This window comes from Callithrix jacchus, chromosome 5, assembly GCF_049354715.1.
Source record: "Callithrix jacchus isolate 240 chromosome 5, calJac240_pri, whole genome shotgun sequence".
NCBI classification, from domain to species: domain Eukaryota; kingdom Metazoa; phylum Chordata; class Mammalia; order Primates; family Cebidae; genus Callithrix; species Callithrix jacchus.
Genome location: NC_133506.1, coordinates 66,967,843 through 67,039,931, shown reverse-complemented (window position 1 = coordinate 67,039,931; position 72,089 = coordinate 66,967,843). Strand labels below are relative to the sequence as shown.

Sequence of the window (72,089 nt, the reverse complement as noted above, 5' to 3'; positions counted from 1 at the left end):
AAATCCTGTCATATCTTCTTGCATCATTTTTTGTTTGTTGTGCTTAGGTTTCCTGCATAAATGTATGAACATATATTTAAGTATATGGTGTCATAAATGCATGTGTGCATAAATGACTTATGCAAATATGTGAACAAGTGTGTTTGTAGATATGTTTGTAGGAATACTACAGAATACGGTGTCGTTTGCCTATCCCAAATCAACTTCACCTTCCTCCTTTTTCTAATAGAATCCTGGTTATAGTTGGCTTCCAATCTTCAAGGTAGGTAAATTTTTCTCCAGTTGAAGAGTTAATGTTGAACAGTTTAAGTCAATCATAGTAATCCCCTAGTCAATGATTTAAGAATAAAGGAATCTTTATTATGCACAAAAGTATCAATACTTGAAGTAAGGAATTGGCGTAAGCTAAATATCCAAATAGAGGCAATTAGCTGAAACACACCAAAGGCTTAGCAATAAGAGATACAGATCCTGTTTCTCTGTGACACCAAAGAAAAGCACAAGCTTTCCAAACTTTCAAATATCAGTCTTGGTCTCTGATATTTGCAGGCAATGGTACTGTTAGCCAGAACAAACATCTGCTGATATGTTTGGCTCTTAGGAGTTGATCCAAATCTTTAAAATGTTTCAATCTGAGGGAATATTAAGCTCATTGTAAATGATTAGAAATGTTATATGTTCTCCTTTCAACTTTGCTGTTTTATTTGGATGATTTTTATCTCATGCACTCACTGGAAAATAAAGCATGTTTAACATCAGAGAGACAATCTTTCTGAGTCAACATTTTATAACACACTAAGAATATTACTGCATACAAATTTGCTTTAACTTCTAGTCGGCACTTACAAGGACCACCTTTGCATTCTGTTCCCAAGGCAGAAGAAATGTGACAGGATCATTCTAGGCAAACCTTATCCTGGAAAGAAGCAGTGTACTGCAGCCAGTCTTAGGATCATGCGCGCACACACACACACACACACACACACACACACACGGGAAAGCAACTGGACACAGCCTTCTCCTAACTTTCTCAAATCAACCATGGTCTCATTTGAGACTTAGAAAAGTTGTTTGTGTAACCATTATTCATCCAGCTCCGCCCCTGACTCTGCCATAGCCATGTCCTACAATCTAAATATTCTGCTCTGATATGAGATCTTGTAGCGAAAACTTAACTTTTGGTTTAGACAATATGGTCACCAAACATGGCCATATAAAGATCCCTTTATTATGCACAAAAGGATCAATATTTGAATATCAAGAATAATTTTAGATTTTTATTTATTTACAGGTTGTTTGCCAACCTGGTTTTAAATTAAATTACTCTAGCTAAGCCATCTGAGATTTAACAAAACTATTTTAAGTTGTAATTTTAATTGTAGTGTAGTCTGCAGATAACTAATTATGCTAATGGGGTGCTCAGGAAAGAGAATGGAATAGATAAGAAAGAGCATCTGTTTGAGAGGGTGCACCAGAGTGTGGGGCTGCACGTTGGAAGTACCAGAAGGTAAAGATGGACTCACAGCCTAGTAACTGGCAGGGTAAACAAGAGAACAGATGACAAACAGTTCATGAAACATCTATTGCAAGCAGGTGACAAGACGGATGTGGAGAGAGGATTCTTCATGGGTCTTTTGCATTTCTGCAAGTCTCGTGAGCAAGACATTAATTTTTTTTTTTTTTTTTTTTTTTTTGAAACGGAGTCATGTTCTGTCACCCAGGCTGGAGTGCAGTGGTGCGATCTCAGCTCACTGCAACCTCTGACTCCTAGGTTCAAGCAATTCTCCTGCCTCAGTCTCCTGAGTAGCTGGGATTATGGGCACCCACCACCACACCCAGCTAATTTTTGTATTTTTAGTAGAGATGGGGTTTCACCACGTCGGCCAAGATGGTCTTGATCTCCTGACCTTGTGATCCACCTACCTTGGCCTCCCAAAGTGCTGGGATTACAGGCGTGAGCCACCGAGCCCAGCCTGACACAGACTATTTTTGTTCCAGATTATATTTTCAAGGATGTCTGTACAGTGAACAGCCTTGGAAGTTAGGAATGGGGTTTTCCTTGGGGCAAAGGGTACTTGTGCTTACTGCCCATTATACAAAATTAAGATTCCTCTGCTGAGTGTTTCTCTCCTAGAATGCAGCCAGTGGCATGTAGAACTGCCTCTGACTCCTTTCATGTCACCCTGTGGGAACTGGAGCTTGGGGAGTGGTGCAAAAGTGCTGACACTCTGCTATTACTACTGTTAGTCACCTATTCTTGGTCTCTATTTTAGGAGTCTTGTGTCTTCTACTGGCATCCACTCAAAAGTGCCAAGCTCATCGTTAACATGTAAGTTGGGTAAAATTTTTCAGATCTTTTACAGGTCTTGATAAGGAGAGGCCAGAAAACAGCCTGGAGCTCGTCGCTGGCAGCACGAGCACTTCAGAGAAACAGACCCCTTGCCTTTCTGATCCAATCAAACCTGACCACTCTGGACAAGCTCATGAATGTATGTATTACCAAAGTTAGATGGCTAGTATTTTTCGGAGTGGCTCACACCTGTAATCCCAGGACTTTGGGAGGCCGAGGCAGGTGAATCACCTAAGGTCAGGAGTTCAAGACCAACCTGGCCAACATGGTGAAACCCCATCTCTACTAAAAATACAAAAATTAGCTGGGCGTGATGGCACATGCCTGTAATCCCAGCAACTAGGGAGCTTGAGGCAGGAGAATCTCTTGAACTGGGGAGGTGGAGGTTGTAGTGAGCCGAGAGCATACCACTGTACTCCAGCCTGGGTGACAGAGCAAGACTCTGTTTCAAAAAAAAAGAAAAATTTCTCTGAGTTTCAGCTAGGATGTATTTTATTGCATTATGTCAATGGGAACTACGACTTACCCACAGGATACTTGGCTATAGAACGAGTGGTTGCATATTTGAGGGAAGGATGCTCAATAAGATACACGTAGCAGGGCAGTGGAGCCAAGGAAGTCTGAAAAACATTTAAAACGTCTTTCATCATGTGAAAACCACGTGTTTTGGTCTCTTCACTTCAACAGAGTCAATAATACCTTCAGTACGTTTTACTTCATCAAGTAAGACTGGTAAGATAGCTTTATGAAACACTGTAAAACCCAGTGCTTACAGATTTGAAAATAAATAAATTATACAATATAAAATTCATATAAAATTGAATTATGCCATGTCTTTCCAGGTAAAATGTACATTAAATAGTTCTCCAGACCATGATCCAAAAACATGAATTCAACGGTCCTTCTTAATGGCTGCGGTTATTTTTATTTCATCACTGGTTGCACTAACTATTTAGCTTGGTATTGGTGTCTTAAACAATTCTGTTTCTATTCCTGTGGTCCAGCTCTCTACAGATGTTGGGTGGTTCCCCCTCCTCCTGCTTATCCACATGAGAATTTAAGACAGGCCTCTTGGTTCTTGTAACAAAGTGTCAGCAATGCTGCCTCCATGTCTGGCCACCAAAGCATTCAGCTCTCTCTTCAATAGACAACAAGGAATAGCTACATCGTTTCTCCTATGAGGACCACTGCCCAGTTATTATCCAAAGCTTAAAGGAAACAAAAATAACAGTTAATCTTTACTATAGGTTAGGTATTAGGTTAAATGCTTTAAATACTTTATGTCATTCAGTGCCATCATGGGTAAGTGTTGTTACAACCCCAATTTTATAAAATGAGGAAAGCTGCCAGGCGGGGTGGCTCACGCCTGTAATCCCAGTACTTTGGGAGTCCGGAGTGGGCGGATCACGAGGTCAAGAGATCAAGACCATCCTGACGAACATGGTGAAACCCCATCTCTACTAAAAATACAAAAATTAGCTGGGTATGGTGGTGCACGCCTGTAGTCCCAGCTACTCAGGAGGCTGAGGCAGGAAAATTGCTTGAACCTGGGAGGCAGAGGTTGCAGTGAGCCAAGGTCACGCCACTGCACTCCAGCCTGGCACCTGCCAATGGAGTGAGACTCTGTCACAAAAAAAAAAAAAAAAAGAGGGGAGCAAGGTTTTGGGAATGGTGTGTTCTGTCTAAGGTTACTGAAGGAGAAAGTGAGGATCTGAAAACAGGTTACACTCTTTCCTCCCAATCATACTAGCTCTCAGGAAGGAAGGCTATCTAGTGCACAGAAATAAACATATAATTCTTTATGTGTGTTTCTGGTTGGTTGCTATTTTCTAGCAAATTTTCTCTGAGATTTCTGAACCTTAAAATGATTAGCTATATGAAGCACTGAATGATTAGATGTGTTCTGGGGTATCTAGATCAAATGCAGACAAGGGCAGGACTAAAGGGAGGCAATCTTTTTATCATTGGGCTTTAGTCAACATTAAATGACTATTTCTGAAGTTTCCTAAAACCTTGTAATTGAGATACTTAACCACACCATTTAAAATTTTAATATTAATTTTACTTGGTTTTAACAAGTAGCCCACAATCTGGCGGCTGTCTAGATAAAATGTGTAATTTTATAGACACAAGAATCCACAAGTGTTTGATTATTTTATTAATTGTGTTTAGGATTTTACTTATTTCCTCTCTTTTTCTCCTTTCTTTCACCACTGCCTCTGTATTTTGGCAGCACCCTTTCCCGCCACCAAGCCTGGCTGTGGAATAAATTCCATTTGTCTCACACCTTCCCTTGTAACTGTTTTCTGATTGTCTCACCTCTATAATTGACTTAAAAGTACAAGTCCTTTGCTAATTTATAAATTAATAACATTAACATTACCTTAATATAATGAAACATCTGAATTAAAAAGTTATTCCTGGAATCCTCAAGAACAAGAGTGCACCCCATGTTAGAGGTAGTATTGTGAAGGTCAAAAATAATGTCATAGGAATCTTCACTATTTTTTGGACCAAATAAATGATTTATTTCTTGAGCTCTTCTTACTTCATATGGCAAATCTTCTGACATTTTTTTGCTGTAAAAAGCAGAAAGAAAAAGATTAACAACATCCATGCTGAGATAATATAAATAGAATAAGAACACAGTGTGAAAATGACCAGTTGCCAAATCTTTAATATGAAAAATCTGTATGGGAAGGAAAAACTTACCTGAAATGTTTATAAATGAAAATTACATACTTTGTCTTCATTTGATTCCATATAACTAATGTTGCATTGGCATGCTTGCAAACTAATAAGTTCATTTATGCCGCTGGTCATGAACAAGACAGACATATCAAGCAGAATTTATCATTTGATTTCAATCTTGAACAAAACATATCCATTAATTTAATGAACAGTTTCTTAGTAGTTATGGTACACTGGGTTATTTATTAGGGGACTAGACCATCAAATGCATTGTTTTCCCCCCACTTTAGCTAACTCTAGTACACAAATATATTCACTTAGGGGCTCACATAATCTAATTAGAGATCCTTTTAATTTTTTGAGACAGGGTCTTGCTCTGTTGCCCAGGCTGCAGTGCAGTGGCCCAATCATGGCTCACCGTACCCTCAAACTCCTGGACTCAAGCAGTCCTCCCATCTCAGCTTCCTGAGTAGTTGCAACTACAGGTGCATGCCACCATGCCCAGCTAATCTTCTTCTTCTTATCTTTTGTGGAAATGAAGTCTTGCTATGTTACCATGGGTGGTCTTGAAAATCACCTTTGCAAACATTGTAATTGAGAAAACTGTTTTATTTATTTATTTATTTATTTATTTTTGAGACACAGTCCCACTCTGTCACCCAGGCTGGAGTGCAGTGGTGCGATATTGGCTCACTGCAACCTCTGCCTCCAGGGTTCAAGCAATTTTCCTGCCTCAGCCTCCTGAGTAGCTGAGACTACAGGCACGTGCAACCAACCCCTGCTAATTTTTTGTATTTTTAGTAAAGACAGGGTTTCACTGTGTTAGCCAGGATGGTCTTGATCTCCTGACCTCGTGATCAGTCCGCCTCAGTCTCCCAAAGTTCTGGGATTACAGGCATGAGCCACCACGCCTGGCCAGCTGAGGCAATTGTTGCAATGTAAGAGATCTAACCTGACTTCATCTTGCTTCTAATATCCAAGCCATCCTCATTCATGCCTGGGTGTAAACTGAACCAACTTTGGGAGGAACTTAGTTTATAGTTAACTTTGAAACAAAGATAACAGCTCTTTCCCAAAACAAACCCCCTTCCTACCTGGAGACTAGACTGCCTTTGCAGGACTAATGAATTAGCCCCAAGATTAGAAATTATGGTTTAAAAGTTGTGCAGCTGGAGGCCGCAAGATTCTGAACCTCCTCAAATTGCTCCTGGGGATAACACCACTATTGTAAAACCTAAGATCAGTGCTTGAGGTATTTTGCAAACTCTGAACTTGATAGATCATCTGGCACCACCCAGATGGATAGACTGGCTCCTCTGGTCTTGTGGCCCCCACCCAGGAACTGATTCAGTGCAGGAAGACAGCTCCAGTTCTCTATGAGTTTACCTCAGATCTAATCCATCAGCACTCCTGACTCACTGGCGCCCTAACCACCAAACAATCCTGAAAAATTCTAATCTCTGAATTTTCAGAAAGACTGATTTGAGTAATAATAAAACTCTGGCCTTCTGTATAGCCAGCTCTTTGTGAATTAAACTCTTTATTGCAATTCCCTTGTCTTGATAAATCAGCTCTGTCTGGGCAGTGGAAAAGGAGAACTTGCTGCGTGGTTACAGAACTCTTGGCCTCAAGCAATCCTCCTGCCTTGGCCTCCCAAAGTGCTGGAATTATAAGCATGAGCAACTACACCTGGCCTAATTAGAGGTTCTTAATTGAGGTCCAGGAACCACCAGAGGTCCAGAGACAACGTTTCCAGAGTCTGTAACCTCTTCAAAAGTCCCAAAAGTTTGCTGGTACACATATGTGTATTTTTCTGGCACAAGGGCCAATAGTTTTTCTTCTCAAATAGCCCTCTGTCCTCTCCCCACTTCCTGAAATGGTTAGGGTACATTTTTCTCTATATATAATAGTGTTTTTAATTTACTTTTCCTCATTAAGCCATTCGAGCACATTTTCCTAAAATTCCATCTATTTGTTTTCCTTGGCTATTTTTGCTAGCATCTTCAAGGGACCTACTGTTTACAGCTGGGTAAATCCTGCCTGGAATGCAATCAGGAAGGTGGAGTTGTTATTTTGTGAATTAGAAGCAAAAACCATGGGGACAAAGCTGGCATGTTGAAAGAGTGCAGCGGGAAGATAGAAGGAACCTGTGACGTTGACGATATGGTGTGGCTGCTGCACGGGACCCGGACTGCTACCTCTGGACTTATTACTTGTGAACAAGAAACCTTATTTGTTTAAACCACTATTCTCAGGTTCCTATTATATGCAAACAAAACCTGATGGGTATTTATGCAGTTTAGAAATTAATTCATGAAATAACCCCCTGAGGTTGCCCTCAACAATTTTGGTTCTATATCATTCTTCTGCATTTGAGTAAATGGAGCTAATATCTACCTAGTTGCTCAGAGTCAAGTCTTGAAGTTTTGAAGTGATGGACACTTTGAGTTCTCCTGCCTGCAGTTCAGCTCCCATTGGAAGAGTCCCAAGGGATGAAGAATAGGGAAGAGTGAGATTCTGAAGGGCGTTAGCCATACTAAGTTGATTAAATCTACTCTGGACACATTTTTTAAAAATTGTCAGCAGGGGAGAGACATGATAAGATTTGCACAGTAGGATAATTCCTAGAGGTATCAGATGGAAAACAGATGGCAGGAAGGGTAAGAACACGTCTGGATGCAGAGAGATCTTTTAGGAGGCTATTCTAACTGTCCCGAGAAGAAATAAACTAAGGAAGTAGAAATGAAGAGAAAGGCTGGATTTGTAAAGAACTTGAAAGGAATAATTGGGAGGACTTAGCAACCCTCTAGACCGGGGGTACAGAGCCCTGGGAAGGTTCTAAGGTGATTTTCCTAGGGGACTTGGTAGGTAATGAAGCTACCACTGAGAGGAGGAATACAGGAAAATGAATAAATTTGGGAGAGGTAAGATGGGAGAAGTTAATTAGTTTATCTATTTTATAATTTTTTAACCACCCTGAGAACAGTGTAATCTCTGAATACTGTTAACATTAAGAAGCAGAAAGTGCATTTAACCGAAAAGACTGTGCATACAGTCTTTTCATACAGCTCATAAACTTGCCAGTCAATTTCAGACTTATTTGGGAACTTAACATGCTGACTAAAAGTTACTCTTCAATAAATTCTTACTTGTAATATTGGCCAGGTGTGGTGGCTCACGCCTGTAATGCGAGCATTTTGGGAGGCTGAGGCAGATGGACCACAAAGTCAGGAGGTCAAGGTCAGCCTGGCCAGTATGTTGAAATCTCGTCTCTACTAAAAATACAAAAATTAGCTGGGTGTGGTGGTGGGCACCTGTAGTTCCAGCTACTCAGGAGGCTGAGGCAGGAGAAGTGCTTGAACTCAGGAGGCAGAGGTTGCAGTGAGCTGACATTGTGCCACTGCCTGGTGACAGAGTGAGATTCTGAGATTCCATCTCCAAAAAAAAACAAAGTTAGTTAACAGCTATCTTAGGTAAATATAAGCATGAATTGTGTTGACTTACGCTAGTAAAAATATGACTTGATACAAACAGCATGACTACTGTGTAATTGCTCTAAATAACATCTGTTCCATAAAGCGGGGCATATTTCTATTAAGAATAGTGTCCATCTTTTGATCTGTGGTGAGACTAAACCTAAGGAATTGTCTAACTCAAATTAGAGTTGATCAGAAAACAAGCTCATTGAATGGTGCCCCGAGTTGTGCCTGTGCGTGTCTTCTATCTTCGCTAGTAGTCTACTGACTCCTTGAGGGGTAGAAACCATGTTGTATAGAGCTTTGTACTCCCTCAGTACCTGGCACAGTTTCCTGAGAAAAACAGATGTTTCACAATATTTTTTAGTCAAAGAAAGTGGCGGGGTGTGGTGGCTCATGCCTATAATCCTAACACTTTGGGAAGCTGAGTAGGGTGGATCACCTGAGGCCAGGAGTTCAAGACCAGCCTGGCCAACATGGCAAAACCCTGTCTCTAATAAAAAACATAAAAAATTACCCGGACATGGTGGCAGATGCCTGTAAATCCAGCTACTCGGGAGGTTGAGGCAGGAGAATTGCTTTAACCCAGGAGGCAGAGGCTGCAGTGAGATGAGATTGCACCATTGCACTCCAGCCTGGGCAACAAGAGCGAAATTCTGTCTCAAAAAAAAAAAAAGAAAGAAGTGGCGAAAAGCAAATTGTGGAGGCATATTATATCCACAGTGGTAGCTATTACGATGTAATCAAAGGCAAAAGTAATTAATAAGGACCTAACCATGACAGACATTGTATGCAATATATTGCATCCAGCAAAATTTGAACTCTGAAAATTCAGGTTCTCATCTCTGGCATCCCACCTAAGACAATCCACCACTGAGGTTAAGTACGTCTATTACTTCGGATCACAGGGTAGTCTGATATCTTTTGGCAAAAGGTATTTAATCACTCTTTCCTTCAACAAATATTACTTGAAGCATTACATTTTTCTGAACTAGAACTTTATGCATATTATAAGCATAGTTGCTTGAAAACATAGTAGTGAATTTCCTAAGAAGCTAACAATAATGTAGGCAAGTATAGCAGCCGAACACTAACTCAATGCAAAGGATTGTTAAATCTTTTTCTCTAAAGAGATGATTTAAAAACAAAACTCTTTTCTATTTATTGTTTCAGTCTGTATACATTTGAAAACTTAATCATTAATGCAGCGCTTAAGAACGTTTATAAAAGAGCAGTGAATGCTTAGTTTAGATAATTGTGTAATTCACAATGCAGTGTAATTAAAAGTGAAAGTGATCTTATTCAACATAGAGACTGCATGTACCGACATGAATTATATGCATATACATATATGTGTTCTCTTTCACATGCCTACCACTTTTCACACACAAATACATACATACATACACAATACAAAACATAGTCTTACCCAAGATTTTCAAGGTCAAAAATGCGATTCAGGTCACAGTCAATATATCTGGTACACTTCTTCACTGCTCTTGGGTTAGTAATAAATGGTTTTACCTCCAGCCCTGTTCTCTGAATTTCAACGCCATTCTTTAGCCAATGCTTAACCAGAAATACTCCAGTTAGCTCATTCCCATGGGTTCCTCCAAAGATAGCGACCTTTTTAATAGGTTCTTCAGCAATGTGACAAGAAGTCATTTCACCAAGTAGTTTTTTATCTGATTTCTGCAATTGAGAGGTGAGATCAAAAGTAATTCAATTTCTTAAGAAAGCTTTAGAAATTTAAATCTAAATGAGACTTTAACCAAAGGGCAAAGTACAGAGTTCCCTTGAGAGGAGTATATTTTAATTTTCTGCTACAAAATCTGAGCCCCGTTTATGGACACTCCCTTTTTTAGCCCTGCCCTTTTCCATATTTGGCTTAAAATATGCAAAGCTCAACTAGAGATACAGCTGTTTACTTTAACTTCTAACTCCCTCAGATGGCCAGTAGATCTAAATACAGTATGGGCCGGGCGCGGTGGCTCAAGCCTGTAATCCCAGCACTTTGGGAGGCCGAGGCCGGTGGATCACGAGGTCAAGAGATCGAGACCATATCCTGGTCAACATGGTGAAACCCCGTCTCTACTAAAAATACAAAAAAAAATTAGCTGGGCACGGTGGCACGTGCCTGTAATCCCAGCTACTCAGGAGGCTGAGGCAGGAGAATTGCCTGAACCCGGGAGGCAGAGGTTGTGGTGAGCCAAGATCACGCCATTGCACTCCAGCCTTGGTAACAAGAGAGAAACTCCGTCTCAAAAAATAAATAAATAAATAAATAAAATACAGTAATAAATTAGCATTTCATACTAATACAAAAATTCTGTTCTTTTCCTCAGCTAGAATGTCATCCAGTGAGGCTTTCACAATTACTTGTAATAATAAAACTTGTTTATACATTTCTAATCTCAAAAAAAGTGGCCCACTCAGTATTTCCATTGGCATTTAAAAACATTTCTACTCTGAAATGAGTTCAAGCACTTTTCATGATCTGAGGGCATCTGAATCTCACCTCTCTAAGCAGCCAAAGGCTGACCCTCAGAGACTTCTTCTTAAACTGACACCCATTCTTTCAGAATGCTTTTTCAGTCAGAAACAGATGGGCCAATTGAATGATCACTGGGACTTGAAAAGCTACTCTGAAACATCCCTTAATTTCTTTCTCATGAAGTTTTTGGTAATCCTCTGTTAACTTCCTTATGAATCTTCCTCATTTTTTTGCCTAAATACCAAAAGAAAGACAACTGTTAGTAATTTTCAAGTCTTTATGATGCCTGAAAATATCTTGGGACATACTCCATTACTAACCACATCGTGTGAACTTACACACACAGCCTAACTCACTGTCAGCAGGGACTCTCCACTGAACTGCGTTACTCAAAAGGGGATCTTATTAGGGAAAATTATCCAGAATACTAAGATGATTACATCCCTTTGGAGAAATGACTCTGAGCCAATCTGATTTGATTTCATGCTTAATCACCCAGAAAGACAAATATGTTCAAGTACTGGAAATACCACATACTAGTAATGCCAGGTTTGATAGAGGGTACAATAAGAGTAATTTATTACCATTGCACAGTATCTTAATTTATAATGTTCTTCCACTCAGTTTACTCATACATCAATTTTATAAGGTAGGGTGGGTTAGGTATTGAGATCCCCACTGCAGGGGTAAATGAAAGAGAGGTTAAGTAACCCAATTAAGGTTCTGCAGGGACATAGGAGAAACTAGGCCTGGGACCCGTGTTTCTCATTCCAAGTCTAGTGTTTTTCGCAGGACAATAGGGTGCCTCTCTGTTATTTTTGGTCTTCTCCATGGGTCAGTTTTAGTTTTACTGTTTCCCAATTCATATAAACAGCCATTACAGAGTGCTTGGGAAATGAACATGCATATAAAAAAATACATGGTGGAAAAATAAAATGTGAATGCTTTCTAATATTTAATAAACCAAATTGAGTGTTCTTCCTTTAAGAGCTTTAATGCAGAGATAGAGAAAGCAAAATCACCAAATCCAATCTACACATGAAAACTACCGTTCTAATATTTTTAAAAAGCTCCTGTAGCCTTTGACTGTCTATCGGCGTCCATGTACACTGAACACTTCATTCAGATGGTGTAGAGATGATGAAAACACACATAAACGGAAACAGATGACAGTTGTTTAGTTGCTCTGATTTTAAGAGCAGTAACTATGGTGAATTATTAACACTCTACTGTGCTTGGTTTCTTTTCTGCGGATTTGTAGTTTGTTCTGTCCTTTGCCCTAGTCTCTCTAGAAATGCTGCTTCAGTTATTTACTTGTATCTGGCACAAATGACTTGCATTCTGAAGCTTGTTTTATGGAATTTTAACAGATCAGCACTTTGAAGCACATTTCACATTCAAAAATAAAGTTTCTCTTACATGTCAGAATGAATAATTTTTTTGAGAGTTAGTGAATTGCAATAATTATTTCCCATACTTACCTTGTTGATTGTGCACAGAGTTTGTCTTCTGTGGGAAGCTTTATTAGGAAAAAGGAGAGCATTTCCTTAAACTAGAGCAACAGAGGCTTTTCATACTCTTATACCAAGTTAACTTCCGAAAGGTTTTTAACTCCCTGTTTCCCAAAGCATACTCGATTTTTGGGACCCACAAAAACCACACATTTTTATGAGTTCACTTCTTTTTTGAGAGTTCAGAGAACTGATAGTATACAAAGTGAAACCCTTTTCAGTTGTCACTATCTCATTAAGTTGAATCTACAATGTTCTGAAGTACTCAAAAGAGTAAGCATAACTTCCAGCATTACAAATGTTTTGTGGGATGGAGTTGTCTAATTTATTAGTAAAATAATGTAGTTTAAAACGAAAGAAGGCTGGACGTGGTGGCTCAGGTTTATAATCCCAGCATTTTGGGAGGCTAAGGTGGGGTGAACCTCTTGAGGTCAGGAGTTCAAGACAGCCTGGCCAACATGGTGAAACTCCATCTCCATTAAAAATACAAAATTAGCTGGGCATGGTGGCAGTGCCTGTAATCCCAGCTACTCAGGAGGCTGAGGCAGGAGCATCACTTGAACCTGGAGGTGGAGGTTGCAGTGAGCCGAGATTGCGCCATGCACTCCAATCTGGGCAACGAGAGCAAAACTCCGTCTCAAAAACAAACAAAAGGAGAGCAAAGTTTTACTTCACAGTTGTGGCTGTCCAGTAGAAGAGAATTATTTTTTTTCTTTTCAGACAGAGTTTCATTCTTGTTGCCCAGGCTGGAGTGCAATGGGGCGATCTCAGCTCACCACAACTTCCGCCTCCTGGGTTCAAGTGATTCTTCTGCCTCAACCTCCCAAGTAGCTGGGATTACAGGCATGTGGAACCACACCCAGCTAATTTTTTTGCATTTTTAGTAGAGATGAGGTTTCACCCTGTTGGTCAGGCTGCTTTCGAACTCCCAACCTCAGGTGATTCACCTGCCTTGGCCTCCCAAAGTGCTGGGATTACAGGTGGGAACCACCGTGCCTGGCCTTGTAAGAGACAAATTTAAGGTGGGTTGTTTCGTAAATAGTATGATTCGGGGGATAAGAAGGGTTTTTTTGTTAAAAATTATACATAAGGTGGCTCATATATAATGTGATGTTCAATAGTTATGTAATCAAAACTACTTTTACTACTTTAATTTTCTCCTTCCCTGTGGCCCATCCTGACCAACTTTCCAGGTGGAAAAAACAAGAACAAGACAAGGAAAAAATAGATTAAGTTTGTAAACTGTAAGCAAAGATTCTATATTGCTCATGTCTGCAGTCCTTACAGATGTAATTGGCTTCAGGTTTTTTGGGTTTTTTTTTATGAAAGATCTATTTTTGGAGTGCGTAGGTGCATGTTGTAAATGTATGTACGTAGACGTCAAGTCAAAATCTGCTTCCCTGAAGCTTCCATTCATGTTTTGGGTAACTCCTCTCTGGAACCATGATAAATAACAAGTTTTATTTTTATTGTTCCAAGTCTTCTTCTTCCCAAAATAAAAGATGACCCTATTTCTTGAAAGCTATTCCTTACTCTGGCATTCAAGGTCTGCTATTATCTGGTCTCAGACTACGTCTAATATTATTTCCTATTTCCTAATAAATTACCTCTTTTTGAGATAATTTTCAAAGAAACTACTAAAATGTCTACGTCTTCTAGTCCTACGGCTTTACTGACAATCTTCCTTTCATCTCTGAGCCCTTTCCACCGTCTTCAAATGGTTAGAAGATATGGTAACAAGAAAACATGGTCTTTGAACTCAGAGCTAGAATCCACTACCTGGCCCACAGTAAGATCAGAATAAATGGCAGCTACTGTTATTAATATTAATTAGGGGCTAACATTTACTGTGTGCCAGATTGTCTATTTCATCTTTCAATACTTCTTTTTAGGGGGATTGTTGTTATTGCTCTTTTACTGAGGAAGTAAATGTAGGTCTAGAAGGCGTTCAATAAACAACCAAGGTCACAGGGCCAGGATTCCAGTCTTCTTTGCCAGGAGGCCTGCAGGTCAACGCCCAGGGTCACACACCACGCGGCTTTCCCCGCAGACCGTCTCTGCCGCTCACGGATGCCTTCCGTCCGCAAGCTCCCGCAGCCCCGGGCCCTGCCTCGCTGACCGTTCTCCGCCTTCCATGGCTGCCACCCGAACCCGGGCTTCAGCTCTGTCCCCAGCCTCCTGGGGACTCAAGATTCCCTGACCCTGATCCGACCCAGAAATTCAGCCAGATACCTCGGGTAGCCTTCAAGGCACCCTCTGGGTGGCCACCAGCAGCTAACAAACGGGTGTCTGGGCCCTAAGACACGGCCAGGGGGTGCGGAGAAGCAGGGCACACTTTTTTGATAATGCTGGGGCTGAGGCCGGTTGGGCAGGAGATCTACCCCCGCCTCTCCAGTCACAGGACAGTCTCCTCTCCTCTCTGGGCAAAACTCGAAAGGGTTGGTGCCACCCTTGCACCAACAGCGTGAGAACTTCACAGTGTGAGATCGCCAAGGAGGCGCGTTAACGTTATCGCCCCCAGCCAAAGGAGGCCAGGCGGACCATGAAAACGCCATTGCTCCGAGGAGGCGGCCTCTGCGCATGCGCGGTCCACGGCGCCTACGCAGTGCACGGCGCTTACGCTCGGCGGATTCCCCCACTTTCTTCGCAGGCGGGAAGGGCGGCGGTTGCTGACCGAGCTGCCTGGACTACCGTTGTTTGAGGCGAGGGAAACTGGGGGCTGAAGTTGTGTGTCGGGTTGGCAGGAGGGTCTAGAAGGGAAAGACTAGGCATCGACCCCAGATACCAAACTGCCCCATCCGTGGGCGGGTCGGGAAAGGCCTTTGGAAGAGCGTCTCTACTCTGACTGGAGCCTCTACTCTCGCGCCCCTACCAGGAGCCAAAACGGGCCGCCGTTTGAGGCCGCGGCATTTCTGGGTGGCGTTTGTGGGTGGAGTGTGTGCGCGCTCGCATACTCAATCTGCAAACTTTTTGTCTTACTAAGGCCACTTAGGTCCATTCAGAAGCCAGGGTTGGGGGCTTCTGCCCTCAAGATGAGTGGCATCTTGGGGTCCCTGCCCTCGTGATCAGCGTCCCCTGTGGGGAGAATGTTACACTTGAAAACATTTTTGTTGGCCGGGCGCGGTGGCTCACACCTGTAATCGTAGCACTTTGGGAGGCCGAGATAGGCAGATCACGAGATCAGGAGTTCGAGACCAGCCTGGCCAACATGGTGAAACCCCATCTCTACTAAAATACAAAAATTAGCCGGGCCTGGTGACATGCACCTGTAATCCCAGCTACTCGGGAGGCTGAGGCAGGAGAATCGCTTGAACCTGGGAGGCAGAGGTTGCAGTGAGCCGACATCGCGCCATTGCACTCCAGCCTGGGTGACAGAGGGAGACTCCATCTCAAAAATAAAAAAGAAAATTTTTGCTGCTGTTATTGTTTGATTGATACTAAAAAAAAATCTTAGCCTTTGTAAGTCCCTGTAAATATAGGATGCGAGTTGAGCTGGTAGAGAAAGTGGCAGAATCTCTTTCCTGGCCCCTAGGATGGCACAAGAATATTTTTTAAAGGGTCTGTCTCGGCCCAGCTTCAAGCCCAACATGTTGGAACAAAGCAGAGGCAGCACCTGACCTCGTGTTTCCCAAGTTTTATTTTTACACACGATAGTTGAAAATGCATACCTCGGCCTGACTCGCATGTTGCTTAGCTGTGTATGTGTCTGTCTGTCTCATTGGGTCGTGAATTTGGAACAGAAGTTACCTGGTTTGGGTTTGTATCTTGCCTCTTCATGCGATGGGCAAGTGTTTGTTCAATTAAATTGGTGTTGAAATGTATTAGGGGCTAAACATGCAAAATTACAAGAGAACTTCTATTGTAAAAGAAGACTGGGCCGGGCGTGGTGGCTCACGCCTGTAATCCCAGCACTTTGGGAGGCTGAGGCGGGTGGATCACGAGGTCAAGAGATCGAGACCATCCTGGTCAATATGGTGAAACCCCGTCTCTACTGGAAATACAAAAAATTAGCTGGGCATGGTGGCACGTGCCTGTAATCCCAGCTACTCGGGAGGCTGAGGCAGGAGAATTGCCTGAACCCAGGAGGTGGAGGTTGCGGTGAGCCGAGATCGCGCCGTTGCACTCCAGCCTGGGTAACGAGCGAAACTCTGTCTCAAAAAAAAAAAAGACTAAGGAAAAACTTGTTTCACTTGTTGAAGTTGTGGAAATGGAGTGGTAACTTATCATTACAATTATTCTGGATATGAAGGGAGGAGTTGGTTTTTTTTTTTTTTTTTTTTTTTTTTGAGACGGAGTCTGGCTCTTACCGCCCAGGCGGGAGTGCAGTGGTGGGATCTCAGCCCACTGCAACCTCTGTCCGTCTCCCAGATTCAAGCAATTCTCCTGCCTCAGTCTCTGAATGGCTGGGACTACAGGTGCCCACCACCATGCCTGGCTAATTTTTGTATATATTTTTTAGTTTAAAAAAAATTTTTGTATTTTTAGTAGAGATGGAGTTTTACCATTTTGGTCAGGCTGGTCGTGAGCTCCTGACCTTAGATGATCTGCCTGCCTCGGCCTCCCAAAGTGCTGGGATTATAGGTGCCCACCACCTCACCTGGCTAATTTTGTGTTTTTAGTAGAGACGGGGTTTCACATGTTGGCCAGGCTGGTCTTGAAGTCCTGATCTCAGGAGGACTTAGTCTTTGGTATTATATAATCCAGGTAGTTTAAACTGATGCCAAGGCAGATAACCTGCAAAGTGTCTTAAAGTGGGGCATGGAGGATGTTCCCAGTGGCTAAATACTGTGTTTCCTTCCTGGTCTTGGAAGCATATATGTTTGCCAATGCTGTCATCCATTTTCCTCTTTGTAGTTCTGGTTCAGAATTCTCTTTGTGGGTGCTGTATTCTAAAATAAATTACATATACTGTGTGAAAAATTCTGTATATGTTTCAGAAGCAAGGTTACAGCTGCTCTAGTCATAACTTAATTTGAACAGGGTTGGAGAAGTGGATTATGTTGTAAACTTCTGGAAAGCAAGGGACTCCCTAAAGTATTTACATGATCAGGTTTGAAAGTGGTTTGAAACCATAATTTCAGTAATTACTGGGCTGAGGATTTGGTTTTGTGGTGAGACAATATGAGTTATAAATTTCTTTGCAGGTTTAGTGGGACAACATCATAAATTTGGAATGCTGAAGGGAAAATTATAAATTTTGATACTGAAGGAAATGAAGCGAAGTCTAAATGAAAATTCAGCTCGAAGTACAGCAGGTATTGAACAACTTTTATTTTACAATTTTCTGTATATCATACAAAGCTTGTATAGTTTATAGATGTAACGTTTTGGAAATAACTTTAAAATAGATTGAACAGTTAGTGTAGCCTCTACTTTTTAGGCCGAAGGAAGTAAAATAACTTACTCAAGACAAAACATTTAGTGGTAGATATGGGAGTAAGATCAAACTTCTTGGATTTATTTTGGTGTTTTTTCCTACAAATTCGACGCGCTTGAGTTATTCTATGCTTTTAAACTGGAAACAAAGAAATAGATCTGTTTTTGTTTGTATTTGTGACTGACTTGCTAAAAACGTTTTCAGAAGCACTTCTGTCTTTCTAATAGCTTCTCCTATCACTTTTGCTTTCCCAATTCATTAGTGTAAAGACAGAGGGCAAGGATGATGAGAACCAGGGGAATGATGATGCATAACTAAGATAATAGTAACTGTTATTTATGGTGGATTAACTGTATTCAAGACATTAATTATATATATTTATTTAATCCTTAACACCAGTCCTCTGAGATAGGTTATTATAATCATTTCTGTTCTTCAGATGAGAAAACCAAGGCTGAAAGAGGTTAAATAAGTAATCTATGATTAGCAGAATCAGCATTTGAACCTAGAAATCTGGCTCTTAGTCCATGCTGTCAATCATTATGCTGTCAGTATATGTCATATTGGCACAAAGAGTTTAGGGAAATTGCCCAAGGTCATACTCTGAAGTTGTAATTCAAACCTACTTTGAAGTTGTAATTTAGAACCAAGCAGTCTGATGCCAGAGCCCATAATTCTCCCAGCCTTCAATCAGAGAGTTTTCAGAGAGTCTGTATTTGCCTGTAATACAAATGATGATGACCAGTTAGAGAATGGTACAGTGGCAAGAGATCTGAACTGTTATTTAAGAATCTTGGGTCCTATCTAGATTCTTCTACTGACTTGATTTATAGCAATGCACAAGCATTTTGAACTTCTTTCCCCTTCGAGTTCCCTAAGTTTTAAAGTTTATATTTTGTGACTTTTAGCCTGACTTGAGATCCTAGATCTGCTATCTGGAGGAATTGGTAGTAGTATTTATTCTTATTTGAACCGAATATTATTACTCTCTAAGGTATTCTCAAAATGATCCACATAGAAATATAATTATAGGCACCTGGGGTACTTGTTAAAATTGCAGAGTTTTGAGTTCCAGGCTAACTCTATTGAAATAAAATCAGTGAGAGTGGAGTCTAGGAACCTGCATATTAAGCATTCCAGATGAATCTTAGTCCAATGAAGCTTTGAGAACCAAGGCCCAAAAGGATATGGCACTGTTGTTCAAAGCATGTTCAGAGCTTGGTTCTTCCTCACCTCCATTGTACTCCAAAGGTCCCCTGCAGTGAATATGGTAATAGGCAAGCACAGGACATGGATAAGGAAGACAAAAAGTGGATTTGGAAAGGTTGGGGGATGAGGGAGGAGATGGGAATTAATTCCATATGTGAGGAATTAAAACAGTGTTAGGGTAGAATAAGAAAAGGTTTTTGAAGAGACAAATGAGGCTATTCAGGATCTTAAAAAGAATAAAAATCCAAAGATATAGAAATGTCGAAGTATATTAGCATATAGAAGTAGACAAATTTAAAATGTATATTATATGCTAGTTATTTTATAACTAGATCTGCTTCTGTGTCTATTATGTACTAATTTATTGGTACATTCAATTTAGGCTGTTTGCCTGTTCCATTGTTCAATCAGAAAAAGAGGAACCGACAGCCATTAACTTCCAATCCACTTAAAGATGATCCAGGTATCAGTACTCCTTCTGACAATTTTGATTTTCCTCCTCTACCTGCAGGTAAGAAAATCAATAAGGTAAAAATTTTCACGAAATTCAAGCTAGGATTATAGAAAATTGTATTTTCTATTATAATGAAAACAGTTTATTTTTTCTTCTTTCCATTATCCACATAGAGAAATTACATGGCTCTTTCTGAACATTCCAGGTCAGGAATTTGAGTTTCCTTGTCTACAATGGTAGCTTAGCATTTAAATGGAGTATCTTAGATTTGGAACCTTTGTTCTAATAAAGTAGTAACATATATCGGAAAAAATATTTTTTCATTCTCAAAATACGTGCGGATAATATAGCTTATACATTTGGTGGTAAAGAATGGAAACACATGAACTGTCTCAAGAGTGGGGATAAGTGTGCATGGGAACACAGGAGAAATGGAAAAAAAAAAGATAGATTTTAGGAAATGCAAACGCCTGGAAATACCTGGTGCCTGGCGGTAGTCTTTCTCTCTTCTTAGGGCATTTTTGCCTCATTCATTTGTTGGCTGTTTACTCCGTGGTCTCAGTGTGTCCCCCCCCTCCCCAAATTCATACACTGAAACTTAACTGCTGGTGTGATAGTATTAAGATGTGGGGCCTTTAGGAGGTAATTAAGGCTCTGCCCTCTTGAATAAGATTAGTGACTTTATAAAAGGTGTGAGGGAGCTGTTTGATCCTTTTGTCATGTGAGGACACAGTACAAAGCCTTGACTTCCCAGCCTCCAAAACTGAGAAATAAATGTATCATATTTATAAATTACCCATTCTAAAGTATTTTCTGTTGTAGTAGTTCAAACGGACTAAGACACACCTTCGGCCAGTGGGCTTCTTTATAGTTTCAACTGGCACATGAACTAAGTTGCCCTTGCTGGGAGTTTACATAACCTTTGAGCTCTAGTTCTCAGAGGTCATTGGTAGGCTGTCCTCTGTATCTCATGATGTGTGTCCTCCTGAAGTATTTCAGGCTCTGACCAGGGTTACTATTTGTCAGAAATAGTAATTTTCCTGTGTTGGGCAAGAGAGAGGACTACATCAATGTTTTTGTTTTTTGTTTTTTTAAAAAAATTTTGTCTTGATCCATTAGTTGGGCTGGGATATAATTGATCTTTAAAAAGAAGAACTAGAAGAGAATAAAGTAGAGTAGAATAGATAATACAGCCATGCATTACATAACAATGTTTTGATCAGTGATGGACTACCTGTGTGATGGTGGTGCCGTTACAATTATAATGGAGCTGAAAAATTTCTATCTCCTAGTGACATAGTAGCTGTGATGATATCATAGCACACTTTATTATGTTTTTTATAAATTAGTATAGCCTAAATATATGGTGTGTTTAGTCTACAGTAGTGTATAGTAATGCCCTAAGCCTTCATATTCACTCACCACTTAATCACTAACTCACCCAGAGCAACTTTAAGTCCTGCAAGCTTCATTTATGGTAAGTGCCCTCTTGAGTGTATTGGTTTTTGTCTTTTGTATTACATTTTTACTGTATCTCTTCTATGTTTAGATATGTGCAGATACACAAATACTATTATATTACAGTTGCCTATGGTATTGAGTGGAGTAATATGTTGCACAAGTTTGCAGCCTAGGAGCAATAGGCTGTAACTACACCCTAGGTGTGTAGCAAGCTATACTCTCCAGGTTTTCGTAAGCACACTCTCTGATGTTTGCACAACAAAATCACCTAACAAGGCATTTCTTAGAATGTATCCCTGTCATTAAGTGACACATGACTGTGTCAGTGTATTACACATATTAAGGATAAGATTTGATGGTGAAGTTTTATATTCTTTTTCCTCCTCTCTCTCTCTCTGTCTCTGTCTCACACACACACCATGCGTATATATGCTCGAGTTATGATGTATTTCTTTCTGTTGGTGGGATTTAAAAAGTTCAAGAAACATTGGATTAAATGAAATTCATGTTACAAAGTTTGAGATACTATACTAGAACTGATTGTAGAAGAGATACAGATTAAATTATCTTTGCTTAAAATATAATGGATAAGAAAGACATCTATAAAAATTAATAAGGCAGGCTGTGACAAATTTTCCAACAAAGTATTGTTGAAGAAGTTTGTATATGCAAGTTTTCTTCTTCAAGTTTTTAAACCCCCCAAATTAAATAAGCATGAAGTTATTATTTTGAAAAATACTACCTATCTTACTTTTATCTATGTTACTTATATCTTTTGAGATTGGGCCTGGGAAGCTATGAATCCAGAGTTGGCTCCTGTAATAAAAACAATGGACACTGGGTATGTAGAAAAATATAAACCAATGGATGTGTGTCTGTTACTGACTGATGTTATTCTTTTATGTATATCTTAGTTTCTCAATTTGAAAGCAAACTATTAATATTTAACAAGACATATTTCCTTGAAAGGCAAATACCACATTCAGTTTCTCGTCCTCTGAGAAGTCAAGATTCTGTCTTTAACTCTGTTCAATCAAAATCTGAAAGAAGCCAGAGTGGTTGGAGGTGAGTCTACTTAAAATTTCTTTGTTCTTCTATTCTTTCTCATTTTCCTGTCTTTCTCTTCATCTTTCCCTCTTTCTTTTCTTCTTCATTTCTTAAATAGAATTACATTTAGAAAATTTCTATAAATAGTAGCTATAGCAGTATTAATCATGTTTTATAAAAGAACTTAACATGCATCAAAAATTTTAAAAATATGTAAATTTGACAGTGATTATGCTTCAAAAGATTCTTAATGTGATAATGAAATTTCTGGCAATATTTATTGCCATGAATTTATGATTTTGCTTATGGGTTGTTAATGATTTAATTGACAATAGATAGGAATCATATCTTAGTATTGGTTATATTTAGGAATTGAGAACCGGTTAGAGTGCTCATTCTTATCCTGTAAGACAGTCAGCTTCGAGGTAAACAGAATGGAAGAAGAAAGAAAAATGGAAGCTGAGATACATATGCATCTGCAACAATAGGGGCTCAAGGAGTGAATAAGATGGTCGAAAGATGGTGAGGGTTCTTGCCATAAGGACCAAAGTTTAATGTTTAAATAGCATGAAAAAATTGATAGAAAAAGAACATGGATTTTTTTGGTTGGACTTTAATAGCCTTGGATAAATGGCAATATTGAAGGAAATAACTTTGGAAACAAAGTGCTGGGAAAACACCACCAAATACATATGTCAGTCATTGTTAAGTGCTTTGATATATTATTTCAGTCCCTGCAACAACCATATGAAGTTAATACTATTCTTATTTTTATTAGATAAAGATACTGTATTTTTTTAAAGGGGGAACTTTTTATATAGTTGTTAATAAATACATTGAAATAATATCTTTATTTCATGCCTGTAATCCCAACACTTTGGGAGGCCGAGGTGGGTGGATTACAAGGTCAAGAGATCGAGACCATCCTAGCCAACATGGTGAAACCCTGTCTCTACTAAAAATACAAAAATTAGCTGGGCGTGGTGGCGCACACCTGTAGTCCTAACTACTTGGGAGGCTGAGGCAGGAGAATCACTTGAACAGGGAGGCGGAGGTTGCAGTGAGCCAAGATAGTGCCACCGCACTCCAGCCAGGTTGACAGAGTGAGACTCTGTCTCAAAAAAAAAAAAAATAGAAAAGAGTTTTGATTTTATTATTCATGCTAGTTTCCCCAGGACCAGTCCATTAGTTTCTTCACAACAAGGCCTTAAAACTGGGCCTGTTCAGTGGTTTGGGATGGTTCTTAGAGACATTGTTCCAACTTCAGGTGCTAGAAAAAAATCCATTTTCACAAGCTCTAGACAGAAAACTAGGTAAAAGATTTTAATCTGGACAGGTAGCCAGTATTGGATATTACAATTTGAATTAATACATGATCTGTCAGACTGTTGGAATACAACAGAAAATCCAGGAAGAGAGAACATTTAAAAATCGATACAGGCAGTTGGTAATCTATTGAAGATCTTTTGAACCATTTAAAGATTTAATCCTCAGGTTTAGAGACCAGGCTAGCGTCGCCAGATTTAGCAAATAAAAATAAAGGATTCCCAGTTAAATTTGAATTTCAGGTAATCAATAATTTTTTAGTATGTGTTACAGCCAATATTTGGGACATTCTTATATCAAAAATTTGTTGCTTATTTGAAATTCAAATTTAATTGGGCATCCTGTATATTTTCTGGCAGCCTAGTCTAGACTTCCTTGGGGCATGGAGTTTTCAAGAACAAAGTACACTCCAATGTTAGAGCCATTGTCAATATAGATTTCATTCACCAGAATTAGGATATGGGCAATTAGTAAGATTAGTAAAGATGGGCTTCTTTGCCAAAGCTCCTACAATTGGCTTTAGACTCTGAGGAGACATTGAGCTTGCACTTACTTAGTAGTTAAGAAATCTCAGTTGAGGAATTGAGGTGATATGAGGACTTTTAAATTTAAAATATTTTTAATCTTTTTTTTTCGAGACTGGATCTCGCCCTGTTGCCCAGGCTGCCATGCAGTGGCATGATGGCAACCTTGAACTCCTGGGCTTAAGCAATCCTCCCACCTCAGCCTCCTGAGTAGCTGGGACTGACTGTAGGTGTGCACCACCATGCCTGGCTAATTTTTAAATTTTTAGCAGACATGAGGTCTCATTATGTTCCCCAGGTTGGTCTTGGACTCCTGGGCTCAAGTGATTCCCTCACCTCAGCCTCCCAAAGTGCTGGCATTACAGGCATAAGCATTGTGCTCAGTGAGATGAAGGCTTTAGAAGCTGAGAACTGAACACAAACTGGCAAACAGGATCAGGTAAATGCATAAATTTTAAAGGAATATTGGGATATTGTTTTTTTCTAAAATAACTTATTATTCTCATTATAAAAATAATAGAATAATTCTAGAAAAAAGGTAAAAAATTATCATAGTTGCACTGATCCAGAGTTAACCATTTATTTATTTTTCAACAGAAAAAAGCCATTTCACCTTTTTTGAGTCTTACATCTTTATCCATGGGAAAAAAGTTGAACTAGATGATATCTAAGGTTACTTCAATGCTCAGTATATATTGTGGATAAAACATACAGTTTTGATGTATTTATGTAAGTTTGTGCTGTCTTGTCTATCACCACCAAGAAAACCATTGATTAAGGATTTTACAAATACACAAATATATTTAACATGTTTGTATGTGGTGGAATACTTAGAATGCCTATTGTGCTGATTCACCCAGTATTGTTTTCTTATCACACAGCATATATTTCAGCCATTCTTGTTACACAGATCTATTGTAAAAGTTTAATAATCTAAAATGGTATATAACTTGTCAGTAATTCATAAAAGGAAGTGGCAGACCCCCAATACCCATATAACTAAATTTTTAATCTTTTAAATCTTCAACTTGCTCAAGATGGCCAAAGATATGAGAAATATTTTTTGGGGGGGGTTCTTATTTGCCTCTGGAACACTCTCTTGACACTCTCATCCTTGTTATAGTTCTGACTGCAGTTGAATATTTATTGTACTTCTATTATGTTAAAAATTTTTAATTAGGCCCGAGTGCAGTGGCTCACACTTATAATCCCAGCACTTTGGGAGGCTGAGGTGGGCAGATGGCTTGAGGTTGAGAGTTTGAGACCAGCCTGGCCAACATGGTGAAACCCCGACTCTACCAAAAGATAGAAAAATTAGCCAGGCGTGGTGGCGAGTGCCTGTAATCCCAGCTACTCGGAAGGCTGAGGCAGGAGAATCACTGGAACCTGGGAGGTGGCATTTGCAGTGAGCTGAAATCCTGCCACTGCTCTCTAGCCTGGGAGACAGAGTGAGACCCTGTTTCAAAAAAAGCTGTTTTTTTTTTTTAATTAAAACTATATGTATTTAAGTTGTATAACCTGATATTTTAATATGCATATACATAGTTACCTGATTATTTCAGTCAAGCCAGTTAACATATCCATCTCTTCATATAATTACCATTTTTTTCTTGTAGTATGAACATTTACTATCTACTCTCTAAGAGAATTTCATCTGTATAGCACAGTATTATTAACTTTAGTCCTCATGCTATACGTTAGATCTCTAGATTTTATTCATCCTATATAACTTTGTACCCTTTGACTGACATCATCTTATTTCTCTCACCTCTTCACCGCTGGAAACCATTATTCTCCTGTCTACTTCTATGAGTCTGATTTGTAAAGATCTCACATATAAGTAAGCATATACAGTATTTTTATTAATATGTCTGACTTATTTCAATTAGCATACATCCTCTAGGTTCATCCACGTTGTCACAAATGGCAGGATTTTCTTCCTTTTAATGTCTAAATAGTATTCTGTTATTTCTTCATGACATATTTTTTAGTCCATTTATCTGTCACTTAGATTGTTTATATATCTTGGATTTTTTTTAATTTTTTTTTTTTTGAGGTGAAGTTTCGCTCTTGTTGCCCAGGCAATGGCGACAAGACAATATAAGTGCGATGGTGTGATCTCGGCTCACCTCAACCTCCGCCTCCCAGGTTCAAGTGATTCTCCTATCTCAGCCTCCTGAGTAGCTGTGATTATAGGCATGTACCACTATGCCCAACTAATTTTGTATTTTTAGTAGAGATAGGGTTTCACCATGTCGGCCAAGCTGGTCTCAAACTCCTCACCTTAGGTGATCCACCTGCCTTGGCCTCCCAGAGTGCTGGGACAACAGGCATAAGTCACTGTGTCTGGCCCTCTTGGCTATTGTGAATAATACTGCAATGAATCTGAAAATGCAGATATCTCTTTGAGATACTAATTTCATTTTCTTTGGATATATATCCAAAAGTGGGATTGTTAGATTATATAGTAGTTCTGTTTTTAATTTTTTTGAGGAAGTTCCATACTGTTTTTCATAATGGCTATACCAAGTTACATTCCCACCAAGAGTGTACAAGGATTGCCTTTCTCGACACCCTTGCTAACACTTGTTATCTTTTGAATTTTTGATGACAGCTATCCTGACAAGTGTGAATTGATCCTTAACTATTGTTGTAGTTCTGATTCACATTTTCCTGATTAGTGATGTTGAGCACCTTTTTATATACCTTTTGGCCATCTGTGTGTCTTCTTTAGAAAAATGTCTATTTAGGTTCTTTGCCCATTTTTAAATTGTGTTACTTGTTTTTGTTACTGAGTTCTGTGAATTCCTTAAATATTTTGGATATTAACTCCTTATCAGATATGTGGTTTGCCAAAATTTTCTCCCATGCTGTAGACTGTCTTTTCACTCTGTTGATTATTTCCTTTACTGTACAGAAGCTTTTTAGTTTGATGTAGGTCTCACATGTTGATTTTTGCTTTTGTTGTGTTTTTGGTGTCATATTTTAAAAAGTCATTTGCGAGATCGATCCAAGATGGCCGACCACTAACAGCTCGGGATTGTAGCTCCCAGTGAAAGCTCAGAGAACGAGACGACGCCACATCTTTAGATGAATTTTCGTCACTCACCAATCAGCCGATTCCCAGTGGAGGAGCCCCACGGGTCGCCAGCGTGACTCTTGTGGCCGCCGCAGCGGTTTTGCCGGCGTCTGGACGCAGCAGCTCTTCATGCAGAGCCAACTGGACTGCTTCCCCTACTGACCGGAGTTTGGAGCTCTGGGAAATCAGAGCCGCTTGTTGCGGACTCAAGAGGGAAGCCAGACCAGAGATTCCCGGGCAGAAGAGCACCATCAGTCTTATCGCTGCTATTTAGGCCGCCACAGTGGGTTGCTCGGATCCCAGCACTGGGAATCAATAACGTCGACTCAGAAACCTAATTAGAAAGGCGGTTCATCTACAATGAAGGGGAAAAAACAGCCTAAGAAGGCCGAGTATACTCAAATCAGAACCCATCAGAACAAGCCCTGATGGAAAAGGACTCATCAGCAACCGAACAAGCCCTGATGGAAAAGGACTCATCAGTAACGGAACAAGCCCTGATGGAAAAGGACTGTGTTCCATTATCTGAAGTTGGCTTTAAAAGGTGGATGATAAGAAACTTCTGGGAGTTAAAGGAACTTGTTCTAACCCAATGTAAAGAAACTAAGAACTTGGAAAAAAGGTTCGATGAAATGTTGAAAAGAATAGACAATATAGAGAGGAATACAAATGAACTTATGGAGTTGAAAAATACAACACGAGAACTTAGTGAAATATGTACAGGCTTAAACAGCCAAATGGATCAAGCAGAAGAAAGGATATCAGAGGTCGAAGACCAACTTAATGAAACAAAACGACAAGACAAGAATAGAGAAAAAAGGATAAAAAGGAATGAGCAAAGTCTCCAAGCAATATGGGACTGTGTGAAAAGACCTAATATACGCTTGATTGGTGTACCTGAATGTGACGGAGAGAATGAATTCAAGCTGGAAAATACTCTCCAGGACATTATCCAGGAAAATTTTCCTAATTTAGCAAAGCAGGACACTATTCAACCCCAGGCAATACAGAGAACACCACAAAGATATTCCTCAAGAAGACCAACCCCAAGACACATAATCGTTAGATTCACCAAGATCGAAACGAAGGAGAAAATAATAAGGGCAGCCAGAGAGAAAGATCAAGTTACCCATAAAGGTAAGCCTATTAGGCTTACAGCAGATCTCTCAACGGAAACCCTACAAGCTAGAAGAGAGTGGGGGCCAATATTCAATATACTTAAAGAACAGAACTTTCAGCCCAGAATTTCATATCCTGCCAATTTAAGCTTTGCATTTGAAGGAAAAATAAAATCTTTTAGGAACAAGCAAGTACTCAGAGATTTTATTACCACCAGGCCTGCTTTACAAGAACTTCTAAAAGAAGCATTATACACTGAAAGGAACAACCAGTATGACCCTTTCTAAAAATACACCAAAAAGTAAAGAGCATTAACATAAAGAAGAATTTTCATCAACAAAAGGACAAGATAGTCAGTTAATATCAAATGGCAGCAACCCTAAATTTAAATCGACCAAATCTCCCAATCAAAAGATACAGACAAAATCTAACGGTATATCCAAAGATATACATAGACTCAAAATAAAGGGTTGGGAAAAAAAACATACCGACCAAATGGAGAGCAAAAATAAATAAATAAAAAGCAGGAGTTGCAATTTTTATATTTGACAAAATAGATTTCAAAGCTACAAGGATACAAGGGTAAAAGGATTAATGTAATAATAAGAGATCTTAACACCCAGATACATAAGACCCATAATGAGATTTAGATTCAACGAGACAGAAAACTGATAACGATATCTGGGACTGGAACTAAGATCCAGAACAAATAAAATCAATAGAGCTCTCCATTTTAAACACACAAAATGTAAATTATCCACAAAATCTAACGATATATCTAAAGATATACAAAGACTCAAAACAAGGGGATGGAAAAAAACTCACCAACCAAATGGAGAGCAAAAATAAATAAATAAAAAGCAGGAGTTGCAATTCTCACACTTAATAAAATAGATTTCAAAGCTACAAGGATGCAAGGGTAAAAGGATTAATGTAACAATAAGAGATCTTAACACCCAGATACATAAGACACATAATGAGATTTAGATTCAACGAGACAACAAATTGATAACGATATCCAGGACTTGAACTCAGAGCCAGAACAAATAAACACAATAGGGGTCTCCATTTTAAACACATAAAATATGCATTAACCACTTTAAACACTCAAAATATTGATCGGCCATTATTGAAACCCATTTTAGGAATGAAGTAATATTCCTTTTTCCCTCTTTTTCTTTTCTTTTTTTTTCCCCCTTCTTTAAAAAAAAAAAAAGTAATTTGCAAGACCCATGTTAAGGAGTTTCTTCGCTGTTTTTTCCTAGGAGTTTTATGATTTCACTTCTTATTTAAGTCTTTAATCCATGTTGAGTTGACTTTTGTATATGGTATAAGATAAGGGTCCAAGTCCATTCTTCTGCTTGTAGATACCCAGTTTTTCCAACACCGTTTATGGCAGAGACTATCTTTTCCCCATTATGTGTTCTTCTCACTTTTGTTGAAAATCAATTACATCTAAATGTGTGGGTTTATTTCTGGGCTCTCTACTCTGTTCTGTTAGTCTATGTGGCTGTTTTAATACCAGTACCATACTGTGGCAGTTACTGTAGGTTTCAGGTATAATTTGAAATAAGGAAGGGTGATGGCTGCAGCTTTGTTCTTTCTCAAGATTGTTTTGGCTATTCGAAGTATTTTGTGGTTTAATATTTTAGGATTTTTTTTCCATTTCTGTGAAAAATATCATTGAAAGTTTGATAGAGATTACATTGAATCTGTAGATCATTTTGGGTAGTTTGGACATTTAACAATATTAATTCTTCAAATCCATGACACAGGATTTTTCATTTATTTTCTCTTCAGTGTCTTTTTTTTTTAATCAGTGTTTTATACTTTTTAGTGTATAGCCCTTTCTCCATGTTGGCTATTTATTCCTAGGTATTTTATTCTTTTTTATGTTATTGTGGTGGGATCATTCTCTTGGTTTTCTTTTGGGATATCTGTTATTGATGTAAAGAAATGCTCCTGATGTTTGTATGTTAATTTTGTATCCTGCAACTTTACTAAATTTGTTTTTTAGTTCTAACAGTTTTTTAATGGAGTTTTTGGGGTTTTCTACATACAGGATCATGTCATCTGCAAACAGAGACATTTACTTCATCCTTTCCAATTTGCACTCCTTTTATTTCTTTTTCTTGGCTAATCGATTGGCTAAGACTTTCAAGAAAAGTTGAGAATTCCTTACCTGAAATGTTTGGGATTAGAAATGTTTTCAATTTTTTTGGAGTTTGGAATATTTGCAGGATACCTACCAGTTGAGTATCCTAAATCTGAAAATTCAAAATCTGAAATGCCTCAATGGGCATTTTGATAGAGCCTCATGTTGTTGCTCAAAAACTTACAAATTTTGGAGAATTTCAAATTTTGGATTTTCAGATTTAAAATGCCCAGCCAGTAAGTATGTTTGAATAGAAGTGGTGAAAGTGGGCATCCTTGCCTTGTACTGTATCTTCGAGAAAAAACTTCCACTTTTTCCCCATTATGATGTTAGCTGTGGGAATTTTGCAAATGACCTTTATTGTGTTGGAGTATGTTCCTTCTGTACTTACTGTTTTGAGAGTAAACTAAATGGATATTGAACTTTGTCAGATGCCTTTTCTGCATCTATTTTTAATTCTGCTACTGTGGTGTATAACATTATTGATTTGCACATATTAAACCACTGTGCATCCCAGAAATAAATCTCAGTTAATCATGGTGTGTAATTTTTTAAGAAAAGATTTCAACTTTCGCTTTAAATATGGGGGATACACGTGCAGATTTGTTACATGGGAGTATTGTTAATGCTAAGGTTTGAAGTATGGAATCTGTCCCCTTACCTATGTAGTGAGCAGAGTGCTCGTTAGGTAGTTTTTTTGATATGCTGTTGGATTTGCCTTGCTAGTATTTTATTGAGGGGTTTTGCATCTGTTTTTTAGTGATATTGGTCTGTAGTTTTCTAGCAGTGTCTTTGTTTGATTTTGATATCAGAGTGATGCTAGCCTCATAAAACGAATTTAGAAGTATTCCCTCTTATTTTATGAAAGAATTTAAGAAAGATTGGTATTAATTTATCTTTGAATGTTTGATAGAATTCACTGTGAAGTCATCTGGTCCTGGGCTTTTCTTTGTTGAGAGATTTTTTTATTACTTCTGTAACTTATTATTGGTCTGTTTAGGCTTTCTGCATCTTCTTGATTCAATCTTGGTAGTTTGCATGTTTCTAGGTATTTATCCATTTCTTCCGTGTTATCTAATTTGTTGTCATATAATGTTCGTAATAGCCCCTTATGATCTTTTTTATTTCTGAGAAATCCATTTTATGTTTCCTCTTTCATTTATTTAAACCTTCTCTCTTTTTTTTTTTTTTTTTTTAGTCTATGTAAGGGGCTGTTGACTTTATCTTTTCAAAAAATAAGCTCTTAGTTTTGCCTTTTTTTTTTTTTTTTTTTGAGGCAGAGTCTCACTCTGTTGGAGGCTGGAGTGCAGTGGTACCATCTTGGCTCACTGCAACATCCTCCTCCCCGGTTCAAGTGATTCTCCTGCCTCAGCCTCCAGAGTAGGTGGAATTATAGGCACCCACCATCACGCCTGGCTAATTTTTGTATTTTTTAGTGGAGATGAGGTTTCACCGTGTTTGCCAGGCTGGTCTCAAACTCCTGACCTCAGGTGATCCACCTGCCTCGGCCTCCCAAATACTAGGATTACAGTGTGAGCCACCATGCCCAGCCTAGTTTTACTTTGTTTTTTTTTTTCCTATTCTCTATTTTATTTCTACTCTAGTTGTCTTATTTCCTTTATCTGCTTATTTTGGGCTTGGTTTCTTACTCTTTTTCTAATTCCTTTAGGTGTGAAGGTAGGATGTTTATTTGAGATCTTTTTATTTCCCCTTTGGCATTTATTTCTATAAGCTTCCCTTATCACTGCTTTTGCTTTCCCATAAGTTTTGGTATGTTGTGTTTTGTTTCTGTCTCAAGATAATTTGAAAATTTTCTTTTTTAATTCCCTCTTTGATTAATGGTTGTTCAAGAGTGTGTTGTTATATTTGTGAATTTTTCCATTTTCTAGCTGTTATTCATTTCTAGTTTTATACCATTATAGTCAGAAAAGATACTTGGTATGATTTTGATCTTCTTAAATTTAAGTCTGATTTTGTGGCCTAACATGGGAGTTATCCTGGAGAAAGTTCCATCTGTGCTTGAGGAGAATGTGTAGTCTTCTGCTGTTGGGTGGCAAATTCTATGTATGTCTTTTGGGTCCATTTGATCCATAGTGTTATTCAAGGTCACTGTTTATTGATTTTTCTGTTTAGATGATTTATCTATTATTAAAAGTAGAGTATTGAGCTTTCTTTCTATTATTATATTGCTGTCAATTTTTCTTTTGGGTTTGTCAATATTTGCTTTATATACTTAGGAGCTCCAATATTGGATGTGTATATATTTACAATTTTTATATCTTCCTATTGAATTTACCCATTTTCATTATATAATGACTTTCTTTGGCTTTAGAGACAACTTTTAATTTAAAGTCTATTTTGTCTGACATAAACTCAGCCACCCCTGTTTACTTTTGGTTGCCGTTTGCATGGAATATCTTTTTCCATCCCTTTATTCTAAGCTTTTATGTGTCTTGTGAATCTAAACTGAGTTGATTGTAGACAGCATATAGTTGGATCTCTAATCCAGTCAAATCTTCTTTATTTAGGCCTATCTTATTATATTGCACTTTATTGCACTTCACAGATTTGCATTTTTTACAAGTTGAAGGTTTGTGGTAACCCTGCATTGAGTAAGTCTATTGGTGCTATTTTTCCAACAGCATGTGCTCACTTCATGATTCTATGTCACATTTTGGCATTTCTTGCAATATTTCAAACTTTTTCATTATTATTATATCTTTATGATTGTGATCAGTGATCTTTGATATTACTACAAATGTGCTGTTACCAATAGAGAGTTGTAAAGCTGAAATAAATATTTCTAGACCATGAATAATAAACGTAATTTCTCTAACTGTGAGAGAGAGGAAAGACGAAACTATTTCTGTTCTCTCTATTGAAAATAAAATTACAAAATTGCTGGGTGTGGTGGTACATGTCTGTAGTGCCAGCTGTTCCAGAGGTTGAGGCAGGAGAATCACTTATGCCCATGAGTTTGAGACTGACCTGGGCAACATAATGAGATCATGAATCCAAAAAATATTATAAAATTATTGTCATATGAAGAAGTGATCAAGGTAGGAAAACTTCCTATAAAGGGGTATCAGGCAGTTCATTTAACAATAATTCTAATAATATATTTTCTGAGTATTGTGATGTTTGTGGTGTTTATAACTTAAATTGTTGTAATTTTGCTTTCTCATTCTTTTATACTAACTTTATACCCAATTAACAGTGTTTCCTAAATTATACAAGCTTCAGGCCTCATAAAATTTGAATTTGTTCCTGCTCAGTAGTATACCTGGACCTCTTTTGGATTATTTACCTAAATAAAGGGTGGTTGTATTGGTCGCCCTCTTGTGATACTTGTATTTCCAGGAAAATTACTGAGAATTAAGAATTTGTGGGCTGGGAATGGTGGCTTATACCTGTAGTCCCAGCACTTTGGGAGGCCAAGGAGGTGGATCAGTTGAGCCCAGGAGTTTGAGACCAGCTTGGGCAACATGGTGAAACACTGTCTCTATGAAAAAATAACAAAAATTAGCTGGGTATAGTAGCACTCACCTGTTCCAGCTACTCAGGAGGCTGAGGCGAGAGGATCACTTGAGCCTGGGAGAGTGAAGCTAGAGTGAGCTGTGTTCTCACCATTACACTCCAGCCCCTGTCTCTGAGAAAAAAACAACAAAAAAAGAATTTGTGACTTGGACTAGTTTTATTTCCTGTGGAACTCCTAACTAGCCTGCTCAGAAATTATGCTTTTGATTTTGGCCTCATCAGCATCTAACATAATGTTCTGGTCAGCTGATATAACACACTTAATGTTGCTGGCAAATGCTGCACTTAATTCATTATAGGGCTTTTAAGCTACGTAGTAAAAGCATAAAATTTCTAATCAAGTATTAGTAGCTATCCATCCTGCCTGTATGTATTCTCCTTGTGATTTAAAATCATTGATAAGCCACAGTATAACTTCTTAAAATTTTACTTTGTAGAAAATTTTAAAATTTTGAATATATAAAGAAGTATGCAGATGTCCTCAAAATCTTACTACTTGGATGGTAAGAAGGATGCTATTATTTAAAAATATACTTTGTAGTGCTAGACTCTGAGTTAGGAGATCTTGTATTTCCCAGGCTCTAGACTTGTGAGTAGTTTGCTGTATGACTTTGGGCAAGTTAATGCCTCATTAAGGATCAGTCTTCTCATCTAGAAAGAGAAATAATAATATATTGGAGGGTTGTTGTGATGTATTTGGAATTTCTAAGTAGTCAGTAGTTATAAAGTGCTTTCTAAATAATAAATTGCCATATAAATTAATTTTTTATTTTTTTATAATTAAGAAACCTTATAGAAACAAATCCTCTTTTTTTCCCACTATTACAGCTACAAAGATGGCAACAAAACTACCAACGTGAAAACTTGGAATAAAAATGATTTTAGGCCTCAGTGTAAACGAACAAACTTAGTGGCAAATGATGGAAAAAATTCCTGTCCAATGAGTTTGGGAGCTCAGCAACAAAAACAGTTAAGAATACCTGAACCTCCTAACTTATCTCGCAGCAAAGAAACCAAGCTACCTAGACAAACACATTCATCAAAAATATCTGGTTCCACAGTGAGAGGGCTAGACAAAAACAGTGCATTACAGACATTTAAGCCCAATTTTCAACAAAATCAATATAAGAAACAAATATTGGATGATTTTACAGAAGAAAACACTCTGAAGGTAAATGTTTAAATATCAATTAATGACCTATTCACATTTTTTAAAATGTGAGGTAAATATTTAGAAATATACAGAGATAAGAGCATCTGAAATCAATTCCATGACATACATTACTTGATTAGCATAAATATTTAGTTCCATTTAAGTGGGTGAATGTTAGTTTCCAGAATATTTTCTTAGAGGATATGAGTGGCTGCTCCTTTTCCTTTCAAACTTTAGAGTTTTCTACTGGATTTTTGACTTTCACTTTATACTCATTTTAAAGATAATGATGGTTTATCTATTGTTGGTAAAGTTACCCAGGCTCTTCATATGTCATTCTAAGTATTTTTCAACAGAGGTCAGCAAACATTTTCTTTAAAGGGCCAGTTAGTAAGTATTTTTGGCTTTATGGTCCATACTGTCTCTGTTGCAGCTACTCAATTCTACTGAACTCTGCCACTGTAGCTTGTAAGCATCCATAAACAATACGTAAGTGAATGTGCATGGCTGTCCTCCAACAAGCATTTACACTAACAGATGGCAGGTTAGATTTGCACTGCAGTCCGTAGTTTTCTTTATGATCACCTATTATGACCTTTGCTTTATGATCTTGTCCTGTTCTACTTTTGTAGCCTCATATTTAATATTTTACTAATTGTCCAATGCTCTAGCCACTTCGGACTTGTCACAATTCTCTAAACATAGCATACACTCTGTGCTTTGGTTTATATTCTTCCCTAAAGCTGTATGTCAACTGTACTTCCTCTTTATGCTCAGTGCTCTAATTATTCTTTGTAAATGTTATTTACATATTATGTGTGCTGGTTATTCTTTGTCTCTGCTCCCTGGCCCCTTGGCCCACTTGATTTTTCACCTGCCCTTCTCTGTTCTGGAAGGCTGAACTGTCCTACAAAGTACATCATCCTGAGATTCTTTACTTGCTGGCTTTTGCTAGAGGTCATCCAGTAGGAATCACTGGTATGACATCAAAGGGTGGGAGGAAAGATTGAGTTTTCTCACTTTCTCCAGTCTTAAATATTCTATCACCAGCAGTGGCTGTGTCACTGCATGATGTAGCTTTTTCATGAGTATAGCTTTTCTTGATACTTTTATTTTCTCCTCTTGTCTTTTCAGCCTAGGATGATTGCTAACAGTTTCTTACTGTTGTGAGTTTTTGTTCTGCCTGTATGTCTGAAAAAGCGTAAGCCATTGGGGTAAAATCTATTTTTGCGTGTTTTGTTTTTTGTTGGAAAAAAGACTAATAAAGCATGTTTCACAGTGGTTCTCAACTTTATGTTTCCTTGCACTCAAGAATTGTATGACATAATCTCCTTAGTAACGGGTTTACTGTGGCCATAATCATCAACAGGAGACATGTTAGGATCTTGGTTAAGAGGGGGAAGAGGGAGGAAACTACTTGTATTTTGAAGAAAAGTTTCATCATGTATTCTTCACAACCCTAACCCTCACAAAGGAGAGTGTCCCCCTACCTTTGAAAATTGGTATCTTAATACACTTTATTCTTAGTTGATCTTAAAAAATGCCAAGAACTTTGCATTCTCAGGGCCTTTGTACTTGCCGTTCCCTCTGTCCTCATTCAACAACCCACTTAAAATAATAACCCCCATCTCTCTCTCTCTCCCTTTACCTTGTGTTTTTTTCTTAAAGTACATTTCCTGACATTCTATGTTATTTATTTTATAAATCCTCCACTAGACTATAAAATCTTTGAGAGCAGATATCTTGATTATTTTGTCCATGAATGTATCCTTAATAGCTACGTTTGTCAGGTAGGAGGTGCCCAATAAACACTTTTGAAACAAGTAAATGAATGAATGAATGTGTCTGGCTCCTTCCCTAGAGTGTGAGTGCATTAGGGAAAGGAATGGCTTTACCTATATTTGTCACAGGATCTGGCATATGATGCTTTAAAATATTCCGTGAATGAATAAGTGAACAAGTGCCCATATAAATAATTCTCCTCTTGATTAATTGTTTCCAAGTGCACCCTGGTTTCTCCTCCTCCAATAGAGTAATGATGGCATTAATTTAGGGAGGTAACTAAAATTTTCAGTAGTTCTTTTTACACATTTGTCCATTATAAGGACTTAGAATTTTTACATAGAAGATAAATGAGTATGATGAAAAAAAGAAATATTTTTCTAATGCTATATTTTTTATTTTTTCAAAAGGAAACCTCATTGTATCAGGTACAGTTTAAGGAAAAAGACAATTCTTTAAGAATTATTTCTGCAGTTATTGAAAGCATGAAGTATTGGCATGAACATGTTCAGAAAACTGTACTTCTTTTTGAAGTATTAGGTAAGTAAAATACTTCAAAAATACTTCAGTAATACTATTTGGACAACAAGTTTTAATGTCTGATTAGTCCTTTTTCTTCCAAATAAAACAGTCTGATTTTTGCTACTCCCTAAAGTATATTCAAAGAAATGAAGTTTTAATAATAGTCCCTGTGGTAGGTAGAATAATGCCCCCTAAACATGTCTACATTATAATTACCAAAATTTGTGAATGCTACCTTATATGGCAGAAGGGACTTTACGAATGTAATTAAGTTAGGGATCTTGAAATGGGAAGATTATCTTGTATTACTTGGGTGGGTTCAGTGTAATTGCAAGGGTCCTTTATACAAGAAGGCATCAAGGTCAGAGTCAGAGAGATTGAAAGACACTGCCTTGCTGGCTTTGAAGATGGTGGAAGGGGCCATGAGCCAAAGAATGCAGGCATCTTCTAGAAGCTGGAAAAGTTAAGGGAACAGATGCTACTCTAGAGCCTCCAAAAGGAACATAGCTTTGATGACTCATTATAGACTTCTGACCTCCATAACTATTAAAATAATGCTTTTGTGTTGTTTTAAGCCAGCCACTAAGTTTGTGGTAATTTGTCATAGCAGCAACAGGAAAGATACAGCCTCCTTCTCCTTATATTTATATATAAATATAAATATAAATGTGTATATATAAGGAGTAGTGGTCGGTTAGCTGCAGTTGCCCTCTAAAGGCAGCTGATGATCATCCCTGGCCCACTCAAATCACTGTACTAAGTGTATAAGTGTATTTCATCTATCCGTCACTGAGTCAAGGTCTGCCCAACAGACCTCAGCAAGTAGTGATCAGTGTCTCAGGTTTCCATCAGTGCGTTCATTTCACATGTTTAACTTTCACCTGAAAATGATTCCAGTTTCTCTCGTTACCATTAAGGAAAAAGCTTTATTATGTGAAGTGACATTGGATTCAATAGAGACTCAGACTCTGAGTAAACACACTGTATTAGTTTTCAATTGCTGCTTAACAATGAATGGAAACTTAACAGCTAAAAACCACACCCACTTCTTAACTCAAGTTTTGTACATCAGAAATCCATGTGGGCTTGACTGTGTTCTATACTCAGGATGTCACAGTGCCAAAATCAAGGTGTTGACCAGGCTGGTTTTGTTCAGTTTTCACTTTTGGCTTTTTGGAGGTTTCCATGCCTCCGGCCTCTGGAACTCCCATATACTTCAGGGATTCTTCATCAAGTCCTACTCATTTTGCCTGAAGCATATTTCTGAGCTAGTTGGTATGGCTGTTACTACTCTACAATGAAGCTTGTCTTAGCTCTTATTTTGTTCAGTTCTTATTGGTAGCTATATAACTGCGATAGCAGATGGTATTCTGTTTCATGTCTGTTTTCTGTCAGAACTAGAATAACTGTCGGAGGAGAATGTCTATTTCAAATATCTTAAACCCTGTTGGACTTCCCACTAAATTGCTTTTTCCTGTGTGAAGGATGCCTTTGGCTCTCACCCTCATTTGCAGAACAGAAATATTAGAAATAGCCTGAACCCGTTAAAAGGATGTGCTAATTCCATTCATTTCCCCAGGTTCTCTTTGGTGAACTCTTCAGGTTCACTCCAGAATAATCTTTTTAAAAATATCACAATACCCAATATAAACAGCAGTAGACATTCTTACCAGGAAATGAAGGGGTTCCATGCTTTTATATGTGTTGGTTAGCTTTCATAGTGCTTTAACAATCCTGAGTTCTAGGCTAGACTCTAAAGTTACCTAAGGTAGATACTTCCTTTTTGTTAGACTTTAATGTCTAGTACACTGCACAGTATATAGGAAGTCCTTTTCATTTGCAAGCCCCCCGCCCCCCCCAAAAAAAAACAACTTTAGTGGCTTTTAAACAATAATAGAGAATTATTCATGAAACTGAAAAGCAGCTGGGTTTTTTACTTTAGGCAAAGCTTGATCTAGCTGCTCAAGAGATGGCACAGTGATTTCTCTCCATCTTTCTGGCCATTCATAGTATTGGCTTCATCTTAAGGTTCCACACTATAGTCTCTCCAGAAGCTTCTGACTCTCCACTTATGGTAGCAAGTTGATTATTAAATTTCTGTAGACTATGCATTCTTATGCCACACTATCACATTCTTAGGTTTTTCTTCTGGTTGCTCTTTCCTAGAAACTAACAAATGAGTCTTTGCATATAATCATTTCTGAAGTAACACGCACAGTACAGAAACCCTGAACTGTGTAGTTGAGTAATAAAATATGCTGATTGAATTAAGTCACTCACAGTTCACTCCTGGATCTGAGGATGGGGACAAATCCTATCCAAATCATGTGGCTAAAAATGGAATCTTCCTAAAGGATAACTGTGTCTTTTTTAGAAGAAATGGAGGCCAGCCTCAAAATAACTCAGTAGATGGTTATTAAATAAATGAATAATGCTGTCATTTGATAATAGTTTCTTGAGATAAATATGAATTACAACTTGTATTTTATAGGTGAAGAAACAGATTTGAAAGTGGTTAAGCAATTTACTCAAGGAGGAGGGAATAGGGAGATGTAGGTCAAAGGTGCAAACTTGCAGTTATGTAGGATGAATAAGCCTAGAGACTTAATGCGCAGAGGAGGTCTCTAGTTAATATCACTGTACTGTATATTAAAAGTTTGCTACGAGAGTAGTTTCAGGTGCTCTTACCACACACAAAAAGCATAACTATGGACAGTGGTGGGTATGTTAATTTGCTTGCTGTAGGACTGATTTTATATATATACATATACATATATATATATGAAAATATGTTGTATACCTTAAATGTGTATAATGAAAATAAATTAAAAACTCAGTTTGCTCAAAGTCACAAAATATTAGTAAGTTGAAGGACCTGGGACTTCAACACCTGACTCCTGATTCTAATTCAATGTTTCTTTTTTCATTAAATTATGATGCTTATTTGTTATACCTGTGCATTTTATTATTATAATGTTGTAGACTGTTCTGGGGATTTAACTGCTCTATACTGCACATTCTAAGGAAAAAGTTTCAGATGGCCATTTATTGTCAATTGTATGAGCTTGGCATATGATCTGTTCCTAAGTTGGAGAGAGTCAGAAGTTTTGTTTTCCTTCATATAAAACTGTCTGAGAAATATCTTCCCTTCTTAAAATGTCTTCTTTATTATTACTGTATAAAAACTATAAATAAGATGAATAGTTATTTAAACATCAACTTTGTCAAATTTTATTTGCAATTTACCAACATTTATTTTTTTCCCCCATTTCAATATTGCTTAGCTGTTCTTGATTCAGCTGTTACACCTGGCCCATATTATTCAAAGACTTTTCTTCTGAGGGATGGGAAAAATACTCTGCCTTGTGTATTTTATGAAGTTGTAAGTATTTTAAAAGTATTCTTTGCAAAGCCTATGTCAACAAAATATAAAAGTGCAGGCTACAATTCAGTTGAAACAGAAATTCTGTTAACAATTTAGTACTTTCAACACTTTGGTTTTAGTTCTGTTATAAAAGTTGTTTATTTGTATAATATGAAGAGCCTTCTATGTGCCAGGTACTGTGCTGGATATGAGGGATATAAAGTGGAGTATAAATGGTAAATGGCTCTCTCTCCCAAAGAGTTTGTAATCCCAGTTAGAATGATACAGAAATGTTACACTGTGGTATGGTGAATGGCATGGTGAGCGGCATGGTGAGCTAGGTATGTGCAGGGTGCTGAAGAAGTAGGTAGGAAAGGTGGGGCAGATCAGAGAAAGATTTTTAAAGGAGGTGGTAACTTATCCTAGATCTTTAAGGACTGGTAAGAATCAACTCAGCCAAATATGTTGGGGAGGGAAAGAAGGATGTAGTCTAACGTGAGGAAGCAGCATATGCAAAGACATGAAGCTAAGAGAGAGCTTCACTTGTTTAGGGAACTGAAAGTAGTTGGCTTGGTGACACAGAAGTCTGGAAATTGCAAAGGAGGCTATAGACCTACATACATTGAGGCTGTATAGAGCTACATACTTTGTAAAAGTTCAACCTTAGTTCTGAAATTGTCCTCAGTTCTGAAATCAGACTTGGATTCTAGCATTTACTCCAGCATTTACTAGTTGTATGACCTTAAATAACCTGCTTAAATTACTTGAATTTCAGATTTTAAAAAAAAATCTATAAAATGGGGAAACAAATTCCTATTTTAAAAGGTTGTTATGGAGATTAAATGATGAGACATGAATATACAGTGCATGACACATAGTAGGTGATCAAGAAATAATTGTCATGTTAATTGCTATAATATTTTGAATGAGTATTATTTTTATCTAGTCTGATTTTTTTTAAAAAAAAAACTTTGTTATTGAAGTATAACATTTACAGAAAAGTATAAAAATCATAACTGTACCGTTCTAGGAAGTATCACAAAGTGAATGCTACCCAGGTTAAGAAACAGAACATTGCCATCACCCCCAAACCCCTTTGTGCCTCTTCCTATTCACTACCTCTTGTCTTCTACCTACAAGTAACCACTAGCCTGGCTTTTAATGTCATCAATTCTGTTTTTGAACTTTATAGAAATAATATCATACAGTACATCTTTTAAAATATTTGATTTCCTTTACTTGACAAAGTTTGTAAAATTCATCTATGTTGTGTGTAGCTATAGTTCACTCATTTATATTGCTATGTATAATATTGTGTTGCATGAATATACCACAGCTTTCTATTTCACCGTGGTGGGGATTTGGGTTTCTGTATTTTTGCTGTTATACATAATGTTCTATGAACATTCTTAGCTATGTCTTTTATGCATTTGCATGTATTTTTGTTTGATATATACCGAGAAGTAAAATTGCTGGGTCATAGATCATGTGTATATTCAAATATAGTAGTTATTGCCAAAGAATTTTTCAGAGGATTCTGTCAATTGAAATACTCACAGGCAATGTAAGAGAGTTGTGGTTTCTCCGTATTCTTACCAACGCTTAGTATTGTCAGTCTTTTTTATTATAATCATTCTGGTAAGTTTAGTGTTATTTCTTTACAATTCTCTGGGGAGTAATGAGATTGAATACCTTTTCATATGCTATTTGGATATCTTCTTTTGTAAAGTCTGGGCATCTTGCTGTTTTTTTCTATTGAGTTATTTGTCTTTCTCTTACTGATTCTAGGAATTTTTTTAACTATTCTTGGAATAAGTTTTCTGTCCATAATGTGCATTGCAAATATTTTCTCATACACATAGTTCACTTTTTCACACTTACTGATTGCTTTTGATAAACAGAAATTTTTCATTTTAATACAATCCTTTTATCAATCATCAGTCTTTTCCCTTATAATTAGTGCTTTTTGTGACTGTTTAATGAAAGCAATTCAGAAGGCTTTAATTTTATTCACAATTGAGAGGATTTGGAGATTGCTAATCTTTTTCTGATTTACTTGTCTCTAGAGACATAGCACTTTTGAGTACCAACGGTAAGCCTTGGGTCAGAGTTGGCGTGGTTACTAGATCTCTTTTCTTTGGGGGCCTCAGACTTGTTTCCCACATGTACAAGTCTGAAAGCTCTGCTCAGTTTCTTAGAATCTCAACTGCCTGTCTGTAATCTGCAGATATCTCAGGGAGAAAGCACCCCCCAAATCAGGTTTCATCTGAGACTCCCATACTCTTCTAGATGGGGAGGGGGTTTCTGTAATTCCTCACTGTTTTGATATCTCTCTAATGCTTATGAGGATTTTTTTTTTTTTTTTGAGATGGAGTTTTGCTCTATTGCCAGGCTGGAGTGCAGTGGCACAATCTTGCCTCACTGCAACCTCTGCCTCCCGGGTTCAAGTGATTCTCCTGCCTCAGCCTCCCGAGTAGCTGGGATTACAGGTGGGCACCACCACACCCAGCTAATTTTTGTATTTTTAGTAGAGATGGGGTTTCAACAGGTTGACCAGGATGGTCTTGATCTCCTGACCTCATGATCCACCCACCTTGGCCTTCCAACTGGGATTATAGGTGTAAGCCACCATGCCTGGCCACAAGTAGATTTTTTTTTTTTTTTTTTTTTGAGACATAGTCTTGCTCCATTGCCAGGCTGGAGTTGAGTGGCACAATCTCGGCTCACTGCAACCTCCACCTCCTGGGTTCAAGAGATTCTTCCACCTCAGCCTCCCGAGTAGCTGGTACCAGAGGCGCGTGCCACCACGCCCGGCTAATTTTTGTGTTTTTAGTAGAGATGGGGTTTCACCATGTTGGCCAGGATGGTCTCGATTTCTTGACCTCGTGATCCACCCACCTTGGCCTCCCAAAGTTCTGGGATTACAGGCATCAGCCACCACGCCCAGCCGGGAGATTTTTAACAAAACAGTTCATCCAGTTATTCTAATTGCTCTTATCTGATGAGCTGTTTTGAATCACCCAGTCTGCTGCCTACTGAAAGTGGAACTCTGAGAATCCAATATAAGAGTGGGTAATTCATGTGTTGTTGCCCTGGGAATTATTCAGTCTCTGAAGAAGCAACAACTTGCTAGCTTGTAAAAGCCCTACCAAGTGAGGGTCTCTCCTCTGCTACAGGGCACCAATATGTGAATAACTGTCATAGTCTTGTCAACAGTGGGCCCTGACTCACGTGAAAGAATTATAGCGTTTTGAGGTGATACATGTTTAGTTGATTGTATCAATATTTTAAAAAATTGAAATTCAAAGGAAGTAATTAATTTTTTTGATATTTATTTTTTGAAAAACAGGATCGTGAACTTCCAAGACTGATTAGAGGCCGAGTTCATAGATGTGTTGGCAACTATGACCAGAAAAAGAACATTTTCAAATGTGTTTCTGTCAGACCAGCATCTGTTTCTGAACAAAAAACTTTCCAGGCATTTGTCAAAATTGCAGATGTTGAGATGCGGCATTATGTTAATGTAATGAATGAAACTTAAGTAGGGATAAAAGGAAGTTTAAATAGCATAAATTATAGCAGTTTTCTGTTATTGCTTAATTTACCATCTCCATAGTTTTATAGCTACTGTTTTCCTGTATTTCACTTGTTGAATTAAAGTATTTGAATCCTTTTAAATGTGGAGTTTTTGAAGCATAATTTTAATGTTTTTATTAAAATGATATATTTGCAAAAAGTTCACAACCATCCTAGATAACAGTGCTCACTATAACAGGAATAGATCATGCTTATTTAATATGGGATAATAATACATGTGTTAGCTTAAAAGCCAGCATCAGGCTTAAGGGGAAAATACTAGAGGTATTTGCACTATCAGGAAAAAGACAAGTCTGCCCACTGTCAGTACTGTTACTAAGCATTGTTCTGGAACTGCTAGTCTGTGTGGTTCATTTAATTCAAATATTTAATGAAAATCTGCTTTGTGCCAGGCATTGTTGCAAATGCTAGAGACAAAGCAGTTCACAAAGTAACAAAAATTAGGGGTACCTATTTTTTGAAAGGTAGGTGTGCTTGGAACCAGGAGCCCATATATCATCATGTTTCTCCCATAGCCATGATTCATGAGTCTGGAAATCAGGGAATTGTAGCAGGGCTGACGTTCCTCATTATTAGACCAAATAACGTACCCACAGAACTTTTGCTTCCTACCCCTACAATTTTGGGTTGATTTACAGATCTTACTTTCTGTCATAGCTTTAGTTACCCAAAAAGTAGAGACAGAGAAAAAGTCTTATTTGTAAGTAGCTTATTTGAGAATTTTAGTTCACAGGAAGAAGTAAGCAATAGCGGGGGTGTTAAGTAGGGAAGGAGGAAGACCAGTTACTAGGATGGCTTAATGAGTTGGCAGCCACCAAGAGGACCTAAGGCACATATGCATAAGCTCCCAGCACCTGTACTTAAGGGGTGACCAACACAGCAACAACTCTCTTCTACTTTCTAGTTGGGGATGTATGACTATTGGGCTGGTTTTCCATGATATTCCACCCCATGGGGTTGGAGAAACCCTATGGCAGGACACAAGAAGCAGATGGACTAGGCCTGAGGTAATACTGTCAGACCGAACCACTGTGAAGCTGGTCGAAGTCTGCGAACAATTGGTTACTGCAGCTGTGGCTGGAATAAGAGGATGGCTGAGAGAATCTGAAGTTGTGCACAGGAAGTGTCTGTTACAATTCTAAAAGGAGGAATGCTTTTACCAGAAGTGCTTCATTGGTTCCATTCTACTGAAAGTTGAGACTGCCATTTGGCAATTTTGTTTCCTTGTTTCCGAATCAATAGGCAGAAAGGGGGTTACTCTACTGCCTGTGGCACTTCAATCCCAGTTAACAATGGAAAATTGTGTTTCTCTGCATAATGAGGAAAGGGAAGACCATATCTGTTATGCAGAGGATTCTTTTGGATGTCAGTAAAGGTTAATGAAACACTATTACAGCAACCCAAGAAAAGCAATAACACTGAGGATGCAGGCTCACAAGGAAGGAAGGGTGAATCTAGCTGCAGTTAAGAAAAAGGGAACATGGACTAGGTGTGGAAGAAGGAGTTGTAAATGCAAATTACACTGAATGTGGGTCTCCGTATTGAGGGCTTTTTCTCTCCAGGCCAAACAGGACCTGGGGGCAGACACAGGCCAACTCCTAAACTTGATCAGGATGAAACTTGCCTTGGATCTGGGGATGGGAAGAAACCGAAGAAAGGAGGAAAAAATGGAAAAAGCCCTTTGCAACTTCACTTCTTTCTTTTCAACTTTTTTCTTTTAGATGGAGTTTCGCTCTGTCACCCAGGCTGGTGCGATCTGGGCTGACTGCAGCCTCCGCCTCTTGGGTTCAAGCGATTCTCCTGCCTCAGCCTCCTGAGTAGCTGGGATTACAGGCATGCACCCCTATGCCTGGCTAATTTTGTAATTTTAGTAGAGACAGGGTTTCTCCATGTTGGTCAGGGTGGTCTTGAACTCCCAACCTCAGGTGATCCACCTGCCTCGGCTTCCCAAAGTGCTGGGATTATAGGCACTAGCCCCGGCACCCGGCCTTAACTTTTGAGTTCAGGGGTAAAAGTGCACGTTTGTTATATAAGTAAAGTTGTGTCATGGGGGTTTGTTGTACAGATTATTTCATCACTGAGGTATGAAGCCTGGTACCCATTAGTTATCTTCCCTGACCCTCTCCCTCCTCCCATCCTTCACCTTCCAGTAGGCCTCATTGTGTGCTGTTCCGTTCTGTGTCCACACGTTCTCATCATTTAGCTCCCACTTACACATGAGAATATGTGGTATTTGGTTTTCTGTTCCTGTGTTGGTTTGCTAAGGATATTGGCCTCAAATTCTTAATGAATCCTCAGGAAGAAGAAGCATTCCCACCCAGGGCCTTGTTAGTGAGGGCCTCAGGGACTGTGTCTGGAGAGTTCCACAAGGATCAGGCAGAGATGGGGGAAGCACTGTGCTGTGCTGGCAGGAGCCGGGGCGGGGGACTGTGAAGCTGCCCCCACCATGATTTTCTAGGCCAGGCCCTTAGAAGTTGAGAGTTTATTGAAATCTTCAATTCTGTTAATGTTTGCTATAGATATTTGGACACATTAAATGGAACATTATAAGTTGGAAGGCATGAATTGCCACGATTTTTTGCTGTCTCTGCTGCCTTCATCAGCTCTCACTTTCACCTTAATTGTGGTTGTAGCTCAGGTGCTATATGTCATGTGTTGCAGCTAGAAAACAGAATTTCTTACCCACAAGGACTGTTCTCTTCATATGGTTGTTAATGCTTGTGTTGCAAAGAGCTTAGAGCATTAAACTGAGATTGTAAAAAAAAAAAAAAAAAAAAAAAAAGTTGAGAGTTTACTGGTAGAGATGATAATGAAGGAAAGTGGGGAGGTTGTGTGGCACCCTGTCAGACTCTCTTGCCCTCCTTTGACAATGCATTGTGCACCCAGCCCCACATGACAACACATCCTTGGTGGGAGGTCTGCGGGACTTGACTTCGTAGATGAGAGACCAGCTTTTCCGTTTACTAGCAACTGCGGAACTCTTTGGGCCTCAGTTTCCTTATCTGTGATGTGAGAGTAATATCTGTTCTGAGGGTTGCTGGGAGAATTAAGTAACACACATAAGGTTCCTAGGAGGGGACCGCCAACAGTCTTAATAATGGATAACATCTCTCACGTGTTTGTTACACACATGACATCAGACCATGAGCTTTATACACATTAAACCCCAATCACCCTTTACAACAGTTCTATGAGATAAGTACTTTTATCATTCCCATTTTACACATAAATAAATTGAGGTTCAAAGTAATTCAGTAATTTGCCTAAGGCCACACGGGAATTTGAGGAGTAGGGGTTCAATCAGGCATTGATTCCTACCTACGTAATGCCAGCAACTGTGCTACGTGACTTCCTCTTACCACGCCCTTTCAGCTTGCCTCTCTCCGTCAAATGACATACTTTGAGCTTCTGGTGTTTGTGTTGACTATGGCTTCCCACATCTGTGGACTGTGTTCCGGGGATGAGCCTAGGAGTCCGTATCTCAGCAGTAGCAACCTCTGCTCTATTCCTAATATCCCAGTCCACAGCACCAAAACCGACTTCCAGCTGCTACCTCCAGTGTTACTCTCCTGCTCTCCTGGTATATCTGGTCCTTACTCTCACGGCAAATAATTACAATCTTGACTGTGGGTGCTGAGCCCCAATGTTAGGTTCACATTGCTGGGTCCCAAGGCTCCCACTTAAGGATGTAACATATGAATGTGAAGGCTGCTCATTGCTCACTAACATTTTTCTAAATATGAAACTATAGGCCGGGTGCACTGGTTCATACCTGTAATTCCAGCACTTTGGGAGGCCAAGGCGGGTGGATCACCTGAAGTCAGGGGTTTGAAACCAGCCTGGCCAATGTGGCGAAACTCTGTCTCTACTAAAAATACAAAAAATAAGCTGGGCTTGGTGGCAGGCACCTGCCATCTCAGCTACTTGGGAGGCTGAGACAGGAGAATCATTTGAACCTGGGAGGTGGAGGTTGCAGTGAGCCAATATCGTGTTACTGCACTCCAGCCTGGGTGACAAAGCAAGTCTCCACCTGAAAAAAAAACAAAAACTATAAAAATACTAGGACCAACAGACACTTGGGTCTACCAGAGTGTGGAGGGTGGGAGGCGGGAGAGGAGCAGAAAAAATAACTACTGACTACTGAGAGCAAGGCTTTGTACCCGGGAATGAAATAATCTGTACAACAAACCCCCATGGTAAGAGTTTATCTATGTAATAGACTGTACATGTCCCCTGAAACTAAAGGTTAAAAAAATAAAAATAAGAAAATTGAGTTACAAATGATAATAGAAATTAAAACAATGAAATTCACAGAGAAATTAAATATACTGTCTTAAGTAACTTTTGGACAAGAAAAGAAATCTACAGCTGTAGTATTTCACTAGAGACATCCACGCAACCAGGCTTCATGGATTTTCAACCTAGGTGTGCATCTTGGTAGTGAGAGCTTTAAGCACTGATCCAGTTTAAAGTTTTGTTGGAGACTACAGAAAAAAGTAAGAACTCTAAGAATGAGGAATTGTACTATAGAAAGGGCCTTGCTGGCCGGGCGTGGTGGCTCACGCCTGTAATCCCAGCACTTTGGGAGGCCGAGGCGGGTGGATCATGAGGTCAAGAGATCGAGACCATCCTGGTCAACATGGTGAAACCCCGCCTCTACTAAAAATACAAAAAATTAGCTGGGCATGGTGGTGCATGCCTGTAATCCCAGCTACTCAGGAGGCTGAGGCAGGAGAATTGCCTGAACCCAGGAGGAGGAGGTTGCGGTGAGCCGAGATCGCGCCATTGCACTCCAGCCTGGGTAACAAGAGTGAAACTCCATCTCAAAAAAAAAAAAAGAAAAAGAAAAAAAGAAAGGGCCTTGCTTACTATAAGAGTGAATCTAAAATAGTTTAGTACAAGCTTGTCCAACCCATGACCCACTGCCTGCATGAGGCCCAGGATGGCTCTGAATGCAGACCCACACAGATTCATACATTTTCTTAAAGCATTGAGTTTTTATGTGTGTGTGTGATTTTTTTTTTAAGCTCATTAGCTGTCATTAGTGTTACTGTATTTTATGGGTGGACCAAGACAATTCTTCTTCTTCCAGTGTAACCCAGGGAAGCCAAAGGACTGGACACCACTCGTTTAGAAGATACAGACTGATGCTTTATCAGACTGTTTGATTAGTGTTGTTAACAATATCGCTCTAAAAGTTATTTGTCATCCAATGAACAGAACAACATAAAACTATATTGCTAACAGTCTAGTTCAAGATTTTACTTTTCCAGCCAATTGACAGACATGCTTTATTTAATGGAAAAGTAGAAAAATAAGTGAAATAGGCCTGCCTGAGACCCTAGAGCAATGGTTGGAAGAAGATTCCCCTAAACTTCTTTAAATGGTGTCAAATTAACCGTAGGAAAAAGACAGTGCTTAAAAAAACAGGCTGAGCCACCATACTCATGGTCTCAAGACATTTGCCAGATTCTGAAGTTGCGTGGGGTGGGAGTCTAGAAAGCTTTGCTGTGAAACTCATAAAGATAACTATACGCCCTGCTGAATTTTGGTGCTGAGGTATCAGTTAAAAGTCCAGGGGAGGCATCCTTAAGGAAGTGGGGAGACAGGGTTTTGCAAATCTGTAATGTGCAACCATCCCAGCCTAATCTCTGCTGAATCATGGTAATTAGGCCTTCACTTTTTCCATGTAACAGAGGAAAAGAAAAACTTGATGTAAAGTAGAATATAACGTCATCTAAAGCTTCTATAATTATTTTATAGACAAAGTATAATATACAATATAAAATTACTGAACATAAAAAGTGGCAAGAAAATATAACCACGTTTATCGATTTGCATATGTTGAACCAACCTTGCATTCTTGACACTTGATCATGGTGTATTATCTTTCGAATGCATCATTGGATTCAGTTTGCTAGTATTTTGTTGAGAAGTTTTACATGTTCATCAGGGTGTTGGCCTGTAGTTTTCTTTTTTGGTTGTGTTGTTGTCCAGTTTTGGTGTCACATCAACAGAATGAAGAGAAAAAAAATGTATGACCGGGCCGGGCGCAGTGGCTCACGCCTGTAATCTCAGCACTTTGGGAGGCTGAGGCGGGTGGATCACGAGGTCAAGAGATCGAGACCATCCTGGTCAACAAGGTGAAACACCATCTCTACTAAAAATACAAAAATTAGCTGGGCATGGTGGCGCGTACCTGTAATCCCAGCTACTCGGGAGGCTGAGGCAGGAGAATTGCCTGAACCCAGGAGGCGGAGGTTGCGGTGAGCTGAGACGCGACATTGCACTCCAGCCAGGGTAACGAGCAAAACTCCGTCTCAAAAAAAAAAAAAAAAAAAAAATGTATGACCATATGATAATCTCAATAGATGCAGAAAAAGTATTTGATAGAATTTTTTAACATTGCTTCATGATGAAAACCAACTCTCAACAAATTAGGAATAGAAGGAAAACATGTCAACACAACAAAGGCCATATATGACAAATCCACAGTTAACACCATACTGAATGGGGAAAAGCTGAAATTCTTTCCTCAAAAAACTGGAATGAGACGAGGATGCCCAGTTTCACCACTCTTATTTAATATAGCCCTGGAAGTCCTCAACAGAGCAATTGGGCAAGAGAAAGAAATAAGGGGCATCCGAAGAGGAATAGAGGAAGCCAAATTACAGCAACCAAAACAGCATGGTACTGGTGCAAAGCAGACACTGATGAAACAGAATAGAGAACTCAGAAATAAGACCACACACCTGCAACCATCAAATTTTCAAAATACGTGGCAAAAACAAGCAATGAGAAGAGGATTCCTTATTTAATAAATGGTGTTGGGAGAAATGGCTAGCCATATTCAGAAAATTGAAACTGGATCCCTTACTTACATCTTATACAAGAACTAACTCAACATGGATTAAACCCAAAACTATAAAAATCCTAGAAGAAAATCTAGGACATAGGCACAGGCAAAGATTTCGTGACAAAAATGTCAAAAGCAATTGCCGCAAAAGCAAACATTGACAAAGAGGATCTAATTAAACTAAAAGCCTTTTGCACAGCAAAAGAAACTATTGTCAGAGCAAACAGACAACCTATAGAATGAGAGAAAATGTTCGCAATCTGTTTATCTGACAAAAGTCTAATATCTAGAGTCTACAAGAAATTGAAAAAAAATTTACAAGAAAAAACAACCCCATTAAAAAGTGGGCAAAGGACATGAGCAGACACTTCTCAAAAGAAGACATACATGCAGTCAACAAGCATATGAAAAAAGCTCAACATCACTGATCACTAGAGAAATGCAAATTAAAAGGACAATGAGATACCACCTCATGCCAGTCAGAATGGCAATTACTAAAAAGTCATGAAACAACAGCCACTGGCAGGGCTACAGAGTGAAAGGAATGCATTTACGTTGTTGGTGGGAATGAAATTAGTTCAACCATCGTGGAAAACAGTGTGGCAATTCCTCAAAGACCTAAAAACAGAAATACCATTTTACCCAGCAATCCCATTACTGGGTATATACCCAAAGGAGTATAAATCATTCCAATATATACATGAATTGACCAGGCACGGTGGCTCACGCCTGTAATCCCAGCACTTTGGGAGGCCGAGGCGGGTGGATCACGAGGTCAAGAGATCAAGACCATCCTGGACAACATGGTGAAACCCCGTCTCTACTAAAATTACAAAAAAATTAGCTGGGCACGGTGGTGCATGCCTGTAATTCCAGCTACTCAGGAGGCTGAGGCAGGAGAATTCCCTGAACCCAGGAGGCGGAGGCTGTGGTGAGCCGAGATCGCGCCATTGCACTCCAGCCTGGGTAACGAGCGAAACTCCATCTCAAAAAATAAAATAAAATAAAATAAAGATACATGAATGCATGTGTGTTCATTCCATCACTATTCACAATAGCAAAGACATGGAATCAACCCAGATGCCCATCAATGATAGACTGGATTTAAAAAACTGTGGTACATATACACCATGGAATACTACACAGCCATAAAAAGAAATGAGATCATATCATTTGCAGGGATAGGGATGGAGCTAGAAGCCATTATCCTCAGCAAACTAATGCAGGAAGAGAAAATTAAACACTGCATGTTCTCACTTATAAGTGGTAGCTGAACAATGAAAACACTTGGACACAGGGAGAACAACACACATTGGGGCTTGTCAAAGGCAGGGGCAGGGGAGGGAGAGCATTAGGAAATATAGTTAATGTATATTGGGCCTAATACCGAGATGATGGGTTGATAGGTGCAGCAAACCATCATGGCACATGTCTACCTACATAATAAACCTGCACATCCTGTACCCTACCCCAGAACTTAAAATAAAACAAAATAAAAAGAAATGTAGATACAATATTTTTACAGTGAAAGACAACATTCTTCAGACGTTGACTCCTTAGAAACTGATTGGGAGAGTTAACAAAATTCCAGTAAATATGCTAACAGAAATTTTTGTGCATGATTTGACAATGTGATTATAATATTTGTGTGTAAAGACAAATACACCCAAAATCAAAATTCATTTTGAAAGAGGAGAACAATGTAGAAGGGCTAACATTGTCTTGTTTCCAAATTAACTATTAAGTTACAGTAATCAGGAAAGGATAGTATTAAAGTATAGAAATATAGATCAGTATTGAGAGTATGTAATACCATAAAGAGTCCAGAAACAGATCTACTCACGTATCATTCACTGATTTTTGACAAAGGTACAGAAGCAATTCAGTGAAGACTAGTCTTCAACAAATGGTGCTGGAAAAATTGGGTTTCCATATGCAAAAGAAAAAAATGGAACCTCAATTTATACCTAACACCCTACAACAATGAATTCAAAATGCATCACAGATCTTAATATTTGTGTGAGCGCTAAAGATTCGCCATGACATCTGTGGGGCCAGAGACGTCCCAGAGAAGGAGGCAAGGAGGATATTCAATAGCAGTGAGGTGAGGTGCTTTTAGATGCATCCACTAACTCTAGCTGAAGCCACTGCAGAACTGGTTCCTTCAGCTGTGCTGAAATACCAAACAAGACCGAGAAAACCGAAAATGGCGCATCATAAGTGTCTCCTGTAGCTCTCAAGGGATGTGTTATTCTACCAAGTGATGTAACAATGGTTTCCCCGAATTGGAGGTTAAGCCTACCACCCAGCCATTTTTGGTACTCATGTAAGGCAACGTACAAAGAGTAGGATTGCCCTTCTCTGCCTGGTGTGATTGATATTTATTACCAAGGGAAAACTTGGTTGTTCTACATAACTGGAGAAGCAAGGACCGTGTCTAAAATCCTGGGGAATTCTTTGGTTGCCACGTAGTGTTTCCATGCCTACCAATAAAGGTTAATGAAAACTGTAACAACTTGATAAAGTGAGGCTTATGGGATGCAGATTTCCTAGGGATGAAAGTTTGCACTGTTACCAGTATGTAGAGAAGGTCATCCAGCTGATAATGGCCAAGAGAAAGGGGAACATAGAATGGGTAGTGGAAGAAAAAGATATAAATGTCCACTGTGGCCTTGTGATCACTTGTGGGGACAGGAAGAGTGTGGCATTGGGAGGTAATCTGACATAGGTGGAGAGCGGTTGGCACCATGGTGGTGATGTGTGCTATCAAGTTGTCCTAGAAAGATAAGGAGATAACATTAACTGAATGGTAAAAATTTCATTTTCTTTTTCTATTTTGGCCTGAGGAAGAATTGAGCATGACCTGAGAGAGCTTGTATTTTCTTCTTTTCATGTCCCTTCTTAATATCTGCTTATGACTGGGTCACAGAAGTCTGATCTTTGTCAATGGAATGTTTATCTCTCCTGGGGTATTTTTACAGGAAGTTGAGTTTTAGTGCGAGACTGCCACCTGGATATCTTTACAAAGCATGTGTCTTTCATGGTGTTACTCTGCTTAAAGACCATTATGTTTTCATATCAACTTATTGTGTAAATGTTGCACACCTAAGATATCCGAGGCCATTCACAGTCTTTTATGGCCATTCTTTTTCACCTCCCCAAATGTAGGCTGCAGCCACACAGGACTACTGTCCATTCCCTAAGCAGGCAGTGATTAGGCACCCATCCATCAGCTCCATCCTCGTGATCCCCCTAAGTATAGTCAGATGCAATCGGTGACTGATTACAATGACTGATGGCATGTAATTAGTCACTTCTGCGGGAGTCTGAGTGAATTTGTTCTAGAGAGAGCCGGGGTAATTATCTTTAATGAGTTATTCCAGAATCTGGATTCCTCTGGGATGCAGGGTCCCTCGGGCTAAGGGATGGGTAGAAGGGGAAATGTAAAAAGGAGTGGGCCAGACACAAGGCATGACTACAGAGACTGTTGATACTTTACATGTCATAATGGATAAAGGGGAGCAGGATCTCAGGTCGGTGCCCTGGAGTTACCTTCAGATGCTAGGTGAGTTGGGCAAGAGGGTGAATGAGCTGATTCTTGGTGTCCTTTCAATCTGAGAGTCTTGATTTCCCAGATGTGGGATCTGCAGGCTATTTTTTCAGTCATAATGACTTCCCTCTTTTCTATATCTTTGCCTCCCAAGACTTTCCAACATTCTGGAATTATTTTAACTAATGTTTTTCAGTTACAGCCATTGGTAATAATAGCATTTATGCTTATTTCTTATTGTGGAATATATCCTCACCAGATCCTATCATTTCAGTATAATGACAGCTCTGTGAAATATGCTTTAATGCAGTCGTTCTCAAGACTTGTTTTGTTTTAAAATTATGTATGAAGCCTTATAGACAATTTTATGGTTCTCCAGAAGTCAGAACCATAGCATGGTCTATCTACCTATCTACCTATCTATCTATCTACCTATCTATCTATCTATCATCTATCATCTATCATCTTCTATCATTATCTTTCTCTCTACCTGTATCTATCAATCTATCAATCAATCTACCTACCTACCTATCTACTTATCTACCTATGTATATCAAGATAGAAAGAGGGAGAGAGACAGAGAGAGAGAGAGAGAGAACTTTTAAGAAATTAGCTCATGATATTGTGAACATGGGCAAGTCTGAAATCCACAGGGCAGGAAAGCAGGCTGGAGACCCAGGGAAGAGTTCATGTTACAGTTTTGAGTCTGAGCAGTTTGAAGGCATAATTCTTTCTTCTTCAGGAGACTGTGGTCTTTTCTCTTAAGGCCTTCAACTAATTGTTGTTTTTTTTTTTGAGATGGAGTTTCGCTCGTTACCCAGGCTGGAGTGCAGTGGCACTATCTCGGCTCACAGCAACCTCCACCTCCGGGGATCAGGCAGTTCTCCTGCCTCAGCCTCCCAAGTAGCTGGGATTACAGGCATGTGCCACATGCCCAGCTAATTTTTTGTATTTTTAATAGAGACGGGGTCTCACCATGTAGACAAGGATGGTCTCGATCTCTTGACCTCGTGATCCACCCGCCTCGGCCTTCAACTAACTGTATGAGGCTTACCATATAATAGGGGGAATCTACTTTACTCAAAGTCTACTGATTCAAATGTCTATCACATTACAAAATACCCTTATCACAATATCTAGAACTGGTGTTTGACCAAAACTTAGTATCAGGGCCTAGCCAAGTGAAAGACTGGATAAAGAAAATATGGCACATATACACCATGGAATACTATGCAGCCAAAAAAAAATAATGAGTTCATGTCCTTTGCAGGGACATGAATGAAGCTGGAAACCATCATTCTCAGCAAACTAACACAGAAACAGAAAAATAAACACCACATGTTCTCATTCATAAGTGAGAGTTGAACAATGAGAACACTTGGACACAGGGAGGGGAACATCACACACCGGGGCCTGTTGGGTGGCAAGGGGAAAGAAAGCATTAGGACAAATACTTAATGCATGTGGGGCTTAAAACCTAGATGTCGGGTTGATGTCTGCAGCAAACCACCATGGCACATGTGTACCTATGTGACAAATCTGAATGTTCTGCACATGTATCCCAGAACTTAAAGTAAAATAAAAAAATAAAATAAAAATTAACCATCACGTGGGATATGGATATCTGAGGACAAACTCAATGAAGGCTTGAGCTTAGAAATTATCCTTCTTCTGTTTGTCCCCAAATTTGTAAAAATATTTTCATGTTTATTTTTCCCACATCAATTTCAATGACATGGTGTAGATCTGAGCACAAGAATGTTTGGTTTGGCTCATCTGTATCTGTGAAAGGAGTAGTACATCTGAGATACCCTAATATTCCCCATGGGTACAAAATTACATTTGTGAAGTCAGCAGTAGCGTGTCAAAATTCAGTGTTAAATTGCTAAAGAGAATGAGTTCTTATTCCAGGAGGATTTAGTAGGAGTAGTTATTCTAAGTTAATGGGCATTTGCTGCCAACTAAAAGTTGGATGAATGCATGTTCCAGCCTGAGAGACAGTCAACAAATATTTTTAAAACATCCACAATATCCAGGCACCACCAAGTGCGGTGGCTGCCTTGCTGCAGTGATGAAGGCAGACATGGACTTCCATGCACAGAGTCTACAGTCTGGGAAGGAGGTCAGCTATCAACAGATGATCAAAAGCATGGAGCGCTCTTAGATGAGTATGGAAGCAGGTCTCACTGGGTTTACAGAGACACAGGGAAGGTTTAGTTTACAAAGTTACATGTAATACACCTGAAGGATAAATGAGAATGAGCTGGATGAAGATGGGGCATGGTGGGGATAGGTGCTAGGTAGGAGGAAGAGCAAATAGGAAAGGATAGAGGGGAGAAATTATGACTTATAAGTCCAGCATTGCTGAAAAAAGGATGCAAGAGTCATTGTGGGGTCAGATGAGGCTGGGGAGGTAGGCATGGGTCAGGTAAAGAAACGTCCTCTGTGCTCTTGAAAGGAATTTTACCTTTATCTTCAGAGCAATGATAATCCTTGAAGTATTTCATAAGGAGAGAAAGGGATGATCAGATGTTCATCTCAGAATGCCACCGTGTAAATGAGATTGTTGGAAGAGAAGGGTTTTGAAGCACAGAGGCAGGAAGACGAATTGAGAAGCAGTTTCAATCGTCCAGGTAATACAATATTTCTATCTAAACTAGTGCAACGGTAGCTGGGATAAAGACTGGATGAATTAGAGAATGAAGTGCAGAATCTATAGGACTTGCCAGAGTGGAGACTGACTGTGAGACAAATGAATTAATGAAATAAAACCTCAGGTTTCTGACTTGAGCCTGGATTTCTTTCACTAAATATGGGAGAGTGGAGGAGGATGGAGTTAGAAGAGGTGCAATGTGAGATCAGAATGTCATTTAGGATCTGTTGAGCCAAAGATGCCTGTAATCCATCCAAGAGGTAGTAATCACTGAGACTCAGGATACCAAGTTCTGTGTACTAGAGAACGCTACACCTGAGTGGTTTGTTTCTGTTTCTGTTTTTTTTAGACAGAGTCTCACTCTGTCACCCAGGCTGGAGTGCAATGGTGTGATCTCAGCTCGTTGCAACCTCTGCCTCCCAGGTTAAAGCAATTCTCCTGCCTCAGCCTCCCAAGTAGCGGGGATTACAGGCACGTGCCACCATGCCCAGCTAATTTTTGTATTTTTAGTAGAGATCGGGTTTCACCATGTTGGCCAAGCTCGTCTTGAACTCCTGGCCTCAGGTGAACCACCTGCCTTGGCCTCCCAAAGTGCTGGGATTACAGGTGGGAGCCACCACGCCCAGCCTACATCTGAGTTTTAAATAGCAATTAAAAATATTGGAGTTGATGTGTTTTTATTGGGAATTATGCAGAATTATAAAAAATGAAGTTTAGAGAAATTCCTGAGGAATATCAACATGTAAGAAACTGACAGAGGAAGAGCCAGCTGCAGTTACTGAGGATGTCTGGGCAGGCAGGCAAGAAAGAAACCAACACATTTTATGTTTCAGAAGTAAATAGATGAATGTTTCAGAAAGGATGAAATATTGTTACATGTTAAAGATAAATGAAGAGAAAAAATATAGAATTAAATGAGTCATTTCTGATTGTAGAGATTCTAATTATAGATATTTGTGGTATAGAGATAACTACTGTAATGTCAGGTAAATAAAAAATTTTGGCAAAATGCCTAACAGACCAAGCATCACAGAAATATCTCCATTTCAAAATTTAGGTTTTTAAAGGACACTATTGTTTTCCCTTAAAGATACTGGAGACAGAGCATGATGGAACAAAATCAAACCAGCATCTCAGAGTTCCTCCTCCTGGGCCTGCCCATCCAGCCAGAGCAGCAAAATTGTTCTATGCCCTGTTTTTGGCCATGTATCTTACCACGCTCCTGGGGAACCTTCTCATCATCATCCTCATTCGACTGGACTCCCATCTCCACGCCTATGAATTTGTTTCTCAGCAACTTGTCCTTCTCCGACCCTGTTTCTCTTCCGTGACCATTCCAAATGGTTACAGAACATGCAGAACCAAGAGCCATCCAACCCCTATGCGGGCTGCCAGACCCAGATGTATTTCTTCCTGTTTTTCGAAGACCCGGATAGCTTCCTCCTTGTGGCCACGGCCTATGACTGCTACGTGGCCATCTGCTTCCCCCTACACTATGCCACCATCATGAGCCCCATGCTCTGTCTCTCTCTGGTGGTGCTTTCCTGGGTGCTGACCACCTTCCATGCCCTGTTGCACACTTTACTTATGGCCAGGTTGTGCTTTTGTGCAGACAATGTGATCCTCCACTTTTCCTGTGATATGTCTGCTCAGCTGAAGCTGGCCTGCTCTGGCACTCGAGTTAATGAATTGGTGATATTTATCATGGGAGGCTTCATTCTTGTCATCCCATTTCTACTTGTCACTGGGTCCTATACATGAATTGTCTTCTCCGTCCTTAAGGTCCCTTCTAAAGGTATCTGCAAGGCCATCTCTACTTGTGGCTCCCACCTCTCTGTGGTGTCGCTGTTCTATGGGACACTTATTGGTCTCTACTTATGCCCATCAGCAAGCAGTTCTACTCTGAAGGGCACTGTCGTGGCTGTGATGTACACTGTGGTGATCCCCATGCTGAACCCCTTCATCTATAGCCTGAGGAACAGAGACATGAAGGGAGCCCTGGGCAGAGTCATCCGTCAAAAGAAAACTTCCTTCTCCCTATGATGATAACACTCGGAGCTATTACATAGTCTATCCAGTAAAGTATTGACATTAATGTTGGAATATTATTCAAGATTACCTCCTCACCATAAATATTTTTGTTTAAGTGGCATCCTACATAATTTTTCAATATGTGGTGGAGAGGAAGTAGAGCTGAGTACTTGAACTAGGAGAGAGAGTGTCTTGGTGACTCGGCTCAGACTTCCTTTTTGTCTTCCCAAGGTGATCCTGGAAAAATACAGTTGAAGAACGACTGTTATAAACGGTCTTCATGCCCCACATCCTTAAATTACCATAGGATTTTGTTATGTTACTCAGAATTCTGCTTTGATTGTAGAATCATTTTTATTTATTTTTTAAATTTTAATTATTTATTTATTTTTATTTTTTATTTCAGACAGGCTCTCATTCTGTTACCCAGGCTGGAGTGCAGTGGCACAATCACGGCTCACTGTAGCCTCAGCCTCCCAGACTCAAGGGATTGTCCTGCCTCAGCCTTCCAAGTAGCTAGGACTAGAGGCACACACCACCACAGCCATCCAATTAAAAAACTTTTTTATATAGATGAAGTCTCCCTATGTTTCGAAAGCTGGTCTTGAACTCTTGGTCTCAAGTGATCCTCCCGAGTTGGCCTCTCAAAGTGCTGGGATTACAGGCATGAGCCACCATGCCCAGCTTGTAGAATCATTTTTATTTTTATTATTTATTTATTTATTTTCAAAACTGAGTCTCACTCTGTTGCCCAGGCTGAAGTGCAATAACATGATCTTGGCTCACTGCAAACTCCGTCTCCCCAGTTCAAACAATTCTTCTGCCTTTGACTCCCAAGTAGCTGGGATTACAGGCACGTGCCACCACGCCTGGCTAATTTTTATATTTTTAGTAGAGACGGGGTTTCACCATGTTGGCCAGGATGGTTTTGAACTCCTGACCTTGTGATCCACTCACCTTGGCCTCCAGAAGTGCTGGGACAGAATCATTTTTAAATAGTGCTCTATAATCTTAGGTCAGTGCTAAATAACATCCAAACAGCTCAACCTCCCAGCCTCCCTTTGTGTGTCTCCTGTATAATCTCTCTGCACACATTTTCACATCATTTTACCTCTTCTCTCTTGCTCCTGATACATTTTCACTTCTCCGTAGTCTTTTCTCACCTGTCCTGAACTTCGATACATTTTCTAACCCTTTTACTACAACGGTTTCTTTTGTCTTTACCTCGAATTGACTAATATCCTGAGGCCCTAAAATTTATTTCACCAGGAAAGAAGCTAGATGCTGGTAAACAAACAAACAAACAAAAAAAAATGAAAGAATGTCTCTCTTGTGTTTGGTGTTTTTGATGTTACAAAGAACTTCATATTTATGTTTGTATTCTACCCCCATGACAATTCCCAGCAAGTAGAGAAGTTGCTAACGCAGTGTTCTATGTGGAGAACTAGGGAGTTCAGCAACTTTTTACATCATACAGTGTGTCAATTGTTGAGTTTATGTAAAATTCCAGGTTGATTCTGCAGTTTATTCTCATTTTCTCTCACTTTAGATAGAAAGGGAGCAGCCATTTGTGGGAGTGTAAATTAGTTCAACCATTGTAGAAGACAGTGTGGTGATTCCTCAAGGATCTAAAACCAGAAATGCCATTTGACCCAGCAATCCCATTATTGGGTATGTACCCAAAGGATTATAAATCTTTTCAAAACTTATCTCCACTCGTGGCATGGGTAAGTTTCCAATATTGGTGAATTTGTATTTTTTTTTCTTTTTTTTGAGGAGTCTCCCTCTGTCACCCAGGCTGAAGTGCAATGGCCTGATCTCACTCACTGCAACCTCTGCCTCTCAGGCTCAAGCGCAAGTGATTCTCTTGCCTCAGCCTCTGGGACCTCAGTCACCTGTCACCAAACCCAGCTAATTTTTGTGTTTTGAGTAGAGACTGGGTTTCACCATATTGGCCAGGCTGGTCTCGAACTCCTGACCTTAAGTGATAGTCTTGCCTTGGCCTCCCAAAGTGTTGAGATTACAGGCGTGAGCCACCGTACCCCACTCAATTTGCATTCTAGTTTTCCCCTCTAAGTGATGGCATCCAAGCCTACCACTTTCATCCTGTATGTTCTGCCGACGTCCACAGCTCTGTCTGAAGCCCAGCCTTCTCCAGGGCTTCCAGCTGCCTCGTTGATACCTCCTCTTGAGGCTCTATGAGCAGTTTAATCTCGACATGCACAACATTAAGCTTTTCATGTTCCATCTAAGTCTGCTCTTTGATATTGTTTCCATACGGGGTCTCCTCTCATGCAGTCACCTGACCAACCGCTTCTATATGTGTATACCTACCATCTTGACTTTTGCCTTTTTCATTGAATATTTTCTGAAATACTTTATTAATCTCCATATGGTCATTCAGTTTTTGTAATGGATACACTCTAAAAATCTCAGTGGCATAATACAACAGAGATACTAGAGGCAGGAAAAAAGGTTGGTCTTTAAATTAAATCATTTTTCTTTATACCAGAAAAACCCAATTTAAAAACGAATAAAGCTTTCCCTGTAGCCGCAGCTCCGGGTCTCGTCTTCACTTCTCTGTGTCCTGTTCTCCTAGACGCCTAGCTTGTGTGGCCCTGTGACCTGCAAGTATTGGAGATCCACAGCTAAGACTCCAGGATCCCCTGAAAGCCTAGAAATGGAACCGCTGACATTTAGGGATGTGGCCATAGGATTCTCTCCGGAGGAGTGGCAGTGCCTGGACACTGCACAGCAGGATTTATATAGGAATGTGATGTTAGAGAACTACAGAAACCTGGCCTTCCTGGGCAGACAAGCAACCTCATCAAGCAGCTCCCTGACACCACAGCCAGGTAAATCCACAAAGATGGGAAAAAACCAGCACAAAAAAGATGAAACCATCAAAGACCAGAACACCTCTTGTCCTTCAAGGCATCACAACTCAACAACACAGGATCACAGCTTGAACAAGGAGTGCAACAAATTGACAGAAACAGGCTTCAGAAGGTGGCTAATAACAAACATTTCTGAGCTAAAGGAATATGTTCTAACTCAATGCAAAGAAATCAAAAACCTTGAAAAAAAGTTAGACAAAATGCTAATCGGAATAACCAGGATTGAGAAGAATATAAACGACTTGATGGAGTTGAATAACACAGCACAAGAACTATGTGAAGCAAACCCAAGTTTTAACAGCCAGATTGATCAAGGAGAAGAAAGGATATCAGAGATTGAAGATCAACTCAATGAAATAAAAAGAGAAGGCAAGACAAGAGAAAAAAGAGTGAAAAGAAATGAACAAAGCCTCCAAGAAATATGGGATTATATGAAAAGACCTAATCTACACTTGATTGGTGTACCTGAATATGACGGGGAGAATGAATCCAAGCTGGAAAACATGTTCCAGGATATTATCCAGGAGAACTTCCCAAGCCTAGCAAGGCAGGCCAAATTTCAAATTCAAGAAATACAGAGAACTCCCCAAAGATATTCCTCAAGAAGAGCAACCCCAAGGCACATAATTGTCAGATTCACCAGGGTCGAAATGAAGAAAAAAATGCTAAGGGCAGCCAGAGAGAAAGGTCAGGTCACCCACAAAGGGAAGCCAATTAGACTCACAGTGGATCTCTTGGCAGAAACCCTACAAGCCAGAAGAGAGTGGGGGCCAATATTCAACATCCTTAAAGAAAAGAACTTTCAACCCAGAATATCACATCCAGCCAAACTAAGCTTCATAAGTGAAGGAGAAATAAAATCCTTTATGGACAAGCAATTACTGAGAGATTTTGTCACCACCAGACCTGCCCTACAAGAGCTCCTGAAAGAAACACTAAGCATGGAAAGGAACAAGTACCAGCCACTGCAAAAGCAAACCAGTGGCAAAGACCAAAAATGCAATGAAGAAAATGAGTCAACTAACAGGAAAGGAAACCAGCCAGTAACAAAATGGCAGGATCAAATTCACACATAACAATATTAACATTGAATGTAAATGGCCTAAACGCTCCAATCAAAAGACACAGACTGGCAAACTGGATAAGAAGTCAGAACTCATTGGTATGCTGTATTCAGGAAACCCATCTCACATACAAAGACACACATTGACTCAAATAAAGGGATGGAAGAAGATTTACCAAGCAAATGGAGAACAAAAAGAAGTAGGGGTTGCAATCCTAGTCTCTGATCACATGGACTTCAAACCAACAAAGATCAAAAGAGACGAAGAGGGGCACTATATAATGGTAAAAGGATCAATCCAACAGGAAGAGCTAACTATTCTAAATATATTTGCCCCCAATACAGGAGCACCCAGATATATAAAGCAAGTTCGTAATGACCTAAAACAAGATTTAGACACCCACACAATAATAGTGGGAGACTTCAACACTGCACTGTCAATATTAGATCAATGAGACAAAAAATTAACAAGGATATCCAAGGACTTGAATGCAGAGCTGGACCAAGTGGACCTAATACACATATACAGAATGCTCCACCCCAAATCCACAGAATATACATTTTTCTCAGCACCACATTGCACATACTCTAAAATTGACCACATCATTGGAAGCAAATCACTCCTCAGCAAATGCAAAAGAACAGAAATCATAACAGTCTATCAGACCACAGCACAGTCAGACCAGGACTCAGGATCAGGAAACACACTCAAACCCACTCAACCACTTGGAAACTGAACAACCTGTTTCTGAGTGTCTACTGGAAACTCTGTCTCAAAAAAAAAAGAAATACTAAACTTCCTAGAATCAACCCAAATGCCCATCAGTGATAAACTGGACAAAGAAAATGTGGTACATATATATCATGGAATACTACGCAGCCATAAAAAACAAGTTTGTGTCCTTTATAGGAACTTGGATGAATCTGGAAACCATCATTCTCAGCAAACTAACACAAGAACAGAAAGCCAAGCACCATATGTTCTCACTCATAGGTGGGTGTTGAACAACAAGAACACATGGACTCAGGGAGAGGAGCATCACACACTGGGGGCAGTTGAGGAGGGTAGGGAGAGACAGCGGGGGTTGGGGAGGGAGGGGGTGTGGGGAGGGATAACATGCGGAGAAATGCTAGATATAGTATGCACCTAAAGTAAATAAATTAATTTAAAAATATACAAAATAGCTGGACATGGTGGTGCCTGCCTGTGGTCTCAGCTACTCAGGGGGCTGAGGCAGGAGAGTTGCTTGAACCTGGGAGGTGGAGGTTGTAGTGAACCGAGATCATGCCACTGCACTCTAGCCTGGGCAACAGAGCGAGAGTCTGTCAAAAAAAAAAGGCACTTATTTTTGAGACGGGGTCTTGCTACATAATCCGGGCAGGTCTTAGTGTTTTGACCAGAAGCAATTCTCCAACTTTAATGAACCATGTAGCTATTATTACAGGTGTGAACCATGATGCCTGGTTCTCTCATAAAGGGATTTTTGTCAAGAATCAGTGACAGATTTTCTTGGTGTCAGAAGATAAGCAAATAGGGCACCGTTTACTTTCTTGTCTTATTAATGTCACTGTCCATATGAATTTTTACTTTTTATTCTCTACTTCAAATTTGTCTGTAATTTTAGATTCAGACATTTAGGGCAATATACTAGAAGTTACATATTGTGCATGAAATAAATTAGATAATTAGTATGCAGGCAGGCAAAAAGGAATTATAAAATTTTAAATTGCTTCTGTTAGCCTATATCTAAAGAATACAATTTATTCCCCAAATATTTGTTTTTTATATGAGACTCTTACCATATTCTGCTAAATGTGTGTGTGTGTATACATATAATTTAGCAATGTAAGGCTATTCTTTGCTTCTAAACTTGGATTGCAGTAGTTTTGTTTTGTGTAAAAATAGCATATATTTAAAACTTTAAAATTGACACTAGTTTCTTTTAAATGCTTATCTTGTAAAGTTTGTCATTAGCATCTCCTATTTCTGATTGTAGTGCATTTCCCTGAAATTTTATTGCTATACAATAGATGCCAGTAATTTTAAATTCCTGCCTTCCATAAATGCACAGTGACAGTCAAACATTGCAGTTATCTAGACAAAACATTTTTATTTTTTTGAGATGGAATTGTGCAGGCTGGAGTGCAGTGGCAAGATCTGGGCTCACAATGACCTCCGCCTCCCAGGTTCGGGCGATTCTCCTGTCTCAGCCTCCCGAGTGGCTGGGATTGCAGGTATGTGTCACCACACCCAGCTAATTTTGTAATTTTAGTAGAGACAGGGTTTCTCCGTGTTGGTCAGGATGGTGTCAAACTCTGGACCTCAAGTGATCTGCCCACCTTGGCCTCCCACAGTGTTGGGATTACAGGCGTGAGCCGCCGTGCTGGGCCTGTTTGTTAGTATACATTAACGTTGCAAACTAGATTTTATGAGTAAACATTTCTGTTATTATTGTCTTGCAGTTCTATATTAGCGTGTTTTTTAGTGTAATTTCTTAACATCAGTTTATTGTGTGTTGGTTTTACTTATGTATTATAATTTTAGATAATTTACAATTGTTTGTATACTTTAAGTTAATGTAGGGTTTAACTAAAAGATAAATTAGCCTTATGTATGTCACCATCAGATTATATAGATGTGTGTGTTTATATCCACAGATATGACCCCAATTTTGGTTATACCTTATCTTGTATGTATTATTTCTTAGGTCATTTTCTTTATTTTTTCATTGAAATGGAGTTTTGCTCTTGTTGCTGAGGCTGGAGTGCAATGGCACAATCTCGGCAATTCTGCCTCAGCCTCACAAATTGCTGGGATTATAGGCATGTGCCACCATGCACCGCTAATTTTTAATTTTTATTTTTAGTAGAGACACGGGTTCCCCATGTTGGTCAAACTGATCTTGAACTCCTGACCTCAGGTGTTCTGCCTGCCTCGGCATCCCAGAGTGCTGGGATTACAGGCATGAGCCACCTTGCCCAGTCCCTTAGCTCATTTTCAGTGTTGCTTTTATGTTGTCTAAGTGAGTAGCCTTGGAAATAGTCTTATTTTCACCATGTGTTTAATGATGAACATGTATATCTTTTGTGTGAGAAAAAGTTTTATGATTTAAAGGTAATTTTTTTTTTTTTGAGATGGAGTCTTGCTCTGTCGCCTGGGCTAGAGTGCAGTGATGCGATCTCGGCTCGCTGCAGCCTCCACCTCCCGGGTTCAGGTGATTCTTCTGCCTCGGCCTCCGAGGTGGCTGGGACTGCAGGCACATGCCACCACCCCAGCTAATTTTTGCATTTTTAGTAGAGACAGGGGTTTCACTGGGTTGGCCAGGATGGTCTCGAACTCCTGACCTCATGATCCGCCCACCTCGGCTTCCCAAAGTGTTGGGATTGCAGGCGTGAGCCACCACATTTGGTGATTCAAAGGTAATTTTTAAAAAGATTTATAATTCTGTATTTTTTAATGTTTTTTTAAAAAAATAATTGTAAAGATATATAATTTCCTTCTTAAATCTATTTAAATGTACATGTCAGGAGAAGACATGGTGGTGGGTCACATCTGTGAAACCAGGATTTTGAGAGGCCGGACAGGAGGATTGCTTGAGTCCAGAAGTTTGAAAACAGCCTGGGCAAAATATGGAGACATCCTCTCTACAAACATTTTTCTTTATAAGAAATGGCCAGGCATGGTGGTGTGCACCTGTGGTCCCGGCTGCTTGAGAGATTGAGGGGCAGGATTATTTGAGCCTGGGAGTGTGAGGCTGAAGTGAGCCATAATTGTGTCATTGCACTCAAACTTGGGTGACAGATTGAGATCCTGTCTCAAAAAAAACCCCAAAAAACAAACAAAAACTGTGTATTTCAGTCATGTCAACTACATTCACCTCATTATGCAAAACATCTCTTGAAATTTTACCTATTGTAAAACTAAAACTCAATATGCGTTAAATAACACCCGTTTTATGCTGTCCTGAGCCCTTGACAAACACCACTTCACATTGTTTTTATGAGTGTGACTATTTTATATAAGTGAAATCATAACATCCATCGTTTTGTTACTGGCTTATTTCACTTGAGATATATTCTCAAAGTGTGTCTTTGAGACTTTTTTTTTAGGCTGAATAATATTCCATTATATTAAATATATCTTCAAGGGTCCCATGTTGCACGTTTTATATATAGATTCATAAATGGAACTGCTGTATTTGATCATTTTATTTTTGATTATTTGAAGTACAGTTATAACATTATAAAATAATAGGTGTATCCTCATTTTCCACTGACAACCTAGCTAATTTTTGAATTTTTGGTGGAGATGGGGTTTCACCATGTTGGTCAGGCTTCTCTCAAAATCCTGGCCTCAGGTGATTCACCTCCCTCAGCCTCCCAATGTGCTGAGATTGCACCGGTGAGCCACAGCGGCCGGTAATTATACATCGTTACAAGGTAGTGATTTATAATTGCTTAGAGCTGACCTGGTTAGACAAGGTCTTTTTTTTTTTTTTTTAGACGGAGTTTCGCTCTTGTTACCCAGGCTGGAGTGCAATGGCACAATCTCGGCTTACCTCAACCTCTGCCTCCTGGGTTCAGGCAATTCTCCTGCCTCAGCCTCCCGAGTAGCTGGGATTACAGGCACGCGCCACCATGCCCAGCTAATTTTTTGTATTTTTAGTAGAGACGGGGTTTCACCTTGTTGACCAGGATGGTCTCAATTTCTTGACCTCGAGATCCACCCGCCTTGGCCTCCCAAAGCGCTGGGATCACAGGCTTGAGCCACCGTGCCCGGCCCTTTTTTGTATTTTTACAGATATATTTATTTATCTGGAACTAAAAGATAAGCAGGCTGTGTTGGGGAGGAAGAAGAGTGGAATTAACAAGAAGGTTCTGGGGTGTGAAGGAGGGCAGAGGAATGCAGTCTCGATAAGCAGATAACAAGCAAATAAAGGGGAGGCCAGCATTGGCAGGGAGACCGACTCAGGCCCAGGCATTCTTGTTTTGAACTCAGCTTCCTACTAGTAACGACTTGGCTAATGAGTCTTGCTAACCAAAGTACTGAACTCCCCCAGCACTAATTGGCCTCCTCCACTCTCTAAGGTCCCAGTTTCTTCCAGATTAAGGACCAAAAAGAAAGTAAGTTTCTTTCTGTGCATCCCTTCCCTCTGTCCTCATTAGCGGAGACACGGCAGACAATCAAATCTCCAGCCTTCCCTCAGCGCCTCTGCTGCATTATCCTGAACTCTCATTTGGGAACTAATTAGGGATGCTGTTTGAGGAACTTGTAAGCACTTAACTCCCCAGTCCTAGCCCTGGCTGCCTCCGTGGAAACCTTTCTTTCTTTTTCTTTCTTTCTTTTTTTTTTTTTTTTTTGAGACGGAGTTTCGCTCTTGTTACCCAGGCTGGAGCAATGACGCGATCTCGGCTCACCGCAACCTCCGCCTCCTGGGTTCAGGCAATTCTCCTGCCTCAGCCTCCTGAGTTGCTGGGATTACAGGCACGTGCCACCATGCCCAGCTAATTTTTTGTATTTTTAGTACAGACGGGGTTTCACCATGTTGACCAGGATGGTGTCGATCTTTTGACCTCGTGATCCACCCGCCTCGACCTCCCAAAGTGCTGGGATTACAAGCGTGAGCCACCGCACCCGGCAGGCCTATCTTTTTGAAATGTGTGCTGAAATTGCACCTGCTTGGTTACAGTATCTTTTTTAAAAAGTGACCCTGACTTAGAATGGTCAAAAAAAGAAAAAAAATCTGACCGAGAAATCCTATGTGTTAAGAAACAGAGCGGTGAGCGGGGCGCGGTGGCTCGGGCCTGTGGTCCTGGCACTTTGGGAGGCTGAGGCGGGTGGATCACCAGATTAGCAGATCAGAACCATTCTGGCTAGCACGCTGAAACCCCGTCTCTACTAAAAATGCAAAAAAATTATCAAGGCACGATGGCATGCACCTGTGGTACCAGCTGTTCGGGAGGCTGAGGCAGGAGAGTCCTTTGAATCCTGGCGGCAGAAGTTGCAATGAGCTAAGATCACATCATTGCCCAGCCTGGGTGACAGAGCGACTCTCTATCTCAAAACAAAACAAAAAATAGGGAGCTGTGAAAAGAAAATACTTTTTAGAGAAGGATAAATAAATTTTACTGCAGTTGGTTTTTGTTGTTTATTTGAAACAGAGCCTCGCTCTTGCTGCCCAGGCTGGAGTGCAGTGGTACGATCTCGACTCACCGCAACCTCCGCCTCCCGAGTTCGGGCGATTCTCTTGCCTCAGCCTCCTGAGTGGCTGGGCTTACAGGCATGCGCCACCACTCTCGGTTAATTTTATATTTTCTCGAACTCCTGACCTCCGGTGGTCCGCCCGCCTCAGCTTCCTAGGGTGCTGAGATTGCAGGCGTGAGCCACGGCACCCGGCCTACCACAGTTATTTCTAAGAAAATAAATGCTTCAAAGTCAAATCAAATGTATTTATTTAATTAAAAATTGCAAATATTGTAGTAGTAAATTAAATTAAGGTGTTGGCCGGGCGTGGTAGCTCACGCCTGTAGTCCCAGCACTTTGGGAAGTTGAGGTGGGTAAATCTCTTGAGGTCAGCAGTTTGAGACAGCAGCCTGGCAAACATGGTGAAACCCCATCCGTACAACAAATACAGGAATTGGCCGCTCGTGGTGGTGCATGCCTCTTAAAATCCCAGCTACTGAGGAGGCTGAGGCACTGGAATCGCTTGAACCTGAGATGCGGAAGTTGCAATGAGCCGAGATCCTGCCACTGCACTCCAGCCTGGGTGACAGGGTGACACTCTTCATAAAAAAGACAAGAAAAATAAATTAAAGGTTTTTGCCTTCACAGAGTTTACACTGTAGTTTGAAAAACAAAGACAATTAGGGAATAAATGATCCCTCATATGATGCTGGTAGCCAATGCCTACGCGAGCTGAAGATACAAACATGTTAATTATATGTGTGGTTATATATTTACATAATTGCACAATTTGTAAATTCTTTAAAAATGCCCAAGAGAAGCCGGGCATGGTGGCTCACGCCTGTAATCCTAGCACTTTGGGAGGCGGAGGTGGGTGGATCACCTGAGGTCAAGAGTTCAAGACCAGCCTGGCCATCATGGTGAAATCCCATGTTAGAAAAATAAAATAAAGTAAAAATGCCCAAGACAGTTTATAGGAACACTAAAATATCTGAAAAATCACCAAAATGTTTATGAACAGTAAATAAACTAATTGTACTGTATTTACATAACCTCACAGTGTAGAGCAATGAATGTGGATAAAGCACAACTACAGGCAACAACAGAGATCAATTTCACAATGTAGAGTAAAATAAGATGACCAAGAATGAGAACTTATTGTTTTAATCTATTTATTTAAAGTTCAAAAACAGGCAAATCTTATTTATTGTATTAAAAATCAGGCCGGGTGTGGTAGCTCATGCCTGTGATCTCAGCACTTTGAGAGGCCAAGGCCGGCAGATCGCCTGAGGTCAGGAGTTTGAGACCAGCTTGGCCGATATGGTGAAGCCCCACCTCTACTGAAATAATACAAAAATTGGCTGGGCATAGTAGTGGCCACCTGTAATCCCAGCTAATTGGGAGGCTGAGACAGGGGAATCACTTGAATCCGGGAGGTGGAGGTTGCGGTGAGCCGCGATTGCACCACTGCACTCCAGCCTGGGTGACAGGGCAAGACTCTGTCTCAAATAAAATAAAAGAAAAGCCAGGATGTAAGTCACTCTTGGGAATAGTGACTGAAGGGGAGAATTTAAAAAAGAGAGTGTCCAGGTTGTTCCCACTCTTCCATCACTGGGCCCTGGGTTCATAGTGTATGCATTTTGTAAAAATATTTCAAGCTGTTTTTAATGATATATGTGTGTAAACTTAAAAACAAGATTTTTTTATGATATATGTATGTAAACTTAAAAACAAGATTTTTTATGATATATGTGTATAAACTTAAAAACAAGATTTTTTATGATATATGTGTGTAAAATTAAAAACAAGATTTTTTATGATATATGTGTATAAACTTAAAAACAAGATTTTTAATGATATATGTGTATAAAATTAAAAACAAGATTTCTCATCACTTTTATTTCATCCTCAATTTTTTGTTCATATACTATTCTGGAAGAAAGGTAAGTTTCTCTAATGGTTTAAAACATCTTATGATTAAATTTTTACATCAGTTATAAATATTCTATTTTCTTTTTCTGTTTTAGATGGGTTTTCACCATGTTGGCTAGGCTGTTCTCAAACTCCTGACCTCAGGTGATCTGCCCACCTTGGCCTCCCAAAGTGTGTGAGCCACCACACCCAGCCCTATTTTATTTTTCTTAATATTTTTATTGCTTTTAAATTTTATTTATTTATTTACTTTGAGATGGAGTCTTGCTCTGTCACCCAGGCTGGAGTGCAGTAGAGTGATCCTCTTTCATTGCAACCTCCACTTCCCAGGTTCAGGTGATTCTCCTGCCTCGGCCTCCTGAGTAGCTGGGACTACAGGCACCCACCACCATGCCCGGCTAATTTTTGTAATTTTAGTAAAGACTGGGTTTTTTTTTTTTTTTAAAGAGGCAGGGTCTCACTATGTTGCCCAGGCTGGAGTGCAGTGGCTATTCACAGGTCCAATCCCACTATTGATCGGCAAGGGAGTTTTAACCTGCTCCGTTTCCGACCTGGGCCAGTTCACCCCTCCGAAGGCAACCTGATGGTTCCCCGCTCCCGGGAGGTCACCATATTGATGCCGAACTTAGTGCAGACACCCAGTCCGTATAGTGCACTACAGCCCAGAACTCCTGAACTCAAGGGATTCTCCAGCC

General features: G+C 39.5%; 2 protein-coding genes and 1 pseudogene across 3 annotated transcripts in view; 2 read left to right on the top strand and 1 right to left on the bottom strand.

The window, feature by feature from the left end:
- ASPA (aspartoacylase) overlaps positions 1-10,342 on the bottom strand; it is a 21,268-nt gene extending 10,926 nt beyond the window's left edge. Inside the window, exons 1-3 of the mRNA XM_035299447.3 lie at positions 9,947-10,342; positions 4,734-4,929; positions 2,877-2,970 (exon numbers count right to left, since the gene is read on the bottom strand). Of these exons, the coding sequence (XP_035155338.2) occupies positions 2,877-2,970; positions 4,734-4,929; positions 9,947-10,182 (526 nt within the window). The 5' untranslated portion in view covers positions 10,183-10,342. The remainder of the gene's footprint in view (positions 1-2,876; positions 2,971-4,733; positions 4,930-9,946) is intronic.
- Positions 10,343-15,149: 4,807 nt separating this feature from the next.
- Positions 15,150-44,309, top strand: SPATA22 (spermatogenesis associated 22). Of its 2 annotated transcripts, none has more exons than XM_035299445.3 (9): positions 15,150-15,224; positions 17,667-17,777; positions 19,491-19,619; positions 21,804-21,864; positions 21,993-22,088; positions 34,639-34,981; positions 37,156-37,285; positions 40,552-40,649; positions 43,981-44,309. In XM_035299445.3, the coding sequence occupies exons 2-9, from the start codon at positions 17,735-17,737 to the stop codon at positions 44,170-44,172; spliced, it is 1,092 nt and encodes a 363-aa protein (XP_035155336.1). In that variant the 5' UTR covers positions 15,150-15,224; positions 17,667-17,734; the 3' UTR covers positions 44,173-44,309. The 2 variants fall into 2 exon arrangements, with proteins under 2 accessions (XP_035155336.1, XP_035155337.1); XM_035299446.3 differs by lacking the exon at positions 15,150-15,224 and adding an exon at positions 17,462-17,572.
- A 14,084-nt stretch (positions 44,310-58,393) lies between these two features.
- On the top strand, positions 58,394-59,634 carry LOC100400992 (olfactory receptor 1E1-like; annotated as a pseudogene).
- The last annotated feature ends 12,455 nt before the right edge of the window (positions 59,635-72,089 follow it).

What these genes read in the sequence shown, in the direction of transcription:
- SPATA22 (XM_035299445.3), top strand. Translation starts at nt 17,735, where the DNA reads ATGAAGCGAAGTCTAAATGAAAATTCAGCTCGAAGTACAGCAG. An exon ending in TTTTCCTCCTCTACCTGCAG is followed by an intron (nt 19,620 to 21,803) that starts GTAAGAAAATCA and finishes ATATCTTTTGAG; the next exon opens with ATTGGGCCTGGGAAGCTATG. An exon ending in CTTGTGTATTTTATGAAGTT is followed by an intron (nt 40,650 to 43,980) that starts GTAAGTATTTTA and finishes TTTGAAAAACAG; the next exon opens with GATCGTGAACTTCCAAGACT.